The 72,089-nt window shown below is 33.1% G+C and overlaps 1 protein-coding gene and 1 long non-coding RNA gene across 2 annotated transcripts; both read left to right on the top strand.

Annotated features, from left to right (window-relative positions):
• The first annotated feature begins 32,802 nt into the window (after positions 1-32,802).
• LOC126888217 (uncharacterized) lies at positions 32,803-33,576 on the top strand. The gene has a single exon (XM_050656273.1). The coding sequence runs from the start codon at positions 32,950-32,952 to the stop codon at positions 33,556-33,558; it is 609 nt and encodes a 202-aa protein (XP_050512230.1). The 5' UTR covers positions 32,803-32,949; the 3' UTR covers positions 33,559-33,576.
• A 17,153-nt stretch (positions 33,577-50,729) lies between these two features.
• On the top strand, positions 50,730-52,481 carry LOC126888218 (uncharacterized). The gene is made up of 2 exons (XR_007699453.1): positions 50,730-51,299; positions 51,643-52,481. It is a non-coding gene; the product is annotated as an uncharacterized LOC126888218 (long non-coding RNA).
• The last annotated feature ends 19,608 nt before the right edge of the window (positions 52,482-72,089 follow it).

The following is a 72,089-nucleotide window of genomic DNA, read 5'->3' as shown; positions in this document are numbered from 1 at the left end:
CTTACTGTTAATTTTGTGATTCTTACCATGCTTTCTTACCGATATTTTTATGATTCTTTTGTATTTAATGACATATATAATGTTATATAATGACATATATTATAATGTTCTCCAAGGAAAGTAATGGGCAGATAGAGATCTGAAAGAAAAGAATGTAGCAGAAGGCAGTCAAACTAGGCGACTCATATTACTGAATATTTGTTGCACATTGTTAATGTAGCGACGAAGAAGTTTAAGGGTTGACGCTAACGTACTGGAAGTACACAGAGCTAGAATGACAAAAGGAAGTTTTGCTATTAGTAAATATTAGTAAATAACCAGTCATACAACGTTAGACATAAAATGTATTTTTTTAGGTTAAAATATAATTGTTATTGCAACCAAACTGTGTCTAATCGAATAAAACATAGTTAACTTAGGCATGCCACAAGATAACAATTTCAGAACCTTACTGAATATTATATTATTCAAATTAGACGGAAATTAAAGATATATCCAGATATTTATATGTTGTGCAGATTATATCTGTAGTACATATTATCATGAATTTCTAGTACTTGGCCATTTGGAAAACATTTTAGGATATAAATATTTTAAGAATATTAAAAGGAGAAGGAAATTACAGACTGTTGAAAACAGCTTGTTTGTGTTGCTTCTATAATATGTATTTATGTTAACTGAACATTTTAAAAATTAAAATTATATTTAGAATTTAACTTTATATCCGCATAATAATTGTCAAGTCGGTAAAAGTAAAGATTACAAAAAAATATTAACTTATTTATTTTGTTTATGGAAGTATTTAAAACAATCACGCCGAATTGTTTGGTTTTTTAATAAATTTTTGCCGAAAACTTCACACGACGAGGTAAAAAGTAGGTATCCTGGGCACCAGGTATTCCGTAGATCACTTCCGATGTCATATTCGTCGTTAGTGACCCTAAAAACCCCCCGAGTAATGGTTTTTGACAATTTTTTTAATGAATTTTAATGACCAGAAAAACAGTAGGTACTTTGGGCACCAGGTACTCCGGAGATCACTTACGACGACATATTCGTTTTCAGCGACCCCCAAAAACCATAATTGAACTCATTTCCGCCGATAATTGACAAGTTCTGAATTTTTTTTATTGTTTTTTTGAGATGCACTTTAAGAATGCATTTTTTGTATGCAGTTTTTCAATATTATACAGGGTGTCCAGAAACTCTACCGACCAAAGAAGACAGGAGATTCCTCAGATAATTTTAAGACAATTTAACCCAATTCACCTAGTCCGAAAATGCTTCCTAAGGGAGCTAGAGCTCTTTGAAGATGGCGCCATGTAATTAGTTTTCCTTAAATACCTCCAGAACCCTTCTATTTAGAAAAATAGTACATTGTTTACCGGGTAGGAAAAGCTTAACATTCCTGGACGACTGTGAAGTTTGCTAAGTCGAGGCGCAAGCCGAGACTTAGCAACACAGAGTCCAGGAATGTGGCTTTTCCTACGAGGTAAACATACTATTTTTCCGCAAATCGTTTAAAATTCGACAGATATTGATTGATTTCAAAAAACGCGATAATTTTATTCCCAAATAAATGGTGCTTTGAAATTCCTAATAAAATTACTTGGGTTACTATGGAAACGTATTGAGGTTGAATTGTCAAACTTGACGCTTATAAATTTAACACTAACAACTGTACGGAAATATCATTTCCTTACAGTAAGGAAATGACATTTCCTTACAGTAAGGAAGTCCTGACTTTTTCTTCAAGAAATTTTGACAGGAATGTCAAAATTTCCTGGCGATTTGCGGAAAATACAATTTTCCGCAAATCGCCAGGAAATTTTGACATTCCTGTCAAAATTTCTTGAAGAAAAAGTCAGGACTTCCTTACTGTAAGGAAATGTCATTTCCTTACTGTAAGGAAATGATATTTCCGTACAGTTGTTAGTGTTCTACATAAATGATAGAAAACACATTGCTTATAAGGAATTAATTTATATTTTGAAAACATCAAGTCATTGCTGAATACATTTTTAAGATCAATTTGTTATATTTACAATAATTTGACAGTTGGTACAATTATTGAACATTGGTGGAACACTCTTAGAACTATGAGAAACATTTTGGACAACATGCAGGGTGGAAGGGTCATTTTGTTGAATATTTTGTACTGTGAAAATTTTATTTGCCACCTCAACCTTATTGTTAAGCGATTCTTCGATATATCCTTCAGCAACGTTTGATGACTTCCATCCGCCATGCCTCTTTAAACTAGTTATGTCGGCACCAGAGTCAACCAATATTGTTGCAGAAGACCGACGAAAGCAGTGACCAGTATATTCTGTCGGATTTACCAAGTTCAAATAAGTAGCAACTATTTTGGGCATTTTTCTAAATTGATGAATTCCTACCACTTGTCTACAACCCTTTCCGCTTTGATATTTAAAGAAAAATCGGTCACTGTTCATATTTTCTGGTCTTAACGAAACATACTTTCGATAAACATTCAAGTAGATCTGATTAATTACAAATGATCTTGGTTTGTTGGTTTTCGAATCAGGTATTCTGATTAAAAGCTTAGATTCTAAGTCTTCTATATCGTGTACAGTCATTCGGACTAACTCATCCATTCTACAGGCCCCAGAAATACCAAATATTACAGCCACCTAAAAAATAAATAAAGCTATAATCTAAATAGAAATTAAAACCTTGTAAATTACCTTAATCATTAAATTTTCTTTATCTGGAGCTTCCTGGATAAATTTTTCAATTTCTTCCTTCGTTAAAATCTTAGATTTCTTTGCCCTATAACCTTGAGCTTGCCGTTTCAATAAAGAACGAAGTTTTGAGTATGTAGATATATCTACATTGTGTTTAAGTGCAAGGGTTGACTTCAGCATTGAATAATTGGCCCATAATGTTGAAGATTTCATCTTTAAACAAAGGTCTAGGAAGTATGCTATTACAACATTTTCTGAGAAAGAACTCGTATTTTTACTCATGCGATAATCCATAAAACGTCTGTATGCATTTTCGTACTTTTCTCTTGATTTCTTTGGCAATAATTCTAATGAAGCAGTATTCACTGCCTCAACCAGCTCTGGAGGAGTCCCAGGAATGGAAATTTCATCATCACTTATCATTTTACTTTCGAGAACACCAGCAATTAAATTTATAAGCGTCAATTTTGACAATTCAACCTCAATACGTTTCCATAGTAACCCAAGTTATTTTATTAGGAATTTCAAAGCACCATTTATTTGGGAATAAAATTATCGCGTTTTTTTTAAATCAATCAATATCTGTCGAATTTTAAACGATTTGCTAAAAAATAGTATGTTTACCTCGTAGGAAAAGCCACATTCCTGGACTCTGTGTTGCTAAGTCTCGGCTTGCGCCTCGACTTAGCAATCTTCACAGTCGTCCAGGAATGTTAAACTTTTCCTACCCGGTAAACAATGTACTATTGTATATATATTTACTTTCCAGAAATGAATCGCTTCCATCCATTGCGAATTTATAGTACCGGTCATAGGCGTCCGTTTTGGGTAGGGCAACGGTTATTTTATCGCATAATTTTTTGGCCCATAACTTTTAAGCATTTTGGATACTGGATTATTAAATTGTGAGATACTCTAGTACTAAAAGTTACTCTTACTTTATGTCGGTAGGACACACCGTTTTCTATAAAAATCGATTTAAAAGTTTTAGTTTTAGGAATTTGAAAAAAAAATGAAAAAAATTTAAGAAAAACGATGTATTTTACCAACTTAAAGCAAGAGTAACTTTTAGTACTCGAATATCTCATAATTGAATAATCTAATGTCAAAAATACTTAAAAATTAAAGACAATAAAGTTATGCTATAAAATAACTGTTGACCTACCCAAAACGGACGCCTATAACCGGTACTAGAAATTCGCCATTAATGAAATCGATTAATCCTGGAATATAAATAAATGTACCAGTTTTCATCTTTCTAAATAGTTTTTTTTTCGTTTTTTTGAAATTCAAAAAACGAAAAATTTTCAAATCGATTTTTCTAGAAAACGGTGTATCCTATCGACTTAAAGTAAGAGTACCTTTTAGTACTAGAATACCTCCTCATAATTTAATAATTCAGAGTCAAAATTACAAGTGGTATACGATAATTATAAGACTATAAAAACGAAACACATTCAGTAGTAAGAAGAATAAAAAATTATCACTGGGAACGTTTTTCGAAAGAAATGGAACATGATTTTTATGTTCTCCAAAAGGAAATATGGCGCTTTATAAGAGGTCAAAGAACGGAGGTAGAGGAACTAATAGAACTAAAACACATAGAAAAGGATACATGGATTGACTATGTAAAAAAGCTCTATGCAGAGGAAGAACAAATGATGCTAAAACCGGAAACACCAGAAATTACCACAAATGAAGGTGTTAATATAAGTGCACAGGAAGTACGAAAGACACTCCAAAAAACTGAAGAGCACAAAATCTGCAGGTAAGAATGGAATACCAAACGAATTACTGAAATATTGTGGACCAGCAATGACAGAACAATTCACAACATTAATTAAAAATCATAAAACACAATAAAATAACGGAAGAGTGGAGAACGAGCGAACTAATTCTAATATTCAAAAAAGAAGATAAAAAGCCGCCAGAAAACTACAGAGGTATCAACTTGTTAAATACTACCCTAAAACTTACAACTAAAATCTTACAAGACGTAATGAATCAGAGGATAAGTTTAGCAGATGAACAACAGGGTTTTCATACTGAAAGATCGTGTACAAATGCAATATTCGTCATAAAGCAAATTACTGAGAAATCACTAGAGTATAATAGACCAGCATTTATTTATATGTCTGATTGACTTAAAGAAAGCATTTGACAGAGTAAGACTCAAAGATGTAATCCATCTTCTGTATAATAGAGAAGTCCCTCTAGATATCATAAAAACTAATGAGAACATCTACAAAACCAACAAAATGGAAGTCAGAATAGATGGACAACTTACAGAACCTCTAGATATAGGCAGCGGAATAAGACAGGGAAACTGATTGAGTCCTATGCTTTTCAATTTAATCATGGATGAAATCATCAAAAACGTCAACAAAGGAAGAGGATATAGAATGGGAAACAAAGGAGTAAATATACTCTGCTAAGCAGACGACGCAATACTGATAGCCCAAGATGAAGATAGTCTGCAAAGATTAGCCCACAGATTTAACATAAAACCAAAGAATTCAATATGGCAATTTCATCTCAGAAAACCAAAACAATAGTAATCGGAAAAGGGGCGAGCAAAACCCTGAAAAATATAAGAATATTTTACGAATTAAAGCTCGATTACTTGGAAAAAGTGATGTTAGTCAAAAATTAATTACAAAACCTGATCGACAAACAGAACAGGACTGCAGGTGTGTACTTGTCTTGTACAAGGTTTACGACTTTGTACAGGGTGGCGTCTTTTCGATATCTAGATGAAGATTAGATTACCGAAGATAGTAATATACCGAAGAAGATAAATAATTTTTTGAGCAATCTAAGGACTGTCTGAGGACCAATGAAGAATATGATAATGTTAAGTTTCTTTAAATAATAAGTTTTATGATCCACGAGCAAAAAGTTTTCCTGTAGTTGGCTGTATACCATATAATACAAAAACGATAAAATCCTTTATAAAAGGTATATTTGTTAAAATCCCTAAAAAGGACTACATCACAGAACAGAACTAGTTTTCGATCGGATAACCGATCATCATCAGTGTTTACGTGAATCTAACATGCTCACCACCTAAATAAAAAATATGTGGGTAAAAACCCTTTAGAATTTATCCGTCATAAGAACATAGATAAAAGATGTGAAATTAACCCGGCACCTGCCACGTGGGGTGCTACTAGCACCCCATAACATATTTTTATCAAATATTTGGTATTTCAAGTTTGGTAACCGAGCTGTGCGTCATAGTAGCTTTCTATAATATTATATAGCATATATGTGTTAGTGTTTGAAGTGGTTATTTGGTGTCATTCTGGACTTATAGCTCTAAAGTCGAATTGGGGTGTCATCATCTGACACTTTAAGTTTTAAATTTTTTTTGTATTTTTGATAAACAGGTCAAATTTACATTTTTTATTGAAATAACTGATTTAAATTATTAATATAGACTCTATACTCACTAAATCTTAATTTTTTTCGATATTTTACTTGACTTCATTTATTATGGCTTGGTACTTGCTAATTTGCTTGTAACACCTTTTTCATTTTATTTTTTAACTTTTATAACATTATTAGTGGCTAATAAGTTAATAAAACATTTTTATTTATATTCTTGTGTTACTCAACACATTATTTTGTTTTTTTACACAAGTAGATCACAGAAAATTTTTAAGGGGTGCTGTGAGGACCCCACGTGGCAGTTGGCGCCTTGCAAAGCCACGTGGCAGGTGCCGAGTTAAACATGGATGTTTAAAATATCCAATGTTTTTTGCTCTAGGTACCTACCAATGAGCTTGAGTTTGGATTGTTCACATAATGACTATATGGAAGCAAGTATTTGCTTTCAGTCAGAAATTTTTTTAAATAAGCATTAATTTTTGGTGCTACCCGCAAGATAGCGGTGTTCGATTCACGCAAGTTGATTTCCACCAAAATTTCTTCCAATCTTTATCTAATATATATTATTTTCTTACTCTATATTTTGTTGTATGTTCATATTTTAATTCCACAACAATCAAACTAGTTTGACTATTGTTTGTGAAAAATGGTTTAAACAATTGCATTTATGTTTAAAAACAAAACACTTTTATTTTCTAAGTTAAAATATATGAACAAAGAAAATTTTTGCTAAAAAAATTGTTATTTCAAAGGACAGAGTATGTGTTTTTATTTTGCAATAAACAAATTTATTTATTTATTTCGAAATGTACTAAAAATTAAAATTTATCAATCATTATCAAAGGTCACTGGAATGCCCAATCAGAGCGAACGTATCCGCTATCCTGCGCGTAGCACCAAAAATTAATGTTTATTTAAAAAAAATCCTGACGCCGTGGTAGTCAACCGAATTTAATTTTGCAAATTGCAAATGAAAGGAACAGTATTTTTTATATGTAAAAAAATTCAACTTGCTGTCTGCTTTATTTTCAATGCTGCAACATTTTGAAAAAAATGAATTTATTTTGCGAAAGCTGGATTGCAAAATTTATTTTGCAAAATCTATTAAACCGATCTTAACGAAATTTACAGTATTTACTAATATTTTTACAGATGCGCCCTGGTCTAAAACTGCGTATATCCGGAACTTCATTTGCTCAAGTTGCAGCTGTGTTTTCTATATGTTCTGTTTTAGACATACCGTTTTTTTTTTAATTTGTACCCTAAATAACCTCTACTTATTCAATTTAAATGGGACACGGTGTAGATTTTTACAGATATAAAAAAATATTATTAATAATTCACACAGATCACGTTTGGTAGAAAAAGAAATTGTTAAACCATGAAATGAATTACTTTACAGTTAATTAATAAGTAAATTTATTTCTAAGACAAACTATGAATAATACTTTAACCGTAGAAGGACCAAGGAGGGCCAAAAAGTTACCACAATATTGCATTACATCTCATTTTCTAAATACCTTTGTTCCTAAAAATCTCAAATATTTAGTAGTTGTGGGCGTACCCTATTAGATGACATAATTAGCATTTCTATAGTTTAATTCATTTCCTCATACTTTTGTAAAAACTTGACAGTGAACTATAAATAATCCCCTTGAATACCTTCAACACCATCCCAAAATGGAAAGGGACGATATCATTCATGTGTCAAATTAGCAAAATCTAAAAGAAAAAGGGCCAATAAGTGGGCAAAGAACCATAGTTTGTTCAAAAAGCGCAAGTATGTATGCGGTGAGCACAGCAAGAAGTCAAAAATGTTTCTGTATCCTACGATGGTGGCAATTCCACTGAAGCCGAAGACTCCGGGTAAATTATGAATTCGTATCTTTTGAATGTTCCGTTAACATCTCGGAATAATATAATAGTGTTATAGTGTTATTTTTAAATTAGTTTAAATAAAGACGCACGTTTTTGATTAATTTATGTGTGGACATTTATTGACACTCATTGGTTCTCGCTGTTTCTACTAAAATGTTGGTCCTGCGAGGGTTAAAAAAATCTCTTTAAATATTAAAAATGTTCGCAAAATTTCACATGCTCACAATGTTAAAACCTATTAATTTATTTATTATTAATAGAGTCAAAAATTAAGTGATTACATAATTTCTTGTTTTAACATATTTTTTACCAAATTTAGTATATAGGAATCAGGAACAACGTGTTATTTTAAAATCCACAAAAATATACATACACAGTTTGCCATATACATGAACGTTTATGCCATTATAAATAAGTGGGATAAATGGAGAAAAATAGTAAGTCAATTTAGTAGGCAAGGTGCATGACTGGACAAGAAGATATCCCACTTAATACATGTTTTGTAATGTAAAGTATTTTTACTACAAAAGCGATATTACGTAGGTCAAAATTTTTTTGACGTAAGAGAACTGTCAAAACATTAGAATGTTACTTTTTATTATTGCCATGTTTATAATAAACATGGCAATAATGAAAAGTCTACTGTTACTACTGTTACTTTTTATTATTGCCATGTTTATAATAAACATGGCAATAATGAAAAGTCACATTCTAATGTTTTGACAGTTCTCTTACGTCAAAAATTTTGACCTACGTAATATCGCTTTTGTAGTAAAAATACTATATAGGGGTTTTATTATGGTATTATATTAATTTTCTTATTAGTCTTAGGCCTTCAACGCCTGTTGAGGCTTGTAAATAAATAACTAAATGTGTAGTTTTCAAATAAACATTTTTCCTTCTTTTTGGCATCAGTAAAAATATTTTGAATTAAATAAATTATACAGTGCTAGTCAAAACTCCGTCCCCCCTCGTATCGTTTGAACGGTTATACTTATAATAGTGAAATTTGAAGGGAGGAAATAAACGAACGTAGGCTTCTTAACCCATTTAGCGCCAAAGGTGCGAAAACGCACCATTTTTTTGTAGAATTTTTTTTTGGCAATTCGTTAATTTTTTTTAAATATTTGTATTTTTTAAGCAACCAGAAGATATAAGTGTAACTAAATTTAATTTTGTTTAATTTCCAAACTCATGCTTTCATCACAAAAATATTTTCTAAATGTCCGACATTTTCAATCCTTTGACGCAACTTTATTTTTACTGTAGTAATTTTATCGGCATAACACTTTTGTGGTCAAATAAATTAAAACATTATTTTTTTAACCTATTTGTACACCAATTGTTATAAAAATACAAAAAAAAATAATTTCTGAGTCATCAAATCTTGTGTTTGAAAATAATGGTTCGATAACGAACCATTGGCGGAAGTCGACATATAATCCTGTCTGATCAGGAATAAGTTCAAGGTGATGCACAGGCAGTAATTTGTTGGGATATTTCTTTATTATGTGTAAAAACACGTATCCACTATGCTTTCACTCCGAGCTCCTGCAACTGCTCCACATAGTGGACACGTTTGGCGCTCCCGGGCTGTGCAATTTTGCGCACTCTGCCTCGGCGCTCCAATCTGGGGCGGTTTATATGTAAGGGAGCGCATACCGTATCGATTGGAGCAGTTGCAGGGAGCGCGGAGCGCAAGAGGTTTGTAAACATAGTGAATGGTAGGCACTCCCGGACCGTGCAACAGTGCGCGCTCCGTCTCGGCGTTCCAATTGGTGTCGGTTTATATGTAGAGGAACGCATACCGTATCGATTGGAGCAGTTGCAGGGAGCGCGGAGTGCAAGAGGTTCGTGAACATAGTGGATGGTTGGCGCTCCCGGACCGTGCAACAGTGCGCCAAAGACCGTGCGGCAGTGCCTCGGTGGTCCAATATTACGAACATAGTGGATACGTACCTTTAGAAAGACGGGTATTCTGGTATTCAGTTTTGTTATAATCTAGGGTGGGGGAGGGGGGGCTCCATAAGGGTGGATGTGTAGTGTTGTAGACAGGAGACAATATGTCGATTCGTCGAATTTATGCAACTGGCACAGTGCAAGATACAGGATTGGAAAGTGTAAACTTCAAATATCTAAAATAATTTCTAAAAAGGATAGAGGGCCGTTCGACTTCATTTTTGACAAAGAAGCTGAAGAAGGTGTAGGCAATGTTCTAACCATATTATTTTTGTTTATGAAAACTTCCAGGTCCATTTACACTCTAAATGTTTTGAGACTTTTCACAACAAATAAAATTGTGTATTTCAATTTTTATATCTCATTTCCGCCAAAGGTTCGAAAACGAACCATTTTGTTGTTGTGACACCTGCCATTATCAAAGTGTAAAAAAATTTTTTTACAAATGTTTAAGTTTATTTTACTCTAGTTAATCAAATATATTACATATTATTGCAGTATTTCTTTGCTTGGCGGTTAATGGGTTAACTTGTCATGACAGGTGACGTAATAGTGACATATGACTTTACAGCGCCAGTGTGACAGACAATTTTAAATGGTACTTTATGACAAGTAATATCTCGTTTGAAAGGTATTCGAAATACATATTCAGTCATACTAATTTCTTTGGGTTTACGTTGATTTTGATTTTGGTGAATAAATTAAATAAATATAATACTGTAGTTTCGCATTTAATAAATAAAAATTCAAATGTCCGCCTATGTTTTTTTTGTCAAAAAATTTGACGTTTTTCAATTCTCTATCAGTTTTTACGCCAACGTCAACCTTTTTGACAAGTAACCATAGGCAGAATTTTGAATTTTTACTTAAATGCGAAACTGAAATTTTATATCTATTTCATTTATTTATCAAAATGAGCTTAAACTGAAACAAAATTAGTGTGATTGAATAGGTATTTTCAATGCCTTTCAAATTAGGTATCACTTGCCATAAGGTCTCATTTAAAATTATTTGTCACAGTCGCGCTGTAAAGTCATCTGCCACTATTACGTCACCTGTCACGACTATTTAAGAAGCCTACGTCCGTTTATTTTCTCCCTCCAAATTTCACTATTATAAGTATAACCATTCAAAAGATACTAGGGGGGTAGGGGGGACTTTTAACTAGCACTGTAGGCCTACATGCTTCTTGTTGTGTCAATTAATTGAAAAATTATTTTTCTACGAGCGTGCAAAAATGTCTACTTTCGCGCACGCATTTTAGTTTAGAAAGTTTCACTTTTCCGCACGCGTGTTATTTTTCCGCACACGTGTTACTTTTCCGCACGCGGTTTTTACTTTTCCGCACGCGTGTTAATTTAGATATGTTAATATGGCCTTAAAGTAATTATAATACATGCAATAAACTAATATTTAGATATTATTTACTAATTTATTTCAAATATATCTTATTGTGTTCCTGTTTTAAGAGGCTACAGTAGCGAGCAACAGGTAGCAGCAAACGCGTTCCAATATTGCGGCTCTAATTTTGAATATTTTGCCGAGATATTTCGCACACATATTCGTAATATAATAAAGAAAGGCGGTACAGAGCCCAATTTTAGAAATATGTTAGTACGTGGAAATTACTCTATAACTAAATAAAATATTGAAAAAAGGAGCCTGTACCGCCATTAAGAAGATAAAAATAATAAACTTTTTTATCGCATGCCTAGATATTGTGTAATCTTGGAACTACTAAAATTTTTTATTTCTAACAAGAAATCGAACATATTATAACTAAATAACTAATTAGGCAACATAGAGAAATTATCAGTGTCATTTTGACAAACCTGCGTCAGATTTTCTCTAATTTGTTCTGTCATCTTTATTGATATCAGTCCAGTGCAGTAGTGTGTTAATTTAAGAATTCGTTATAGTTGTTTCATAGGAAAATAGTGTTTATTGATAGTTATTTATTATATTTTTGTTGTTGTTGTATAAGTTGTTGGCCTGTTTGAAATAATAGATTGTTGTTAATTGTGTTTTAGTTCAGTTCTATGTAGGTAGGTAAGTATATTTTACGTAAAAACATTTCGAATTCTAATGCGAGTATAAAGATTTAGGAGGATATTTTATTTTTAACATATTATCAATAGTTTAACGAAATGAGAAAAGTTAATCAAACGACAAATTAAGCGAATAATTCCAAGAAAAAGTCCATTAAAAGCCGTGCCAAAATTATGAGAACATCGAAATTGGAGCCACCACAAATTTTAACAATGTAAGTACCTATGAGAAGTAATCTACTGTTGTCATACATAACAAAAGTGTGAAAAGTTGTTTCCCATGAAAATGAAATTCGTAATAAATCTATGTTTTGGTACAGAAATCCTGACTACAGTACAAATGCCAATTTTTTTTAGGTAGATATTCATAGTCCTGTCGCCAAGGGGGTACAACGGCCTCCTTTATTCAGATGGTCTTACCCAAGATTTTTTTATGTATCTTGACCCGTAGAACACGAATTTGTTGGGTAACAGTTGATCCGGATGTCGATAAGATTGTTATAAACAAAGAACTTGAGGAATTACATAACAGCGATTTCTCGCAAAACGAAACATTTTTTTTGTATTTTTTGGGTCATTCTAAGCAAAAACTGTTCTGACAAGTTTTTTCGTAGGATGCATAGTTTTCGAGATAAACGCGGTTGAACTTAAAATCGAAAAATTGCAATTTTTGAAACCGAAAAAATTTATTTGTGCTAAAGGTGATACAGTAGCGATCAACAGGTAGCAAAAACGCGTTCCAAGATTGCGGCTGTAATTTTGAATATTTTTTCGAGATATTTGGCACACGTATTCGTAATAAAATAAAGAATGGCGGTACAGGGCCCAATTTTAAAAATATATTAATATGTAGAAATTACTCTGTAATTAAATACAATATTAAAAAAACGAGCCTGTACCGCCATTAAGAAGAACAAAAAAATAAAATTTCTTCAAATAAACTTTTTTAATCCGATGCCTAGATTTTGTGTAATTTTGGAACTACTAAAATTTTTTATTTCATTAGTAGTTCCAAAATGACACAAAATCTAGGCATCGGATAAAAAAATTGAAGAAAGTGCATTTTTATAAAAAGTGCAGGAGCTAACAATGCCGAGGAAGATCTATCAGGCTGCATCTCACATCCCGCCTGTCCAGTACGGTAAAATTCCAACAAAGCTTACTTCCGAATACTCAGATTACGAGTAGAACTAATCAAAATAATAAATAATCATTCCATGAAGTACGACTTTACCTGGTAGATTTCCCTCGGCCTTCTTAGCTCCGGCAATTCGTTGGCTTGCAAATTTTAGAAGCCACAAGCCACGATTGTTTTAACCAGAAGACTAGTTCTAAGTTTTATTTTATTTTTGATATTGTTAATATCAGAAGTAAAACTTTCGTTCGTCTTTAGCAGATACCGCCACGGCATTCATGCCATCATTTCGTTGTGAACCGATAACGGTAGCCCGAATTTTAGTAGTTCAAAGAGAATGAAATATGCACCTCTGATGGGACCCTAAGAAGGGTTAAAGGGTGTTCTAGAGTGCCTTTGGCGCTCTATGAACTAAATAAAATAAGACTGCTCTCGTTTCGCTTCACAATGAAATTATTATTTATTATTATTTTTTCGTACAAATACCTATGTTAACATAAAATTTTCACCCATTTGGGTTTATTTTTATAAATATTTATTTACTAATAACAAAATTGTTTTCGGTTACTTCCATTTAGCGCGCCTATAAGTTAAATTGTCAATAATATTAATCTTACATAATGTCAAAGATTACCAATGTTGCCAAAGTTTATGATACTATCTCCCGAAGTTATATTTTATTGCTACCTGTTGATCGCTACTGTTTACTCTTAATGAAATTAACGCGACAATTCGATAAAATAAAATTATTTTGACATAAGATTCGAAAGTCAAATCGGTAGACAATAACAGTCGTTTTGAATCATCGTCATGGAAACCAAGATCGTCGGCATGCTAACTAATTATATTCAAAGTTTGGTTTTGACAACCTTGTCAAAGAATTAATTTGTGTATGTATTTTCATATTAATTAAATTAATTGATTAAGATTTGCTTGCCGAACTCTCGCTTCGCGTTGTTCGGCAAACTGCAGTCGCGTGCGGAAAAGAATGACTTTCTGCACTTGTTAGGAAAATAACTATTTTCTACGAGCGTGCAAAAATGTCTACTTTCGCGCACGCATTTTAGTTTAGAAAGTTTCACTTTTCCGCACGCGTGTTACTTTTCCGCACGCGGTTTTTACTTTTCCGCACGCGTGTTAATTTAGATATGTTAATATGGCCTTAAAGTAATTATAATACAGGCAATAAACTAATATTTAGGTATTATTTACTAATTTATTTCAAATATATCTTATTGTGTTCCTGTTTTAATGAAATTAACGCGACAATTCGATGAAATAAAATTATTTTGACATAATATTCGAAAGTCAAATCGGTAGACAATAACAGTCGTTTTGAATCATCGTAATGGAAACCAAGATCGTCGTCATGCTAACTAATTATATTGAAAGTTTGGTTTTGACAACCTTGTCAAAGAATTAATTTGTGTGTGTATTTTCATATTAATTAAATTAATTGATTACGATTTGATAATTTTTTAAGACTCTTAGAAAACATATTGTTCCTAACTCTTGCAGAAAGTCTCTTTTCCGCACTCGACTGCTTGCCGAACTCCCGCTTCGCGTCGTTCGGCAAACTGCAGTCGCGTGCGGAAAAAAATGACTTTCTGCACTTGTTAGGAAAATATCTATTTTTGTTCAGCCTATATAAACAAAACTATTGTGTATGTTTATATTACTTATAGAGAATTGAATAGCATTTCAAATGAGGTAACACACGAGCCCTATTCTTATTTAAAAAATGATAGATGACATCATCACGCCCAGATTAGGGACGTCACTAGTATGATAGATTTGGGATTTGACTCCAAAATCGCCAATTCTAGAAAAAATGAATTTATTTCACAATTTTGCCCCTCAGTATATAGTTAAGATTTGTGACATACACATTTATTGTGCGGAAATATGAAAACTTCCGTAACTTCGAATTTAAAAACTTATTAATAACCAAGTCATCTACGAGTTAACCACATTATTTTTTAAATGTCAATCACACCGAAAAATGTCGACATTCATTGATAACCTCATTAACGAGAGATGCTTTCCGTTGATTGATCGGTTGAATGTATTGAACGGTGCGTTGTTCACAGTTTACTCTCCCTTTTCATTAATTTCTTATAGTCAGAGCGACGACCCCAACGTCTTCCGTATTGTCCACATATGCAAACATTTCCAATATGCAAATATTTATAGTGATCAATCAATTTATAGATAAATATAAGTTTTATATAAGATGTCAGATAAAATAGATTCCTCACAGCCTGTCGTTTTATAGAAAAAATATCAATATTGAACATAATATCTGTATTCATTCATAATGTTTAAAACAAAAACAATGCTTTGAATATGCTTATGAATGGAATGCTTAAAATAAAAACAAAATATTTAAAGAACATAATATACATGTCGAAATAATAGTATCACAACATAACAATAGGACGCACATAAAGAGCGTCTTAACAAAGAGAGAGACTGTATTACTATAGGTGCTGGTTGTAGACAAAGTCCGAGGCTATTTACCTGTAATATAAGTGGGAGAGGGTTAAAACATTATGGTTCAAAGGAGCTTTTACAACGAGTAGTAACTATTTATTAACAGTAGATTTATATATATAGAGCACAAAAACAAACCTAAGAGAAATAGAACAAAACATATAAACAAAATGGGTGGATGCAACACTAGTGTTAATCGAGAGAAAACAAAATACCTAATACAACTACAAATCGTACTTACGAGCTACAATGAGTCTTTCAGTCTTAAGTCTGTGTACGCACTATATTTTCTGTCCAAATTCACTGGTAATAGAGAGTGCTTCGTAGCACTAATAGAGAGAAGATTTGTTCTGAAGAATGCTTTATTATTGTCAGATGTGTCGAGATGCAACAGAGTGTTGCGTTGACTTTTAAAGGAACTGAAGTTGAAGTTTACAGTTTGAATTTATCCTATGAACTACAGTAAACTACCATTGTTGCTTTTTATTATAATAAGTTATTACTGGAAAAATAACGACAGATTCGCTCATCTCTAGTATCACATATTCTCTCTTTTAGCCAGTCCTCGCAACAGCGACGAGAAATTTCTAGACATCAACGAATCAATTTGTCGAGGTGTGTCCATTATATGATGTCGGTCGAAATTAACCTTTTCCTTAGACTGCTCCCCTCTTAGATCTGAGCGCCCCTATCAGCAACTCTAGATTTTACAACGATACGATGGGGCAATCTACAGAACTTTTCATCTCAGCATACCTTCCTTAAGAAGAAATAAGAGGTACTATCTTTAAAGGGCACGATCTCTCTGGGTAACTTTTTGGAAGATCACTTCAAGCATGCTTCTCAAAATCTTCCAATCCAGATTTTCTAGTACATGGCCTATCTTTGATTAAAGCCAAATTTTGATGTCATAATTAGACACGGTTTTCCTCAAATTAGTTAGAGCATGCCATTTGTTCCGTAGCTTGGCTTGTATAAGACTTCCTGGTCACCATATACAGCAAGATCAAGGACCATCTCCTGATCGCAGTAGTCCTCCAACTTTAGGTTGCTGTTTTCTTAACTCGTCCAAGTGACCTAACTGCCTATTGAATACCGACGGGATTCTTTTAGTCATCTCGAGGTCTTTCGAAACACTAAAAAGATCCTGCAAAACTTCTGTGGTTACTCCGAATCTAGCTCTCGTTCTTTTTGAGTAATCTGATATAAATTCATTAAAATTTGGCTGCTGTCATCCTATACCTCATACTGGAGGACTCGTGTTTCTTCAGTTTCATTTGAGCCAGCATATGGTGCAAGATGATTTATATGAACAAATTTTGGTTTACCTTTTGGCAACTTCTTAATTCTGTATATTACGTCATTTGTTTTCTTTTTAACTTCATACGGCTTGACACAACACAAACATGAGTTGTATGCATTTATAGTTAATCACCAATTAGACATAATACTGATTTCAGAAACACACTTCACGAAAAAAAGTTTCATAAAATTTCACAACTATAAAATATATCACACAACACATCCAGATGGAACTGCACATGGTGGAACAGCAATCATTATAAGAAACAACATCAAACATTACCAGACAACTCACTATCAAAAAGCACATATTCAGGCCACAAATGTGGTTGTAGAAGACTGGACAGGACCTATAACTTTTTCAGCTATATATTGTCCACTAGGGTGGAGCGAAAAAATCAACTTTTAAAATTTAAAATGCCTGTATGCGGAAAAGTGGTCTGCATATTTGTTGTAATACCCTGCAAAATTTCAAATCGATCGGACTTCGTTTAGCGGTGCCCCCACTACTTCGAAATTTGAGGCTATTGGCCTCCCACTAAAGTAATGCGCCGATGCGCCCGCCTTCGTTAATACTTACTTGGTTAATTTTGGTAGTAGTTCGATTCGAGAGCAAACTGCGTTTCTTGTATTAGTATCAATTTAGATGCAATACAGTGAACCGTTGTTTTATTCTGTGTTGTTAAACTGTGTCCGTGAGATCCGTAAAAAAAGAAAACATGCCTAAAACACGAACAGACGTCGCTTGTTGTGTTTTTGGAGCACCAAGGAAGTTTAAAGACAATATGTTACCGACCTGTGCTGATGTTATCAGAAACTTTTTGTGTATTCGCCAGTTTATGAAAGAAGCTGCAGCAAATAATGCTGAACCAACTGTTAGTGACATTAATGAAATTCTTCTTGTTGAATTAAAATTGCTGTGGGTTAAAGCATCCATTCCGATAATATCCGATCAACAAATTAAATCTAAATTAAAGGAATTACATCAAAAATACAGAAATATTAAAAAACCTATGAAAAGTAGAAACTCAGCCAATATGCAAAGAAAGGTTAAAGATTTTAGAGATTTATTGGAAAAGAAATTGTTTGATATTGCATCATGCAAATGTTCTGACTATTTATTATGCAAATGCAAAAATAAAATACCGGCTCGAGAGCATGACTTCATTAAAGATCAGAGGCATGATAGAAAAATGGTAATTGGTTCGGTGGATAAAGTAATTACCAAAAAACTAGAACGCTCTATTTACCGGAAAATTGTGGAAACACAATCTCCAATAGCTACATCTTCTTCATCAAGATCCGAAACACATCTTCCAGTAGAACAAATTATAAGTGAGTCTTCAGATGAAAGTGCCACAAGTGTCTACGAGAAAAATACAAAAACCGGAACAAAAGACGATTTACCGAATACAAAAAAAACAAAACAAATGCGAATTAGTTTGCCAAACTTAGCTCAAGCATGCGATCGTACAGGAGTATCTGATAGAGTAGCATCCATAATAACAAACTCGGTGTTGCAAGATCTAAGTTTCATCTCGGTAGAAAGTCATGACAAAATCATAGATCGGAGTAAAATTAGGCGGGAGAGAAAAAAAAGGCGCAACCAGATTAAAATTGATGATACAAAAATTTTTAAATTTCTTCATGGAATCTATTTTGATGGTAGAAAAGATAGAACTCTACAAAATGAAATGAAGGATAATAAATACTACAAAACTACCATATCTGAAGAACATATTGTCTTAGTCTCTGAGCCCAAGTCAAAATATATAGGACATATTAGTGTATCGTCGGGTAGTGCAGAAGAAATCAGCAAGACAATGTTGGACTTTCTAAATAAAAATGTAGACCTTGATAATTTGGTAGCTGTTGGATGCGACGGAACTGCTGTCAATACAGGTATTCACAATGGTGTTATCCGTAAAGTAGAACTTGCAATTGGTCGATCAATGCAATGGTTTATTTGCATATTACATACCAATGAACTACCTCTGCGCCATCTAATAAAGCACTTGGATGGAGAAACTACCGGACCACGTGAGTTTTCAGGACAAATTGGAAAAGGACTACAAAACTGCGAGCATCTTCCTGTAGTTAAATTTGAGCAAATTCGATCAGTTTTACCCAAATATGATGCAAAGGAAATCGAGAAGCTTAGCACGGATCAGAAATATTTATTTGAAATTAGTAATTCAGTATCTAACGGTAAAATCTCGAGTGACTTAGCAAGAAGACAACCGGGAAAAATTTCACATGCTAGATGGCTAACAACTGCAAGCAGAATTCTTCGTCTTTACGTAGCAACAGATCCTCCTTCGGAAAACCTAAAATCTTTGGTATGCTATATACAAAACGTATATGCCCCACTGTGGTTCGAGATTAAAGCAAGACCATTTTGTTTTGATGGACCAGTACATTTATTTAATTTAGTAAAAAGGACGAGGTATTTGTCACCTGAACTGCAAAAAATAGTGGACAGGATAATACAAATTAATGGTTATTTTGCACATCCTGAAAATGTGTTGATAGCAATGCTTTGTGATGAACGGCAGCATATCAGAGAGTTAGGTTTGCGGCGAATCTTAAAATCCAGAAACTCCCATGAAATAAGAAAATTTAAAGTCCCAGAAATTAACTTTAACGCAAATGACTACATTGAAATGATTGACTGGCAACAATTAGTGATAAGCGAACCTCCAATGACAAAAAAAATTTCAACAGAAGATCTAAAACAGATGATTAAAGATGTTCCTGAAGAAATGGAGATACTACGTTTTCCCTGTCACTCCCAAGCTATAGAACGCTGCGTTAAGTTGGTAACAGAGGCATCCTTAAAAGTATGTGGGCCTGAAGCAAGAGATGGCTTCATAAGGTCCCAAATAGTTTCCCGACAAGCATTACCTAAATTTAACACAAAAGTTGAGTTTTTAGCTAATCTCAAGCATTAAATCATAAACGTTTTAAAGGTGGGTGGGTGGGTGGAACTCGAATTGCAGCCACCTCCTCGTGGTGAGTTCTGGGTTGTTTTCACGGAAAACAAGCGAAGAGCTGCAAAAAAAATCACTTTATTTTAATTTTTAGGTGGCTCGGGGCACCGGAAAAAATTATCGCATCAAATTCATTTTTTGCAAGCTACTTACACTACACGTGAGACCACTTTTCCACATACAGGCGAAAAAATTTGAGAAAAAAAAATTTTTGTTTTATTTTCACGTTATCTTAATTTTTAGGTGGCTTGGGGCACCGGAAAAAATTATCCCATCAAATTCATTTTTTGCAAGCTACTTACACTACACGTGAGACCACTTTTCCGCATACAGGCGAAAAAATTTGAGAAAAAAAAAAATTTTGTTTTATTTTCACTCCACCCTATTGTCCACCAAAACATTCAATTAAACAACCAGAATTTAAAACCTTTTTTGATACACTTGGACCTAGGTTTATTTGTGGCGGAAACTACAATTCAAAACATCTAATGTGGGGATCTAGACTTATTAATACCAAAGGCCGTGAACTACAAAAAGAAATACAAATAGATAATCTGAACATAGTAACCACAAGGGAGCCAACATACTGGCCTACAGACCCTGCGAAAATTCCAGATCTCCTCGATTTTGCTATAGTGAGAGGAATAAATGAAAAATACTTTAAACCAAAGTCTTGTTACGATTTATCCTCTGACCATTCACCTGTTATCATAACTGTAAGCAAAAACATAACAAAAATAGAAAGGAGCTGTATATTACACAACAACAAAACAAATTGGAGTTATTTTAGATATCAAGTAAATAATCAAATCAATTTAGACATCCCACTAAAGACCGATAAACAAATCGAACAAGCAGTAGAACATTTTAACACAGTTTTACAGGAATCAGCATGGAACTCAACACCATTACCTACAAATTGACATATGAACAAACACTGTTCCAATACAATACATGAAAAAATAATTGAGAAAAGAAGACTCAGAAAACAATGGCAATTATCAAGATCAGCTCAAAGTAAAACAAACCCCAATAAAGCACAAAAAGACCTAAAAAAATTGATAATAGCAGAAAAAAATGCAAGCTTTCAGGAATACCTACAAAAACTAGATGCAACTCAAGCCACTGACTACTCATTATGGAAGGCTACAAGGACTCTACGAAGGCAGAACTATACAGTCCCACCACTAAGAACACAAACAGGACAATGGGCGAGAAGTCCTCTAGAAAAGGCCGAAACATTTGCGACACACCTTAAGAAAGTCATTACACCAAATGAGGGAAATTACTCACTACAAACTGAAGAAGAAATTAATTCGATACTCACAAAACCTTATCAACTAGAACTTTCTGAAAAAAGATTCACAAAAAATGAGGTAAAAAATATTATACAACACAACATCGATCCAAAAAAGGCTCCAGGATACGACCTGATTACAGGAAAAACTCTTCAGCAACTCCCAGAGAAAGGCTTCCAATTTCTGACACAGTTATTTAACTCTATAATGAGACTAGGTCATTTCCCATCACAATGGAAACTAGCACAAATAACAATGATACTAAAACCAGGAAAAGAACCAGAAAGTGTACAGTCCTACCGTCCTATTAGTCTTCTTCCAGTGGTATCCAAAGTTTTTGAAAAGCTGACACTTACTAAGCTAATGCCTATACTAGAAAACAAAAAACTAATACCACCACACCAATTTGGGTTTGTAAAACAACATTCAACAATACAACAGGTACATAGAATTGTAGAGAGAATCAACGAGGACTTTGAAAATAATAGGTACTGCTCGGCGGTATTTCTGGACGTAAGTCAGGCATTTGATAAAGTCTGGCATAAAGGCATATTATGTACACTAAAACAGAATTTACCTACAAATTACTATATACTCTTAAAGTCATATATCACCAACAGAAACTTACAGGTAAAGTATGAGAATGAATACACAAACATACAACAAATTCTCGCTGGGGTGCCCCAAGGAAGTGTACTAGGACCTATATTATACCTTATATTCACTGCTGACTTACCGACAGATACACATATCACTACAGCCACATTTGCGGATGATACGGCAATACTATCATCGAACAAAAATCCCAAAATAGCCTCAGAAATCTTACAAAATAATCTAAATAAAATTCAACAATGGATGACAAAATGGAGAGTCAAAATTAATGAAAACAAATCGCTACACCTAACATTTACCACACGTAGGGAAACATGTCCGGCTGTATACTTAAACGGTAAAGGAATCCCACAAGGGGATGAAGTCAAATATCTAGGTATGTACTTGGACAGAAGATTAAACTGGAGGAAGCATATATTTACTAAGCGAAAACAACTGGGTCATAAGTTAAGAACCATATATTGGCTGTTGGGCAAAAAATCAAAACTATCAACTGAAAATAAAATATTAATCTACAAATCCATACTAAAACCAGTGTGGACTTATGGGATAGAATTATGGGGAACCGCTGCACATTCCAACATTGAAATCATACAAAGATTTCAGTCCAAAATATTGAGATCAATACTAGGAGTTCCATGGTTCATAACCAATGAAGCCATCCATCGGGACGCCGGACTACCATACGTCAAAGATGACATCAAAAAGTGCGCGAAAAAACATACAGAGAAACTTAAAGTGCATCCAAACGTGTTAGCAAAAAATTTAGTGAATAAACCGCATACTGTTCGTAGGTTAAAACGAAAAGTTCCGTTAGAGTTAAGTGAACAATAGGTACTAAATTAATGTGTTTAAGTTCGTGTCAGAAATAGTCAGTGTTGTAGGCTAAGTTTGAAAAAAGGGGTGCATCACTGGATGCCTCCCTACATGTCATTCCTAATTATTGTCAGTCCTATTACTTATTGTCTCTTATCTACCTAAACATTTAGGTTTAGATTGTATAGATAGATTGTAATAAACGTGGGGTTAATAAAAAAAAACTTCATATGGACCTTTCCATTGTCTTTTTAGCTCAGGAGACAAGCTTCGCGTCGACGACGCGACGTATAATGCTAGACAAGAGGTCACATACTTCAAAGCTTTAATTCTTACATCGAGAATGATATTGGTATTTTTTTTTCATTCTGTCACTGGCTATCTGAATGTGTTGTCCAGCAAGTATATGCATGTTTTTCATTTGTAACTTCAAGCAGCCGACATTTTCTTCTACAAAATCTTCCTCGGATGGTCTGCAGCCAAACTTTAGGTTACAGGACAGACGAACTACATGAACCAAGATTAGGCAGGTGGCAAGTTAAGGTCTGAGCTGTAGTTTCAATCACCGCCGAGCTGTAGGCCAATAGGAATAAATGAATATACTGGTACCAATTCTGATGTTCTAATACAACTTTTGACAGATGGTTTCTATCGTTTAGTTCTTCCTCTCGACCATTTCATCTGTTAAGGATGCAGGTGTGTAGTTTTGGCCTTATTGACACCAACCAATTTACAAACGTTTTGCCCTTGGTCCAAATGGATCTACAAAGGAACACCAATTCGGCCGAAGAATTCTTTAACAAGTACCTCTGCAAATGTATCAGATTCGTGATTCTGTAACGCCTAGATATGTAAGTATTTATAGAAGATGTCAGAATGAAATAGATTCCCTAGAGTCCTCTATTTGTATTCACTCATAATAATTAAGGGATGTTTAGAATAGAAACAAAATATGTATTGCACATTAAAAAGTAAAACGAGGTTAAATTTGAGTATGCTAAAAGGATTCGTGTCTTTATTTTTTAAGTTGGTTGTTCGTAATATATATATATATATATATATATATATATATATATATATATATATATATATATATATATATATATATATATATATATATATATATATAATGTTCTTGAACTCCTAAGTGGAGCATAGAGCTTCAGTTTTTATTTTTTTATTTAGCGTATGGCTTAAGTATATCACAGAACATATTTAGATTTATGCATTATACAATGCATCACAAACAGATGTCCAATTTTTTTATATATTCGATTGACTCTTCGGTTGCCATTACAAAGTCTATAGGGTCGCCTGTGTATGCTCTGCGTGGGCAGTCCTGAACAATGTGACTGATCGTCTGTCTTGCAGCGCCGCAGTCACAAGAAGGCGAGGGGAGTTTACCCCATCTGTGGAGGGAGTCGGCGCATCTTCCACAGCTTGTTCGAATTCGATTAAGGGCTGCCCAAATCTTACGGGGACGTTCAAATTCGCCAGGTTTCCCTATGATGTCCGGTAGACTATGGTAATGTGGATCTGTCCTACTTTCCCAATCTTCTCTCCATCGGGTATTTAAGTCAAAGTTGGATTGCTGCAGCGCTTGAGCAGATTGTAGAGGGGGTAACCTGGATCGGAGACGGTTTCCAAGAATATCGGGGATGTCGTTGTGGACTAGAAGCTGGCGACTGTCCATTATTTTGTTATATTCTTTAACCAATGCATGTTCGCGGCGTAGGTTGGGTGGTGCTATATTACTAAGGGTAGGTAGCCACATTGTAGGGGTGGGCTTAATTGTGCCTGTTATCATACGCATAGTACGGTTTAGTTGGGTGTCGACCAGGTGGGTATGCCTGCTATTTAGCCACACTGGAGCACAGTATTCTGCCACCGGATATATCAGGCCAAGAGCAGAGGATCTTAATGTTGATGCTGTGGACCCCCATGTAGTGCCGCAGAGTTTCTGTATTATATTGTTGCGTGTTTTCAATTTTGCTGCTGTTTTCGTCAGATGTTCTCTGAATGTGAGCGTTCTGTCTAGAGTAACCCCAAGGTATTTCGGGTATTTATTGTGTTTTAACAGCTTGTTATTAAAATACACTCGCAATTCTCTGTTTGCCAACTTGTTGTTTAGATGAAAAGCTGATACTTCAGTTTTTGTAGTACTTGGCTGTAGTCTCCATTTCTTAAGGTATTTGCTGAGGATGGATAAGTCATTCGTGAGAGTGATTTCTGTAGTTTCTAAAGATTGGTGGCTTGTTGCAAGGGTCCAGTCGTCAGCATATCCAAACTTCCGAGATTCGGTTTCAGGCATGTCAGCAATATAGAGGCTGAAAAGTAAAGGGGCAAGGACAGAACCCTGTGGAAGACCATTGTTAAGTTTCATCTGTCTACTCGTCTCCTTTCCCATTATAACCTGGAAGGCTCTGTTGGTCAGCATGTTGTCAATGAGGTTAATTATCTTTCTGCAGGGGATAATGCGGGCCAGTTTATATATTAATCCCTGTCTCCAAACAGTATCATATGCTGCTGTTAGATCTATAAATACTGTTGCTGTCTTTTGTTTCTTTTGAAAACTAGCTTCTATAAAAGTTGTTAATGACAGCACTTGGTCCGTACAGCTTCGATGAGAGCGGAAGCCAGCTTGTTCAATGGGGACTTTCTAGTATCCTGTGACTAATTCTGTTGAGGAGAAGCTTTTCTAATAGTTTATATACCATGCTGAGTAGAGCTATGGGGCGGTAGTTTTCTGGCTTATCGTTTGATTTGCCCGGTTTTTCGGAATGGCAATTATCTTTGTTCGCTTAAGTGAGAAAGGAATGTTACCTGACTGAAGTATATCATTAAAGAACATTGCAAGCCACTGTTTCGTGTATGCACCACTGTGTATCAAGAACTCTGGATGGATACCATCAAAGCCAGGTGCTTTACCTGATTTCATTTCTTTCAGCGCATGTGTGATTTCAGAAATAAGTATTCTTGCTGAATATTCGGAGTTTGTTCTGTTCATTTCAGAGCTTCAGTGAAAACGCGCCATCGGGTTCTATTTTGCGCTAGGGCCTTCACCTCATTCCAAGACTTTCCTTGACTTCTTATCTCGTCCATGATGGATCTTCTCTAAGTTTGTGCTGGGCGACCTCTTTTTCTCTTTCCTTGGGGATTCCACTCTAGGGCATTTTTTGCAATAATGGAACTATCTTTTCGGAGTGTGTGACCTATCCACCCCCACTTTCTGTATTTTCGTTTTAATAACAATGATAATATCAGACGGTTGACCAGATTAACAAAATTTATGAGAACATAGAAAGCTCAAAGAAATATCGCAAATCTAATAAACGGAACCAATATCCATATATTATGACAAAAATGCATATTTTGGAACAATGGTTAACTTGATATATGATTTCACTAATTTTGAGCATTCTTGACAAACTTCCGGTCATAACTTTTTAACCTGAAGTGACATCAAAACCGTAACTAAATATTCGAGCTCGACTTTTCAATACGCGTAGATTGACATATGTATTACATTTACTATTTCTGCGACTATAATGTGGCACTTCCGATTATACCTTTTTAACCTGAAATGATATAATAACCTGAAGTATATAATTATGTTTTCTGGTCTTGCTAAGGCGCGTCGAATAATATATCGCTTGTACTATGTCAGCGACCTGAAAGCAGTAATTTTGGTGTCAACTCTAAAACCGAAAATATCTTATGTCAAATTTCTCACCTTTGGTACTATCCTTGAATTATAAGCTTTCAATCGATACCTAATTTTTCATTCTACCTAGTATAATGAGGGAGAAGTTTTGTTTAAAAAGTCCCCTAGGCATTCATGGATGGACGGATAAGAAATAAAAGAAAATTCAAGGTTTTCACATTTTTCAAAATGGGTGAAAACAACTACATACTTAGAACTGCATATTATTATCTAATTATAACATATGCAGGCATAAATTATTTTCCCGATGTTCATTAAACATGTATGTGCATATATATTTTTAAAAGTAAATAAGGGTAGAGTTGCCCCTTCGACTATTATGAAAAATCAATTAGAGGGTAACTTGCTTAGCTGCCGATGCGATGTCGAACTTTATTGTGATTTATGGTTGTTGCTCTGACAGTCTACATTCAATGAATTGATACGCTATCGATTTTACTTTTTTATTCAATAGACGTTTGTAATATTAATAGACTATTAAAAGAGAAAAATAAGTGGAAGTTTATTATTGCCACATAATTTATTTTGTGAAATAACCTTTTGTTATGCTAATAAAATTTCTCAGATTACTAAGGATATAATATTTTATAATAATTATGCATAATAATATGTTGTTTTACAGATATTTTTTTTATTTACATAAGTGTTCGCTGCAACCATAGGGGTCATCAGTGACGAAGTATAACACAATGTTACAATAACTTGTATAAACCAGTGCCTTCTAAAAATAAATAACGTGTTGTATTTTTAACATTCATGTTTTCTCTGAGGCTTGACTTTTTTTCATTGGTATGTTATGCTTTTTTCTTGCAGCTTCATGTCGCAATCGTGTTATTATCACTAGGTGTAGTCTGTTCGATGTTGGTTGAGCGTGTCAGTTGATAGGCTTCTTTGTTTCTTTTTATACCGTAATGAGATGGGACAAAATTTCTAAATTGAGGCGCTCAGAGCAACAGTGGCCTGTTGCTTGAGCCCTTCTGCATCTCAAAATACTTAAATAAGTGATAACTTTAATGTAATACAAGCATTTTGATAAAATTGTGGATCGTGGGTTAGGCCACTGTCGCTATGAGCACCTCAATTGATTTATAATAAGGCAACTTGATTATTGGCATATCAATGTTTCATAGTGTGAAGAGGGCTTAGTGTATCGTTAGTTATGAGTAAAGCTCGGATTAGAGGCAAAATGCCTTTTTTGCCTATTTTGCCTATTATAATTGTTTTTTGCACTTTTTGCCTTTTTTCGTAAATTCCGCCTATTTGTGCCATTTTTAAAATTTCATGGTACTACCCATGATATTATTCTATTACTAAACCATTCTATAATAAAATTTTGGGTCAATAATAAAATATCAATGGTTTGTTTATATAACAGATTTCTAGGAAAATGTACCTGATCGAGACTTGAGGGTTAACTATTTGGAAATCCCTAAGCTTTATTAGTTTATTATCAGTTGTACAGTCGGTTACTGTATCAGAGTTTAGTCACCAATTGCTATATCCTAGTTTAGTTTTGTTGCGTATACCGAAAAGCAAAGAACACGTTTTAAAACGTTTTACACATTTGTGTGAAAAGATGACATCTAAATTAAGGCTATGGATCGCACCTTATTCGGAACTTTCTCTAGAAGGAGATGGAGCATTTTGTAAACCATGCGGCAAATCGGTAAGTTTTATTTTTTTTTCTTTTTTTCCCGTCCCACAACATAACTAAATTCTAAAGCGGTTTTAGAATTCTAATTTTTTTTTTAAATTCTCAGATTTCAAGTAGAAAAATGTACTTTATTGACCAGCATTGTGGAAACCCACTTCATAAACGTAATTTGGAAAAATTAAATTCCTCTAAGTTAGCCCAAATATCTCTGCGGGATAGTTTAAGCAGTTCAAAAAAAAAGGAGGAAGACGCATTTAAATTTGATTTATGCCAGATGATGATTGCATCCAACATTCCTCTATATAAAGTTAATAACCCTAGTTTCAAATGCTTTTTCGAAAAATATCTTAATAAATCCCTACCGGACGAGAGTACATTGAGAAAACATACTGTGGAAAAATGTTATGTGGAATTTATTTCAAAAATTAAGCGGGAGTTAGAGGGCAATTTTTTGTATATTATCGTGGATGAAACTACAGATGTATGCGGCAGGTATATAGCTAATTTAATGATTGGAATTTTGAACGAAAACTTTGCGACAAAACCTTATTTAGTTGCCGTTAAAGAATTGGAAAAAACAAACAATTTAACAATAAGTCCATTTATACAAGATAGTTTAACAAACCTCTTTTTACCCAACCCTATACCAGTGAATAAAATAGTTTTAATGCTTTCAGATGCTGCGGCATATATGTTAAAAGCTGCTGTTAATTTAAAGATTTTTAACCTAACTGTCGAAACCCAAAAGACTGCATCTTTAAACAAATAAATGTTTAAAAATAATAAAATCTTTGGATTTCTTGGTTCGGAAGCAGATTCTCTCTTATACCTATTCCCTATCCTTCTAAAAATTGCAAGGAAAAGGGTGATGAATGTAGAGACATGGGGAGTTTACATAGTTGCACTCCACAACATATCAATTCACCGAGGTAAAGATCAACATATCAATTCACCGTGGTAAAGATCAAGAAATCTGCTTCCTAGTACTCGATACGTGAGTAAAACCGTGGGTAGATACAAGGCATTATATTTAATTTCGATTCAGAGATCATTACCATCTTTCTATGGACCATTTCGAACTCTTTTGTTCTCGTCAGGAAAGCATATGCAATGATGCTCTAAGCATCATTGCATATGCTTTCCTGACGGAAACAAAACAAAAGAGTTCGAGATGGTCCATAGAAAGATGGTAATGATCTCTGAATCGAAATTAAATATAATGATTTTTAACCTAATTTAATTCATTGCACTTGTGTAGCCCACGGGGTAAATAGAATTGCTGAAGAAATAAGAAATCTGTTTCCGTTGGTAAATAATTTTATAAATTTTTTGAAAAAAGTTTTTGTAAAGGCTCCGTTGAGGGTGCAAATATACAAAGAAAGACTTCCCGGTGTCCCTTTGCCACCTAAACCAGTAATTACAAGGTGGGGAACCTGGCTCGAAGCAGTTTTTTTTACTTTGAACACTGCAATGAAATAGAATTAGTTATGTCAGAATTTGATGATGATATTTCCGAAGCCATTCGAGAAGCAAAAAAAATATTAAAAAATCCCAAATTGAAACAGGAACTCGCTTATATCAATGACAATTATTATAAATTAATAGTTACCACAACTACCTTATTAGAAAAACAAGAGATACATTTATGTGAGTCAGTAAAATTGATAGATAATTTAAAGACGAAAATTAAATCGGCACCTGGAAGTAACGGTCAATTAATTTAAAAAAAAATGAAATATATTTTCGACAAGAATGAAGGTTTTTCGTTTTTATCTAATGTTACTAAAGTTTTGAATGGGACATTTTCCGAGGAATTTTGTATAAATTATGCCAGATTTATTATCCTCTCTGAAATATGCTCCAATTACATCTGTCGATGTCGAACGTTCGTTTTCAATGTATACAAATTAATTTTAAGTGATCGAAGACATAGTTTCAAGACCGAAAATATTGAAAAACATTTAGTTGTTTCTATTAATTATAAAATTTTAAGTGGTTACAATGTTTAATTATTAATTAACAGATATTTAGTTACTAGTTTATTTATACTAATGTGTAAATATACCTGCCTTAACCCGGCACCTGCCACGTGGTTTGCAAGGCGCCAACTGCCACGTGGGGTGCTGACAGCACCCCTTAAAAATTTTATGTGATCTACTTGTTTAAAAAATAAAATAATGTGTCGAGTAACACAAGAATATAAAAAAAGGTGTTTTATTAACTTATTAGCCACTAATATGTTATAAAAGTTAAAAAATAAAATGAAAAAGGTGTTATAAACAAATTAGCAAGTACCAAGTCGTAATAAATGAATGAAGTACCCCGAATGAAGTATCCCGAATGAAGTACGTGCCTCCTAGTGGCGGGATACGGGCAACAATACATTGGCTTATAGGGCAGTCCTTACAGTAGGGATCCTGGCCTATACAGAAAAATGCAGGCGGGTGTGGGGTAATACTGCACTTTGGTTGCATTGGTGGTGTATTGGCTAAACGTGCAGGACAGGGCAGGGTATGGTGCTGATAGAAAAGGCATTCAGGCATCAAATATCCAAAAATCTTTTCAGGCCATAATAATGAAAAGACCTTCTCCAAACGAAATAAAAACTTATACTGAAATGATGGCATCTCCTGAGGTAAAATGTTCCGGAAGTAAAATGAGCCTCCATTCGGATCTCCGGGTGAGGACTATCTCAGGGGGAACACCATTACAGGTTAGAAAAATCAGGATAGGGTCTTGGAATCTTGGTAGTCTTACAGGTAAGAGTCTGGAGTTAGTGGATGCGCTCAAACGAAGAAGAGTTCAAATTGCTTGTATTCAAGAAACTAGGTGGAAAGGACAAAGGGCGAAAGAACTAGGTGATGGATATAAATTGTGGTATGTAGGGAGTAGTAACACTAGAAATGGAGTTGGTATAATTGCTGATAGTGAAATGAAAGATAACGTAGTAGAAGTTGTAAGAACGAGTGATAGAGTGATGTCAGTGAAATTTGTAATTGATAAAGAGGTATTGAATGTTGTGTGTGTGTATGCTCCTCAAACAGGTCTGGGTGAGAATGAAAGAAGAGCTTTCTATGATCAATTGGGAGACATACTGAGTGATATTCCAGCGGAGGAGAAAGTTATAATAGGAGGTGATTTCAATGCACATGTGGGCCAAGCCAAGACAGGATATGAAACAATACATGGGGGATTAGGCTTTGGAACTAGAAATGAAGCTGGAGATGACATGCTAGAATTAGCAACAGCATTGGATATGGCGATTGTTAACACATTCTTTAAAAAGAGAGAAACTCAACTTATTACCTACAAAAGTGGACAACATCAATCCCAAATAGACTACTTCATGATAAGGAAAGAAGACATACGTGAATGCAAGGACTGCAAGGTAATAGTTAGTGAGACAGTAAGCCAACAACATAAGCTGCTTGTTCTGGACATCGAAGTAAAAAGCGAAACTAAACAAAAATATCGGAGAGGACCACAAAAAATCAAGTGGTGGATGCTAAAAGATGAGAAGGAAGGTCTATTCAGGGAAAGAATAGTAGAAAAAATATGTTGGAACATAAAAGGAAGCCCTAACACAATTTGGAGAAAAATGGCCAATATTATTAGAGAGACGGCTATTGAAATACTTGGGAAAACGTCAGGAAAGAAGTTTGAAGATAAAGAGACTTGGTGGTGGTCAAATGAAGTACAAGGAAAAATAAAAGAGAAGAGAAAATTATATAAAAAGTGGCAAGAAACCAGATCGGACATAGATCTTCAAAACTATATGGTCGCCAAAAAGGAAGCGAAAGTAGCAGTAGCAAAAGCTAAAGCAGAAGCGTATTCAAACCTATACGATCAACTTGATACCAGGGAAGGCGAAACGAAGATATATAAAATAGCCAAACAGAGAGCAAAGAAAGCAAAAGATTTTAATCAGATTAGATGTATCCGAGATGAAAATAATAAAATACTAGTTCACGAAAGGGATGTCAAAAAGAGATGGAGAAAGTACTTTGACAGCTTATTAAATGAAGAATTTGACAGACAGCCTGTAGAGTCAACGGAGACAGTAGCAGCAATGGTCACCAAAATAACCAATGAGGAAGTGGCTCAAGCGCTTCAAAAAATAAAGAAAGGAAAAGCGGTAGGACCAGATGATATTCCTGGGGAAGTATGGAGAGCATTGGGAGAGACAGGAACAAGGTGGCTAGCAGGTCTATTTAATAGAATTATGGAAGTTGGACAAATGCCAGACGAATGGAGAAGCAGTATACTGGTACCTGTTTACAAAAACAAGGGAGATATACAACAATGTACAAACTACAGGGCTATAAAACTGCTTAGCCACACCATGAAAATATGGGAAAGAGTAATTGATAGACGGATACGTGAAGAGACCGAAATATCCGAGAATCAATTTGGCTTTATGCAGGGTAGATCAACAACAGATGCAATTTTCACTATAAGGCAGTTGATGGAAAAATACAGGAGTAAAGAAACAAACGCTCATATGGTATTCATTGATCTTGAGAAAGCATATGATAGAGTTCCTCGAGAGATTCTGTGGTGGGCACTCAATAAGAAAGGAGTCCCTGGTGAATATGTAAAGATTGTGAGGGATATGTATGAGGGAGTAACGACTAGTGTTAGGACAGGTGTGGGAGAGACTGATAAATTTCATGTGAAAGTAGGATTGCATCAAGGTTCTGTGCTTAGTCCGTATTTATTCTCATTAGTTTTGGACCAGATAACAGCGAAAATACAGGGTAACATTCCATGGTGCTTAATGTATGCTGATGATGTCGTGTTAGTAGGAAATAGTGAAAGAGACTTAGAACAAAAACTGGAACAGTGGAGACAAGCTCTGGAGGAAAAAGGTTTAAAACTTAGTAGGACAAAAACAGAGTATTTGGAATGTTCATTTAAAGATGGAGCTACTACAAATAAAATGGTATCTTTGGATGGTGAAATGATTGTAAAAAGCAATAGTTTTAAGTACCTAGGATCGGTATTACAGAGTAATGGAGAAATAGATGGAGATGCATGCAGTAGAATTAGGGCTGGATGGATGAAGTGGAAAGAAGCGAGTGGTGTGTTGTGTGACAGAAAAATTCCAATGAAGCTGAAGGGAAAATTCTATAAAACAGCCATAAGACCAGCTATGATGTACGGAACTGAATGTTGGGCAGTGAAAAAGAAAGAGGAACAGCGAATGCATGTGGCGGAAATGAGAATGCTTAGATGGATGAGTGGAGTGACAAAGAAGGATAAAATTAGAAATGAGTATATTAGGGGAAGTCTAGGTGTGGCACCAATTGATGCCAAAATGAGAGAGCATAGGTTAAGATGGTTTGGTCATGTTCAACGTCGAGACGTTAACCACCCAATACGAAGAATAGCTGAAGTGCAGATTTCTGGAAGGAGTAGGAGAGGAAGACCAAAGAAGACCTGGGGGGAGACGATAAGGCAGGACATGTTGGTAAAGGGGATTAACATTGATATGGCCCAAGATAGAATTGTGTGGAGAAATGCAATTAGGGAAGCCGACCCCGCATAGGGATAAGGCAAAGAGAATGATGAAGTCGTAATAAATGAAGTCAAGTAAAATATCTAAAAAAATTAAGATTTAGTGAGTGTAGAGTCTATATCAATAATTTAAATCAGTTATTTCAATAAAAAATGTAAATTTGACCTGTTTATCAAAGATACAAAAAAAAATTTAAAACTTAAAGTGCCAGATGATGACACCCCAATTCGACTTTATAGCTATAAGTTCAGAATGACACTAAATAACCACTTCAAACACTAACACATCTATGCTATATAATATTATAGAAAGCTACTATGACGCACAGCTCGGTTACCAAACTTGAAATACCAAATATTTGATAAAAATATGTTATGGGGTGCTGGTAGCACCACGGGTTAAGTTAATATTACGTTAATTCACTTTGTACAATAAATAATAAGTTATATTCATTTATTGCCTATATTTTGCCTAAATGTTAATATTCCTGCCTTTTTTAATAAAAATCTTTGCCTATATAGGCGCCTTTTTCTTCAATTTTTGTTGCCTATAAATCCGAGCTTTAGTTATGAGAGAGAAGGACTGTTTCGCCTCTTTTATATGGATAAGTACTTATATTATTTTACACAATTCTACAATGTATGACGAAGAAATGGGTTCAAAATTACATCAATTTTAAGCATGTGTTTGGCAAGAGAACGACTGCACCAACACCTTGTGATGATTTGGATGCGTCAGTATATATAAGTTTTGATATATTTAAGGTTTATACATATCGCTACTTCAATACAAAAGAGCCACAAATCAAAATCACATTTTTTACAGAGGAGCTAGGTACTCAAAGTTTTGATATTTATTTTTGGTTCATTTTTCTTTTATTTTTTATCATCGAACTAGCGATATTATCATGCACTCATCGTTTCCAGCACGTAGCGTTTAGTTTCCGAAAAATATTGATTTTAATGGTTTTAAATAGGAACAATTCTTACTGTCCGGAACGTATCGTATCAGACACCTCTTTGTAAAATCAGGTTTTTCGGAGACTACGCTACGTGCCGGAAACAATGAGTGCATGATAATTACGTAGAAACCTTAACCCCTTCGTGCCGGATCGTCATTCGGCAAGTCGGCTCCTATATACGGATTCGAGCGCTTACCGGGCGGCTTCGCGCGGTCGGTTAAAATACAGTATCACACTAAAACTAATTAAAGTTAATGGAATAATAAAACTAATTTTAGAAATAAAACTATTTTTATTAAATTTATTATTCTACATAGTATGTAAGTTAAATTAAATTTTATCCATAAAATGCTATTTTAAACAAAAATTATTAAAAAAGACAAATAAGATAATTCGGATGGAATTCCCCAGATTATTTTGTGCTTGATATCGCCCCAGTTTCCTAATCTGGAAAATTCCATCCGAATTATCTTGCAAGGGATAGTAAGGTAAGTTGTAAACAGCAGCACAGTAACTTCACCTCTCACAAAATCCCATCAGTCAAACATCCAAACAACCTTACTTTATCACCAATCAAATTAACTAAATCTAATCACCTTCTGAATATCACCAAGTTTTGGGCGTGGTTTCCCCACTTTTAGAATTGAATAAGGTAATTCGGACGGAACAAAAATACCTGAAATATGATTCAGATGGTGGCCCGCCGTATATGGCGAACGAAAACTCATGATACACCCATGTGCATCACCGTACTGAGCGGACAGTCAAGCATGATGCACACGGGTGCATCACCGTACCGAAGGCATCTAAACATTCCGTATATGTATTTGGAACATAGGAGTTTTCTATTGGTTCGTTGCAGCACGTGGTAATATTTTAACCAATAGGCGGCGAGGTTCCAGATGCATATACGGAATGTTGGTCGGTCCCAAATTCATATACGGATTGTTACAATATCGTACACCGAAAAAGATAAGTTTTTTTAGAGTCTTTTAAAAGGAGATTGATTTTAAAATACTTGTTACTGTCTTATTAAATAAAAATAAAACAATTATAGTATTCCGAATGTTATTTGGTGCGAAATTCATATGCGGAATGTTAATTATTCGTAGACCAAAAATGGGACTTTTTATTAATCAGTTAAAGGAGACTGATTTTAGAATACCTATCTTATTGATGTATTATTAAAGCAAAATATAACAATGATTAGGTACCTATTTGGTGCAAAATTCATAAATGGGATGGTATAGATTTGAGATACTTACATATTTCTTTATTTGACTATTTCTCAGAATTTTTAATGACTTGCACGTGTTTAGATCGTATGTTTAGATCTGTTTCAGCTATTCAATTCAATTCTGTTGAAGTTTAGGGCTGTGTGCTATCAGACGAAAATAAATGTTAACTTGGTTATAACGTTTGCGGTTGTGTTTTAAATATTATATTCTGGTTTATATACAGAGAGAGTCTGTAATTTGGAATAATTTCAATATCTCAAATACTAATTGTTTTTTTGAAAATTGCTCAGACCAGTCGATTAGTATTTTAAATTGTCCTTTTTGACATACAATAATAATGTATACAGGGTGTTCCAATTTAGAGATATGACGTCATCGTTGATTTTCTTAAATGGCAACACTGTCATTTTGATAGCCATTTTGATTGGGTGTATAAAGTTATACATAAATGCAAAATTTCAAATTGTTATTCCCTACCATATAAAAGATAATAAAAAATAACAAAGTTATGTCTGTAATTTGGAATAAATTCAATAATTATTCAAATACTATTTGTTTTTTTGAAAAATGCTTAGACCCGTCGATTTGTATTTCAAATTGTCATTTTTGACATAAAATAATAATGTATAAAGGGTGTCCCAATTTAGAGATTTGACGTCATCGTTGATTTTCTTAAATGGCAACACTATTATTTTGATAGCTATTTTGATAGAGTGTGTAAAGTTATAGATAACTGCAAAATTTCAAATTTTTATTCCCTACCATATACAAGATAATAAAAAATAACAAAGTAATAAAAAATAAGTAATCAAATAATAATTGAATTTAATTATTTCAATTAAGCAAATGCTCATAATGTTGCCCTCAATTATTGTCAAATGGTCAGTGGGCAATATTATGAGCATTTGCTTAATTGAAATAATTAAATTTCATTATTATTTGATTACTTGTTTTTCATAACTGTTATTTTTTATTATCTTATAAATGGTAGGGAATAAAAATTTTGAAATTTTGAAGTTATGTATAACTTTACACACCCTGTCAAAATAGCTATCAAAATGCTAGTGTTGCCATTTTAAAAAAATCAACGATGCCGTCTATCTCTAAATTGGGACACCCTGTATACATTATTATTGTATGTCAAAAATGATAATTTGAAATACTAATCGACGGGTCTGAGCATTTTTCAAAAAAACAATTATTATTTGAATTATTGAATTTATTCCAAATTACAGACATAACTTTGTTATTTTTTATTATCTTGTAAATGGCAGAGAATAAAAATTTGATATTTTGTAGTGATGTATAACTTTACACACCCTATCAAAATGACAGTGTTGCCATTTAAGAAAATCAACGATGACGTCATATCTCTAAATTGGGACACCCTATATACATTATTATTGTATGTAAAAAAGGAAAATTTGAAATACTAATCCACGGGTCTGAGCAATTTTCAAAAAAACAATTAGTATTTGAGATATTGAATTTATTTCAAATTACAGACTCTCTCTGTATTTATTTTGGTCTACAAATAATTAACATCCCGCATATGAATTTCGCACCAAATAACATTCGAAATACTATAATTGTCCTTCACATAACATTTCGAACATTGGTACTTATGGTAGTGGTAGTGGTCTTTTCGGGCCGCTGATCACAGTTTAAAGAAGCAGAAGAAGAAAAAGAAGATTATTAAGCTTCTTGACAAGTGACGTCCGCGCAACACTGTTTTTTTTTCTGTGCGTGTACTGATCACAAGTGCTTTCCAAATAGTTTTATAAAAATTATTAGACAGTGTTTAAAATACCACAAAAGTCATCAGAGAATAATTGTGTATCCCGAAAGAAGCGGAAATATGAAAATTTGCAACAGAAACTGGTAGAGTTAAGGTATTTATATGATATTTTTGGGTTTTATCCCAAAAGACCAAGTTATTTATAAGATATTTTTGAATCATTTTATGTTAGATAAATTAAATTATGTGTGAATAGATCGAACTATAAATATTTAATATTTACGAAATGACAATTTTAACCAAATTCAAACTTGGGGTCCTTTTTTGTTGTTATCAATATATTTTCTCTGTTGTCATAGTTACTATATCTCGCCTTCTTCCCTAGTCGAAATACTCAAAACGTCAATAGTATTTGTCAAAACACACAGAGATGTAACAGGCGCTATGTTGCCACACTGCACTGTTTTTCCTATTAATGTTTATTTTGTAGCAAAATGTCCGACAGACATGATATTATGCAAAAATTTATATTGTTTGTGTCAATAAGGATACCTTAAGGTAGCCCAAAGTAATACAGACTACATTATTAGGGGTTTAAAAATAAAATTATAGCCCAAAGGTTTAAAATAGAACAAAATAAAGGGTTTACCAATAAAATTAGAGCAGGGGTGCTTTTAAGCAGCCTAAAATATCTTTATGATTATTTGACCTGCCTCTATTTTTCAGAGGTACTCTACAGCAGTCCAGAAGTTTAGAATAGAACAAAATATATTAGTTTAACTGCTTTTCTAAATTTTACTTCGATTTCACGTTACAAGCAAGTTTACTTGCACTAAATTATTTGTTTGGTTTTGTGTTCAAACAATAAAACTAGAGCAGAGGTATTTTTTAGTAGCCTAGACAATCTTTATGATCATTTTATCTGCTTCTATTTCTCAGAGGTATTTTTACAGTAGCCCAGCAGTTTGGAATACAATAGAATTATATTTATTTCACTACTTTTGTAAATTCTACTTCGATTTAAGATTACAAGCAAGTTTAATTACACCAAGCTTTTTGTTTGGTTTGTCTTCAAACAATAAAATTACAGCAGAGGGTACTTTTTAGCAGCCCAGACAATCTTTATGATTATTTTATCTGCTTCTATTTCTCCGAGGTACTTTAATGTAGCCCAGAAGTTTAGAATACAATAAAATGTATTTATTCAACTACTTTGTGCACATTTTGCCTAGATTTCATATTACGAGGGTAGTAAGTTTACTGCTTACATTAAATGTTTGTTTGGTTTGTCCTCAAACAATAAAACTAGAAGAGGGTACTTTTTTTAGTAGCCCAGAAAATCTTTATTATGAGCTACTCCTATTTCGCAGAGTTACTTATAGTAGCCCAGAAGTTTAGAAGAGAATAAAATATATTTAACTACTTTTTGCACATTCTGCATTGATTTTTATCGTCTACCTTAATATTACAAAGTTAGTAAGTGTACTTATAATAATTTTTTGTTTGGTTTTGTCAAAAATATTAAACAAAGATACAAAATCAGCTTTATTAAGTCATCTCGAAGTCATTACGAAGCCACAAAAGACCACTGTTTATCCAAAGACTATACCACAAAGCCAAGCTGCTGTTTCCACTCAGCATCCATCAAGAGTTCTTTCAGAATCTAGCAACTTTAATCAGCAGCGTTTAAACTTCAATCCAACCTTGAGCAGACCAAGAATTGGACAAAGTCAGTACTCAAATCACCCTCTACTAGCATCGAGATGCAAACAATCGAACAGACAGCAGTACCACAAGCAAATGAGAACAACCAGGATGTCATACTAAATGTCAATAAAAATTAATAGGGTAATATGGCTAACTGTATTAAAATATGGAAAGGGATTACTTCAGATAAGAAATTTTTAAGTTTGGTCTAAGGTTTTAATATTTTATTTAAAACAACGCCCTCTGAAGAGAGAGCACCAAAAGTTCTCATAGACCCAAACTGGTCGTATGACAAAAAAAAAATTACTTGAAAAGTAATTAAAAATTACTATTTCTCCTTCTTCACACACAAAAGGACAATTTATTTTTCGTAGTTTTTTGTGCCTGAGAAGACGGAAATCAGAGATTTTGTTTTGAATTTAAAACAATTGAATTGCTTTATAGAAGCCACATATTTTAAGCTGGAAAACTATAATAGGTCAGTCCTCAAGCTCATTTTCAAGGGTTATGGCAAAAATAGATTTAAAAGTTGTCTATTTTGCTATTCCTGTTCATTAAAATTCTAAAAAATATTTAAAATTTAAGTACAGAACTTTTTTATATTAATTAAACTGTTTACCGTTTGGTTTGAATAATATCTCGGCTTTTATATTTACAAAAACTTTAAAACCAGCCCTAAATAATCTAATAACAGGAGGCTTTACTTTTGTCAATTTTTTAGAGGAACATTTACCAATTTCAAAATCATATTTAAAATGTAAAGAAAATATTGTTTAAACATTTTCTGTTTTTTCTGCTTGGGATTTACTATAAATAAAAAAAAAAAAAAAGAAAAGTATACTTTCACCCCCACAAAATATAACTTTTCTTGGTTTTACGTTTGATTCGAACCTGATATATTTTGCACCTGCTGACAAAAAAAAAATCTAATAGTATTCAGAACATCAAAAATAAAAGTACATGTAAAATAAGATCATTTGCAGCCTTAATCGGTCAGTTTGTAACAGTTCGTCCATTTATGGAAGTTAAATATGGAAAATTATACTAAAAAAAACAATATATAAATAAATACAAAAGAAAAGTAGCCTCTTTCTTAAACTAATAGTTATAACACTAAAATGACCATACCTAAATACTTAAAAATGATTACAATTGGTGGTTAAATAACATACCAATTAGTGAGCAAAATATAAAATAATCCAATTATGTACTTGAAATATTTTGCGATGCATATATCTTTTAGCATGGCGGGTATGCTGCATTGATAACAAAACTCATGGTTTTTGGAGTCATGAACAACAACTACATATAAATGTACTTCAGTTACTAGCAGCATATAGTGGCTTGAAATCCTTTTTCAACGAATATAGGAATTGTAACATTTTGCTAGGAATAAATAACGCAACAGCTGTGTCTTGCATTAACAAGATGGGTAGTGTACAGTACTCAACATTTGCAGATAAGTTTAATAATTCTGTGAAAATAGGAATTTAAAAATTATTTTTGTATCTGTAACAGTAAAAAAAAATGCTTTTGCCTGACTCGGAATCAAGATCTTTAAAAATAGAAACAGAGTAGGTATTCTTTAAGTGATAATTGTGTTACTATAATTTTTGAGCAGCTTCTTATTCCAGAAATCGATATGTTTGCCACATATCCTAAAAAAAAAAAAACAAAATGTGCAAGGTATGTAATTTTGAACCCTGACCCCGGATCAGAGAAAGCTAATGCCTTAACTCTAGATTGGCATGGATTTATATTTTATGTTTTTCAGCCTTGGTACACAACCTTTGACCACCATACCTTACACAACCAAAAAGATAATTATGGACCTGATAAAAATTTAATCTAGAATTTTTTTTGGGGTTTTATATCCAGGACATCCTTTGGGTTTCCATATTCTTGTCAGGCAAGCTTTTTAAGAAAAGGCATTCCTGAGGATTCCATCCCATCTATTACAACAAATCACTAAATCTGTATGATACAGTTTTCAAGAGATGGTGACGGTTTAGTATAAAATAATAACCATTTTGCTTATGAATTATCAAATTTTAATTTTATTAAATCTATCGTAGAACCGGATTATAATTATAGCTCATATTAATATTCACAATGCTGCATTGGCGTTGATAGAAGATATCCTAGAATATTATAAAAACATTTTTAAATTTTTTTACAAATGTATATATAACCTCAAACCCTAATTGCCCAAATATTAATTAACTTGGGACCCTCTACCAGTATTACTTTATTTAGAAACATTATTTCGTCTCACAAGCCTTTCCCTGAAAAATCTTACTTACAAACTTGTAATGTTGATTGCACTCACTTCAGTTCAGAGGTTGCAAACCCTGTACCTAATAAAAATTCAGAATATTTTCATGGATCAAGATAAAATTGACATTTTGATATAACATAGGATAAAGACTTCCCCAAAAAATAATAATAATAATAATAAATAAACAAATATCAACCTATTTAAAACAAAAAACACAGTTGAGAGTGTTTAGAGATTTCTAAAACATTCGTCCTAAATCGGAAGACAATTTGTTTATAACTAAAAACAAAAAAAAAAGAGACGTATAAAGCAACATCTACCCAGGCGTTGAGTAGATAGATATAACATTTTTTTTTAATTAAAAATATAGACACTAATATTTTTAAAGTGTATAGTGTCAGACATGCATCTACCTCAGCGAGAGTTAGAACTGGATTATAGAAGATATTAGAGAGACGGCGAGATGGACAGAAAATTCTCAAGTATTCAATATTTTTTATAATAAACCTCTAGCAAAAGATTACGGACTCTTTGCAAAACCGTATTGTCTGGTGAGTCCATGTAATTGTATGTAATTGTAATTATATTACATGTGTAGGTTACTAATATTAATAAGAACATTAATTTTCTTATTATGTTTATTTGTACCTGGTTGAAAATACACATCTCATATAATTAAAATATAAACATGAATCTTAATTAATAATTGCTCTAATATATTAGTTAGGTATACATATGTATATATTTTGTGTAAAGTTTCTAAAAAAAAAAAAAAAAGAAAAAATTGCTAAGTACTATTCATTTTTGGATTGCAATGTACTTTTGTTTATTTATCGCACAATATTGTTTAATCTTTCAACAGCCTACCATAAGTACCAATGTTCGAAATGTTATGTGAAGGACAATTAATTGATTGGTTGACTTACCTGTTAAGGAGGGACAATCATAATTGTCCTATCTTACATTTCGAACATTTGTACGCTCCCCCCCATTGATTCTTTTGAACCCACCCATGTCTTGTGCGATAAAAATAAAATAAAATAAAAAAAAAAAAAAACAGTGATGCGCGGACGTCACTTGTCAAGAAGCTTAATAATCTTCTTTTTCTTCTTCTGCTTCTTTAAACTGTGATCAGCGGCCCGAAAAGACCACTACCACTACCATAAGTACCAATGTTCGAAATGTAAGATAGGACAATTATGATTGTCCCTCCTTAACAGGTAAGTCAACCAATCAATTAATTGTTTTATTTTTATTTAATAATACAGTAACAAGTATTTTAAAATCAATCTCCTTTTAAAAGACTCTAAAAAAACTTATCTTTTTCGGTGTACGATATTGTAACAATCCGTATATGAATTTGGGACCGACTAACATTCCGTATATGCATCTGGAACCTCGCCGCCTATTGGTTAAAATATTACCGCGTGCTGCAACGAACCAATAGAAAACTCCTATGGTCCAAATACATATACGGAATGTTTAGATGCGTACCGAAGGGGTTAAGACTGATTGTTTGACAGATCTGTTTGGTTCTCACATTTTTTGTATATACTGAGGCTGAAGTATTGATTTTAGGAGTTGCTATTAACCAAGGTGAAAAAGTAACTACGAGTATACAACATTTCCACAAGGAAAAAGGTTTTCGTGTAGCTGGCGGTATACCATATATTATCACAAAAAATTTAAGTAAAATCCTTTATAAAAGGTACATGTAATAATAATTTATTAAAATTCCCTAAAAAGGGCTACCTACAACATAATATGAACTAGTTTTATATCTGTTTACAGTGCTGAACCTAAAATAAGTGTAACCCAATGAACTGTCAATACTGATGGAATGGGTATGAAGCGAATTTAATGCGACCAACATACAAGAGAGAAGTCCTAGAGAGAGACAGAAAAGAGCAAGGGAAAAGTTGGGCCATGTAATTTGATTTGCCTATATAAACTTAAATCGGGGAAATGGACCTCATATTTTTAATTTAGTATCAGAGCTGATGGGCAGTGTTTCCAAAGAACATCGCACACATCTTATGGAAAATATAATGTCACTCAAATTCAATAAAATTTACACGAATATATTCGTTTTAAATTAACGGTTAAATCTTATCATTGCGCCAACTCTTAATTATGATTAATTACGGCGCAAATTGCAATTAAAGTTTATCGAAATCACATTTTTGAAGTCAGTAAAACTGTCAGTTACAATCACTATTGCTCTGGGTGCTATTCAAAAGAGCTTAAACCCCGCTGGGCCTAAGCAGATTAGTAAAACTAATCCGTTGATTTATGGAGTACCGACAATTTGGGTATTATAAAATATTTTTTCTCCTCTCTAACTTATGTACGTATCCATTTGATTTCAGATTTATTTATATCAATTTCTGCTCTTATTATTGAAGATATGGAGTTGGCGCAATGATAAGATTTGACCGTTAATTTAAAACGAATCTATTCGTATAAATTTTATTGAATTTAAGTGACATTATATTTTCCATAAGATGTGTGCGATGTCCTTTAAATAGTTTTTGTATTTAAATACGTCAGAACTCTCATCTTCATTAAAAGAAATACTGGTTTTAGTCTTTCTTTTTGTCATTGTCATTAAATGATACACAATAAAATTAGTTATATTTATTAAATATCCCTTTCAGTCATGACTTTTTGTTTTTATAGATAAAAAATTTTTAATGTGCACCATGAAATAATTAATTTTTTTAAAGATTTATTGTAGCAAAAAAAAATAAAATATCTTAGTTGACCTCTGACATATCACATGTGCTACCCATAGTACACTGTGAGCCAAAGGTAAAAAAAAATTTGAGCATGTTTTATTTGAATGTATTAAAATAATTTCTTTTACATTACTTTGAGTGGTAAAATAAAAAAAAAATTTTGTTTTTTTTGGATACATAGATGTACTTTACATTTAATGCAAAAAATGTGTGTTTTTCCAGAACATTTTGGCAATTGACACCTGGTTTGGGAATGTGTAGGTTTATCGTCAAAGTCAGGAAAGTGTCCTATACCATCTAATCGAACTTCTCTGATAGGTCCATATCCTTGACACCATTTTTTGCTAGGTGGAGATGAACTGGGTGAATTATCAGTTGAAGATGGTTTTCCAAGCTTCTTACCCATTTGTCCACAATATATGAGCGCTTCTGCAATATACAAACGAAAATGAAATAGGCCAAAAGTATCTTTTTGGGCTATATTGAGGAACTTTGCTTCTTCTCTATATTCCAGCCATGCGTTACAGCATGCCAAATCAAGAGCATGTGTAAACATTCTTAGGGTCCACTTGACCTTATGAAAGTTCTATATATAGAAATCAAAAAATCTAATTTGTCAACGCCTCTCATACTGGCATTGTAATGTTTTATAACTTCTGGTCGAGGCACCATAAGATACTTTTTTCTCTTTTGCTCCATCTCTTGCAAGTATCTTCTTCTCCTTTTGACTGAAGATTTGAGGCCATGGTTACACATTTGTTATCTAAACATCTAGTCATTATGACTTGTCCATCATTACTAATGATTTCTTGTGAAAATCCTCGTTCTTTTTTAGCTATTAGATTATCTGGTAAAAGTGGAGGTTTTGCAAAACGTTCTGCTCTGGCAGTACAGGAGGCATAAATATGCCTGTTTTGAAGCCCTGCAATAGTTGGTAATTAGAAAAATAATTATCGAAATAAAGTTGATGGTTTGGATTGGTTATTCTTTCAGTAAGTTTTATTACGACAGCTGCACTTTGACCAAAAACTTGTTGATGAAGGGAATTTAGTTCTGTAGTAGGATCTTGGTATAAAACGAAGTCGTAAAGTAAACCGGAACTTCCACACAAGGCATACAGTTTTATACCCCATGGACACGGCTTGCCTTTTATATATTGCTTAAGGCTTAACTGTCCCTTGAACGGAATAATTTGTTCGTCAATATATAATTTTGTTTCAAGTGATAATTGCATACACCTTTGTCGTATTTTGTCATAAAGAATTCTAACTTTCCAAAATTTATCAGTGTCATTTGGTTCATTGGCATCAGTAAAATGTAGATGGGTTCGTAATTTTGAAAATCTGTTGTACGCCATATTATCTTTAACAACATTTACAGAAAGTTTGCTGTCCCAATAAAGTCTTATACGAGGATAACTTAGGTTTCCCATAATAATATGAATGCCCACAAATCTTTTTATTTCGTTGATATTTGTATTCTCAAAGCGTGTATTATTTTGCTGGTGATAAAGATTTATGTATATAACCATAGTATCAAACAAGGTGTCATCAAAATATATATAAAAATAATCTATTGGTGATTTTAGCTGTGTAAGATTTGTGTCTTCAAAAACTCCTCCATTAACTGTTTACGCCCTAGTTTGCTTTTTAGTAGATCTTGAGAAGTAGTATCATCGTTGTTGACAACATGGGATGCTGAGCTTTGCGAAGTGACACTTTCAGAAAATTCTGCCTCCAAATCATTTACTTGACTGTTAGTATCATTATCATTACCTAAAATTAAGTTATCAGATAAGCAAAAATAACTAGTTGATGATCTTACCGATAACACCGTCGTCTCTCTGGAGATCTTCGAACGCCAATATCTCATCAGTCTCTTCATCACAAAACTCTTCCACATCAGAAAGTCCAGCCTCTATCAACTCATACAGTTCTTTTTCACTCAATGGCTTATTTTTCTTATATTTACTCATTTTTAAAAGTATATATCTGCAAAAAAATTAAAAAAAGTAAGTAGCTGAGGTTTTTCTTTGAATCACATTGTACTAGTAGTAGTACAACTTAACCCTTAACTACAGAGATCCGGTATTTTTTACCGGCGGGCATTCCGAAAATGTGGATATCGTGGTAACCTCACCACTTACAAGTTCATGTGTCTCTGTACCTCTCGGGCAGTTTGTATAACAATGCTAGTCAAAGCGTGTATTGTGTATTGTCAATATTTTCTTTTCTGGCACAAATCAAAAATTTTAACCGGTAAAAATTACCGGATGTCTGTGTTAAGTAAGTATTTTTATATGAGTACTATATTTGTAAATCTGAAAAGTTTATATTATTTTTTTGTGTTTTTGGGGAAAAAGTAAAAATGGACTGTGGAAGACATCCTGGACCTTCAATGAAGATTAAATTTGAAGATAAAAATTTTGAGGCCACTTTGCAAAAATGGAATTGCTATTTAATTCTGTGATAATTTTACCCCTTGCAGATTTTTTTTCATGAATGTGAAAATTTTCGTGGATGCTATTTTATATTTCCTTTGTGATTCTATGTTACGTTTATTTGTTAAAAAAAAGTCTAAATTTTTGTCCATAGCATTTATGGCCGTTTGTTTCAATAGACCAAAAATGTTACCAAAATTCTGGTTTAATAGATTATTCTTCAAAAATCTTGTATTATAATATTAAAATCACTCATTTTACCATTTTTCCCATATCTAGAGACTCCATAAAAACACATAATGCAAAATGTTTTTGTTTTTTATTATTAACTTTATATTTTGATTCTATTTTATAATGACCGGTAAAAAATACCGGGGATCTGTAGTTACTTGATAATATTGGGATGTCTGTAGTTAAGGGTTAAATATCCCTTATGTCACCATGTACTATCCGTAGTACATTGAAAAATACGTTGTGTTTACCATAAAAAAATATGTATTGGTTAAGAATTAATATTTAATTCAATAAAACAAAGTATAAACTTGTAACAAAAACTTTAAACTTACCTTTCAATCGTTTTTTACTGCAAAAAATGTCATCCGAAAATTAGGAAATAAAGAAAGCAACCGTTTCTCAGGACACGAGTTTGTCAACTGGTACTAAAACTTTTAGAACTACAGACATCGTTATTGGCTACCATTTTACTAAATAGGTAAATATGCTATTAAGCTATAGACGGCACCACGCAGCATAAATCGTTCATTTAGCATTACAAAAGTGCACTTCAAGTCGGCGTACTATACAGTGAGCACGTAAAGGTTGGAATAAATTCATTTTCTCGAGAATAGACTATTTTGGAAAAAAATCCCGAAATAGGTAAATTTTTATTTTTAAATTACGACTTTTTGGTATATATATCATACTAGTGACATCACCCATCTGTTCGTGATGACGTCATCGATGATTTTTTTAAATGAGAATAGGGGTTGTGTGATAGCTCATTTGAAATTTAATTCTATTATCTATTCAGTAATATAAACATTAACATAATTATTTATACAGAGTGTCCAAAAAAATTTTTTTTGCATTAAATTTATTGACATAAAAAGAAGAATGTATGTAATTTATTTAATTCAAAATACATTTTACTGCTCTCAGAAAACAGAAAAAAATATTTATTTGAAAAGTAATCATTGCTTGTCGCTTAAATTAAATGTTCAAATTGTCACGAGGCTGGTGGGTCGCTGCTTTAATATTGAATTTAAGCAAAAAACAATACTTATTTTCCAAATAAACATTTTTTACCTGTTTTAGGATAGCAATAAAATGTATTTTGAATTCAATAAATTACACACATTCTTCTTTTTATGTCGATAAATTTAATTCAAAAAAATATTTTTGGGGTACCCTGTATAAATAATTATGTTAATGTTTATATTACTGAATAAAGAATTGAATTGCCTTTCAAATGAGCTATCACACAACCCCTATTCTCATTAAAAAAAATCATCGATGACGTCATCACGAACAGATGGGTGATGTCACTAGTATGATATATATGCCAAAAAGTCGTAATTTAAAAATAAAAATTAACCTCTTTCGGGATTTTTTTCCATAATCGTCCGTTCTTGAGAAAATGAATTTATTCCAACCTTTACGTAATCACTGTATGTAGTACGCCGTGAGCGAAAGGGATATATCATGGCGCAGCTCTTAAACCTACAAAATAGAATATGCCAAAAAGAAAGACTAAAACCAGTACTTCTTTTAATGAAGAATACAAATTTTAAATGCAAAAAAGTATTTAAATTTTGCCCATCAGCCATGATACCAAATTAAAAATATGAGGTCCATTTTCCCGGTTTAAGTTTATATAGGCAACTCAAACTACCCGGCCCAAATTTTCCATGGCTCTTTTTTGTCTCTCTCTAGGACCTGTCTCTTGTATGTTGGCCGCAATCTCGATTCACTGTTTGAATGGGACGGGGCCATTCCATCAGTATTGACAGTTTATTGGTATATATATAACCTAATAAGTTAAAGAAAAATTTAAAATATTGACTAAGGTTTAAAAATGGTTTAGATTATACTGACACGATGCCACCAAAATAGAAAATATTTGGGTAAATACCCCTTAAACTTATATACAGTCAAGGAAACATTGACTAGAATTGTTATAAATAACATGGATGTTTTAAATATCACATGATTAGGTCCCGCCCAAGTAGCAATTTTTCGACGCATTGGTTGTCAGTACAAACAAATGCACTGTATATAACGTTGCCACAGTGGACTTTCAGTTGTTTCGGCCAACGACCCCTAAACCGACTGACATTACGATGTTACAACGTTAAGTAATATCTTTAGTTATATGGGCAACTAAGTTATTACTATTGTGACAACTACATATCACAGTTAAGTTTTTTCAACAATCGCAACTACTTAAACACGTTATAATGCTAAACTAATAATTTACGCCCATGGGTTTTCTGGCCGACTAGGTAGTTGTCTCTCACGACCCCAGGGCATTTACGTATAGTTCTATAGATGTGTGACACGTTTACGGCAACTTCAGGAGCAAAAAAAGAATTTACTTTATAACCTTACTTTTTTCTTATTATTTTATATTTTATTTTGCTGGAAATTTTCGATTTATTTAACAACCTGTTTATTTGTTTTTTATTAGCTCGTTTCTCCATTGTCCATTGTTTTATCAGTAGATTTGATAAGCTTAAATCTTTGTATCAGCTTTGCTAGACAGGGTTGCCAGGCCAGTTCTTACTCTTTCAGTACTATATCCGTTGCAAGATAATTTGGCTGAAACTCCGACAAAATATGTACTTTTTGTACATATTTTGTCTGAATTCCATCCGAGTTATCTTGCAGCGGATAGTAGTTTTGCTTTCAAAAAATCAATAGAAATCAGTATATTCTTTTTAGGCCCTGTAAATACAGTAAAATCTGTGTTTACGGTTACCTGTCAAAATCGCCCGGTTTCATAATCAACTTAAAGTAAACATTAAGTAAAGTTCACTTTAAAGTTGACATTTACCCATATATGAATTGTGATAAAGGTAGGTACCAACTTACTTAAAATTTAAAATCCACTTTAACTGATTATGAAACCGAGCGTTACAATCATTTTGAAAATTCTCCAAACCAATTATATGAAGATTTCCTTATTTAGATCTGGTATTTACCAGTTTCATTTCTCTGTCCATCTATTATCATCATCTACGTCCTGAATCTTATTTTCGGTAATGACATTGGTAAATTGTAACAAAATGTCTGAAAATTAGTTTAGAAATGGAGTGAATACTATTAAAAAGCAAATTTTATTTTAGTGATAACAAAATATTGAAATATACCAAACATCTAATAAAAAACATTGCCTACTAGAATTTTTTAAATAATATCAAAAATATACCAAAACAGTAGATATCTAGTAAATGTGGCAACGCTGTTAAGGAGAATGATGCACTTCATTGCACTGGTCACATGACCTCTGTCACCCAATAAGAGGGTGCGTTCTAAAGTGGTTGGGATAGTCGGTCCAGGCCGTGTTTGGTCGGCGATTGGACTTCTCGGTTGTCTCATCCGTCTATAGTTGGTAATAAGGTATATTTTAAGTAATATTGGTAATGTTGTTTAACCCGGCACCTGCCACGTGGGGATCTACCAGCACCCCATAACATATTTTTATCAAATATTTGGTATTTCAAGTTTGGTAAGCGAGCTGTGCGTCATAGTAGCGTTCTATAATATTATATAGTATATATGTGTTAGTGTTTAAAGTGGTTATTTAGTGTCATTCTGAACTTATAGCTCTAAAGTCGAATTGGGGTGTCATCATCTGGCACTTTATGTTTTATTTTTTTTTGTATTTTTGATATAAACAGGTCAAATTTACATTTTGTATTGAAATAACTGATTTCAATTATTAATATAGACTCTATACTCACTATATCTTAATTTTTTTAGATATTTTACTTGACTTCATTTATTATGGTTTGGTACTTGCTAGTTTGCTTATAACACCTTTTTCATTTTATTTTTCAACTTTTATAACATACTACATCACATTTTTGCCTGGTTGTTCGTCCTTGGATATGCCATCATAAATCTGATGTCCATGGATAGTTCAATTTTGGATCTTGTCCATACTTTTTTTCTTGATCTATAAATTTTTTATCATGCGAATCAACGTGTAAAAAAAATAGACTACTATGGTTAGTAATATTTTAAGTTTAGAAAAAAAAAGTTTGTACCTAAATTTTTTTTCATCAAGTATGAGGGGAATGTAACGGAACGTTACTTAATGGAAATATTTTTATTAAAATCATTAATAATTTAATCGTTATAAAATGCTACTTTTCTATCTGGCAACATCGCCAACGCCGCATATTAGTTCCACGAGTAGCCACTGCCGCAAGTACCAAGTACTGTCAAAATTTTTAAAAGTTTACTGTTAGCTAAATCGTCAAAGAAGAAAGACTTAATTTCCAAGTGGTCGACAGCTGTTTGAAAACAAAAAAAAAGAAATCTGATTTTAGTTATTATTTTAATGGAAAATATGTGAAATTAGTTGAAGGAGGAAAAAGTGTTGTTTTAGTTATTTGTTTCAAGAAGAAAAGTATATTAATTTGGTAGAATTTGGACTATCGCTGTCGGGTGAGTCTATTTGAGTTCATTCATGTATGAAGCCATATTGATGACCGGAAAATTTATAATTTCTATAAATCCTTGTCATTTATTCTTGTCATTATTATATATTCCGACTAACTATTTATAGATACAACTTTTAGTATCATTCCTAGCTTTAAATCCACATGTTTCTATATAAAAATTCCATAAAGTTATTCAAGGTCAAGTTGAACCTATGTTTTTGTAGAGAAAAAAACAACACTTCTTTTAATCGATCCTGACCAGTTTTTATTGGAGGTTTAACTTCCAACTTATTTCCTATTTCCATAAGATTTATTACCCAAATTAACAATGGGTTTGTATATTTTAGCCACTTGGAATCACTTACATATTTTCACCCCAAGAACATCAGGGGATGAAGGATAAATCAGGGGATCTAGCAGCAGTCACTGGGTATTACAGGATGGAATCATCTTTTTGAGTTTGGTTTTCAATCATTAGTTATCATTTTTTTGGACATTGGGAAAGGACATTACGTTAATTGGTGTTGGATAGTGGACAGTTGTTTAAGTATTTTTTTTATTATTATTATCAAGAACATTAATTTTTCTCCTAATTGGGACATTAAATATTTATTAAAAATAGCATATTAAATAAGTTTACATTATACTCCACTTGTTATATTTACATATTTTTTTTCATACCAAAAACAAAAGAAACAATTTAAATATTTTCAATTTTTTAATAATAAATAATACTTCCTCTTCAAGGCTTAAAATTTGCATATTTTCTTTAATCAATTTATTTCTTTTGTTTATCTTCTCAACTGTAAGGTAATTGAGCTCAACTATCCGGAGAAAATTTGGTAATTTTTTTATATTATAATTAATGAACCTTGGCTTTCGTCCCCCTCAGGGTAATTGACCATTTAACTTGTTTTTATTATTGTAACCGCACATGAAGTTAGAGTTTTACCTCGAGTAGTGTGTCGGTTCATTTTTGTACCATAAATTGGATTTGAGATTTCAAACCAATTTTTAGGGGGGACTTTGTTCCTATTTTGTTTAAACTACTCTGTAGACTGTAAATTGTACATACTTTATTAGTAAAATATTTTTTATTAATTTTAGGGTATACCTTGTTGGTACATATACGAATTTTTTGTACATATAAGTAAAAGCTAAATACACTATTGATTGGGTTGTATAATATTTTTTTTATTACCTAGTTGTTGTCATATGTTTCTAGGTTTACTAATTTTATTGTCATAGCAACTAACTAGTACGAGTGCAGCAGTATAGGATACCTGGTAGAGCCATAGTCTACGCTCTACTGGCGCCCACGATTTATTGTTATTTTTCTATATTTTCTAGTCTTTGTTCATCTTGATATTCCCTTTATATCCATCATCTATATTCTGTAGATTTACTGTCTTTGACGGCGCGAAAAATTGGCCGAACTATCCTTGAGTATCAAGGGCTCATTCTCTTCTGTACCCTGCTAGCTTAACTACATTCAGTTCATCCATCTACTTCTGTTTCTGTCAATAGTTTACCATCTGACTCTTTCATTTCACATTCCCATACAAGTACTACTTGTACGCTAAGGTAGTATTTGTTACATTTGCTTCCCAACGTAGAAGCCCCTTCATTCCAATACATTTGCTTCCCCTTCTTTGCCTACTTCGGTTGGAGTTTAGATATTTCTCCCAACGGTTACTCAAACAGAAGTACCCCACATTTTTGTTACAGTGGCTAATAAGTTAATAAAACATGTTTATTTATATTCTTGTGTTACTCAACACATTATTTTGTTTTTTAAACAAGTGGATCACAGAAAATTGTTAAGGGGTGCTGTGAGATCCCCACGTGGCAGTTGGCGCCTTGCAAAGCCACGTGGCAGGTGCCGGGTTAATGCACCATTTTGGTTTTTTTGGGATGTAAAGAAAATAAAAACAGAAAATATAAAAAATGCAGGCATTTTCTAATACCTTTAAAAGCACCATCAATACATTAAATTTATACAAAACATCTTTAACATAAATTCTGGCTTTTATATTAAAATTAGATTTTTTAAATTTGCATATTTTTTGTTAAAAAGGTGATAAAAAATGAGCGCGTGTGTTTTTTAAAGGTGGAATATCCATATTTGACGGTAATCTGAGATGCGTTTATAAATTTCACATCAGGTAATTTTGTTTAAGTCCTTATTTATGTATTTATATAAATTTAAATACCTGATATGATGTCAAAATAGTTTACTTTTTATATAGGTAAAAAAACATAACCAGTCCGACTCTTTGAGCAACCATTGCACGCAGGCACTTTTTATAGTCGCTTCAGTTGTCTTATGCAACGCTTAAGGTTGCCTAGGCAACGTCAAGACAACTCAAAAATTGTCCACCAAATTAGTGCAGAATTGGGTCGTCTTCTAGGCAATAACAACGTTGTAACAAAACGTTGCCACGCGGTAGACAACGTTGTCGCGTCGACAAATTGCTACTTGGGCGGGCATTATTATCCTCACTTGAGTTGAATTCGTTTAAAGGTTCTGCTACCTCACATTTTGAGCGGTCGATGGCAACTAATTATAGTAACGGAAATACTTGAAAGATGTCAAGACTAAACTGTCACCGCAACTGAAAGTAACAATGTGTCTTCTTCTTCACGTGCCATATCAGAATTATCCGACGTTGGCGATCACCATTGCGAAGGCTTCTCGATCTTCTGCAATATGGAATTGTCCTGCATTTGATATCTGAGTCCATTCACGAATTCTACGGCCCTCTTACGGCCCGAAACTTGTTTTCTTCCTACACCTCTACGGCCCTCTATTTTGCCTTTAAGGATCAGTTGTAATATTTTATATCGACTTCCCCTCACTATATGTCCCAGATAAGACATTTTTCTATGTTTAACAGTCTTTAGCAGTTCTCTATCTTTGTTGACCTTCCTTAGTAGTTCTTCATTAGTTTTTCTTGTTGTCCAGGGTATCTTCTACATCCGTCTATGAATTCACATTTCCAATGCTTCAACTCTGTTCATGATCGATACTTTTAGCGTCCACATTTCTGCACTATACAAAAGTACGGACCAAACATAGCACTTGACCATTCTTTGTCTTAGTACAATGTGTACTTATTGGTTATATAGCCAACAATATAAGACTTGTTAAACTTGCTAAGACTGTTGAAGTTAAAACAACAATAACGAACACCACTCTGCTTGAATAATAAATTAATTAAAGTAAAAATAACTCTGAATTAAAGGTGAGAACTTAAAGAAGGTAGTAAAAATTAAGTTGAACAAAGGTAATGCTTACTTACGATGAGGGTAAGCAAACAACAATACTCGTGAAGGGATTATGATGAATTATTAAATCAATCAACTAAGAAAGTTAATAATAAATCCTTTCGTGTCTGGCGCACCTAGGATTGGGAAAGTATTTTTTGTTGATATAAATTTATTAGCTATTGAAATTGTTTGAATAGTTGGATGATGTTAAAATTTATCTAAAATACCAGTAAAACACAACCTGGGTGATGGACGTATAAAGCTTTCTCAGTTAATCCGAAGAAGAGATACTATTAATATTCAGGGTGTTTCATTAATAATTGTCCATATAGTAACTGGAGAAACCTTAGCACAAAATACGAAGATTTAACCTAAAACACTTAAATAAAATGTGGTTCCTTACTGAGTTACAGGGTGTTTTATCTAAAAATTTAAAAACTATTTTTGCTCAGCATTTTAAAACTATTCGACTTATCCTTTTCAAACTTGGCAGAAAGTGCGACTACTAGACACCGTACTAAATTATGATAAACGAAGGTTTCTAGCTACTACCAGAGGCGTACGACAGGGGATAGTGAATGGTTGACCCTTCTCAAATTTTACACCACTGGAGAAATTACTATTTTACTGCCATTTTTAGATTCTCCAATACTTTCTACGTAAATAATATACTCTTCATTGGTAACGATAAAGTCATTAGTTTTCGATATATTTGAAGTTAAATATGAAACGGCACAGTTACTGTGATTAATTTATGATAATATGATTCATACGATTAAAATTTAAAAATTATTTGTACCCAGTACTTTAAAACTATTTGGCGTATCCTTATCATACTTGGCAAAATGTGTAGGTACTGTACACTCTACTAAATGAAGATAAATAAACGTTTCTACGTACTACCAGAGGCGTACGACAGGGGTTAGTGGCTGGTTGACCCTTCCCAAATTTTACGCCACTGACGAAATTGCTATTTTAGTGTAATTTTTTGATTTTGCAATACTTTTTATGTAAATAATATACTGTTCATTCGTAACGATAAAATGATATGTTTTCGAGATATTTAAAATTAAAAATGAAGCGACACAATACACTAATCAAAATAACCGTGCCGTTTCATTTTTAACTTCAAAGATCTTGAAATTTAATGACTTTATCGTTACGAATGAAGAGTATATTATTTTCATAGAAAGTATTGAAAAATCCAAAAATTGAACTAAAATAGCAATTTCGCCAGTGGCGTAGAATTTGGAAATGGTCAACCATTCACTTTCCCCCGTCGTACTCCTCTGGTAATAGCCAGAAACGTTTGTTTAACATAATTTAGTAGTTTTTATAGTACCTATACTTCCTGCCAAGTATGAAAAGGATACCTTGAATAGTTTTAAAATGCTAAGCAAAAATATTTTTTAAATTTTTAGATAAAACACCCTGTAACTCAGTAAGGAACCATATTTTATTTAAGTGTTTTAGGTCAAATCTTCGTATTTTGTACCAACGTTTCTTCAGTTACTCTATGGACAATTATTAATGAAACACCCTGTATAAACCATACTCAGATTTGGGTGACTAACTCCTAAGCACCCAGACGGCTGAGAACCCTAAGGGTTTAACACCAAACTTACAGAAGATGTGGCTGAGGGTGGGGGAGGAGGGAGTGGAATAGAAAATGTATATGAAATAATTAATAATAATGGAGCATGTACGGACCTTTGAAAGAAACAGAAGACGTACTGTTGTCAGTGAACCAGTGAAAAATACCAGTGAACTATTTATAAGCCAGTAAAATAATCTTTATACTGACGAATCAGCAATATATTATATTTCCGAGATTTATTTGTGACTATTGCTCATAATAAACCTTACTCAACAATAATAATAACCCATTGAAAGATGAAAAATTACGGAATGAAACTTCTAATATTAAAATAATATTGTAAATCTGGACAAGGTCAACAAATTTGTCGTATGTTTATAATTTTGTTAATGAATAGGTTTCGGTAATATAATAAAATTAAACTTATAATTCAGTTTACTACAGCCTAAAATATACAGGGTAATTTTTTTCTTTAAATTTAAACAAATTTAAGGCTTAAAAAAATACAAAAAAATGGTGCCCTATAAACAGGACGCTGGCTAATAAGGGGCTAAACCCATACGTCACATATACAAAATTTGTATTCATTCATTTATCTCGTATATAATACAGGTTGTAGTTAAATAAACCTAATGCAATCAAAGTTAAAATTAATTTGGAAAGGGTCTCCTTCAGCTTATTAATTTGTTGCGATACAAATTACTTCCTGGTCAACATAATCTTCCCTGGTCTATATTAATTATAATTAGGCAGCGGATTTATATGCGAGTAATTTTGATGAAATATGTGCATACATATACAGTAAAAAATTACGAAATATGCGCAAGATATGCACAATCATTTCAAAAAATGCCTATTTTAAAAAACCACATATTTATGTATAAAAAAATAAATGTATCGATTTTCCATTATATTCTTGATTGTTTTAAGGTATCGCTGTAACTTTGAGGTACGTAATTTTTTGTCAATGTAGTTTCATCCGAAACGCTATTTTTTGTATATGTTATAGTCAAAGCCCGAATTTCAGGCACTCCTAGGTTTGACTAGGCAATCCTCAGGTCTGACTGGCGATCTTAGTCAAAGCCCGAAATAAAGTTACAGTTTCGGCCTTTGACTAGTCAAACCTAGGAGAGACTAAGTTGGTCAGGCAAAGGTCGAAATTTAATTTTATAAAATCGGGGTTTGACTAGTCAAACCCCGATCAGCTATTAAAATGTCGTAATTTGTTAGATTAGGTTTAATAAAACGTCATTTTTTAATTTTAATATTTATAATTTTTATATTATCGTCATTAAAATAAAAAAAATAGTGTTTATCTACTCTGTTATATTATGTATAAGTTTTTACTTTGTGAAAACTGTTATTATAGATAGCAGTGCGTGAAGGGTTTAAAGTGTGCGTGAAGTAACAATGTATTTTAAATGGGATTTACTTTTTCGCACTGTTTTTGACACACTTTCGTATAATCAAATATCCTTAACTTTCGCGTTGTCATGGTGATGACATAATGAGCAATAAATTACAACAAAAATTTTGACAGTTTTGTGGTTTGAAAGAAATTAGAATTTTTAAATGTCAAACTTCTAAAAATTGTAGAATAGAAATGAATTCCAGTGACGAAGAGTTACAGTTTTTTTATATTTATCGTAGATAAAATATTGTACAAAACTGTGCGTGAAGTACTTTTTGCGAACTTACGCGATGCACAGCACTCGCTCCGTTGTCGCTCGTGCTCTAAACATCGCGTGCGTTCGCAAAAAGCATACTTCACGAACTGTTTCATAAATAACTGTTATTCTCACATGTTGTGTTTACACTTTTGAAGAGCATTTCTTATTGCAGTAGCATTTTATAAAGCCTTGTCCTCCAAATTTAGAATCTTTTGTACTTATTTCTCTTAGAGACAGCTTAATGTCTGGAAGAAAATTGTCTTTGCATTCTCTTATTTGATTTCTTGAAACAAGATTGTTTATTGTTTCGTATCTCGTACCAACTCTATATAAACCGTCAATTGTTTTATCTTGTGTGATACTCAAAATATTTCGAGCATCTCTTTTGGCTATATCAAAGCTGGCGATAGGTATTGTTCCAGTTTTTCCGATCGAAATTGGAGGAATTTTTTTTTCACTTAATTGTTTCATAGCTATAACCTGGCCACGAAGACCTTCAATCGCCTTTCCTATATTTATTGTAATCTTTTCAGTCTGTGTAACAATACCTATCCTGAGCTTTGATATTGCCAAAGGAGATGCTCTAAATATTTTGGGTATCATAACAGCTAAAACAATTGGCGGTATATATAGAGGTGGTACGAAATACGGAACAATAAACATTCTTTATTCAATGAATCAAATAAGAGAATGCAAAGAGAACTTTCTTAATTTCGAAGATGTTTAAGACGCTAAGATGTCTCTAAGAAAAATAAGTACAAAATATTCTAAATTTGGAGGACAAGGATTTATAAAATGCTACTGCAATAAGAAATGCTCTTCAAAATTATGTAAGTGTAAAAAGGGTCTAACGTATTGGGCAACTCTAAATGCCATAATGCCTCAACATGTGAGAATAAACTATTTATTTTAGTTTAATTACGAAAATATAAAAATAATAAACATTAAAATTAAAAAAATGACGTTTTATTAAACATAATCTAACAAATTACGACATTTTAATAGCTGATCGGGGTTTGACTAGTCAAACCCCGATTTCATAAAACTAAATTTCGACCTTTGCCTGACCAACTTAGTCTCTCCTAGGTTTGACTAGTCAAAGGCCGAAACTTTAGTTTATTTCGGGCTTTGACTAAGACCGTTAGTCAGACCTGAGGATTGCCTAGTCAAACCTAGGAGTGCCTGAAATTCGGGCTTTGACTATAACATATATATTTCCAAAAAACTTTTAAACATAGATTTGCATAAATCCGAATTAAATTTATATTAGAAAAAAAAAAAAAAAAAAAAAAAAAAAAAAAAAAAAAAAAGACTAAGTTTTTCAACCTAATAAAAATATTTGTAAATTAAATATTTTTAAAAGATTTTTAATTGAAAAACTTTATTGGCCCATTTCCTGGTGACAACCTCCAAGGCTTCTACAATATGCAAGCCAAATGGATGCTGCAGTGAAGACTAAAGGGAAGGAATTCTACACTATGCAATTCACAACCCCCTCTGCAGCGTGGTAAAGTTCCAACGGAAAATGGACCTAGTTACTCTATAGGAGTAATACTAATATAAAAATAAAAATGTATACCATTTTTATTCATTCAGTTGCGGTGCGAAACCAAAACTGTCTTAATTTTTACTCAGATCAGAGAGTGCAGCCAGCACTCTTATCGACGATTTCACCTCTTGTTAGAGGTTCATCAGAGACTGCATAGGCTGCTTTTCTCTGGCCCAGGTAAAAATTTTCGACATATCCATCTCCCACCGCAACTGACGAGATGGTAGTAGGTGCCTAGCGGCATCTGCTAAATAAAAGACTAAGTTTTTCAACCTAATAAAAATATTTGTAAATTAAATATTTTTAAAAGATTTTTAATTGAAAAACTTTATTGGCCCATTTCCTGGTGACAACCTCCAAGGCTTCTACAATATGCAAGCCAAATGGATGCTGCAGTGAAGACTAAAGGGAAGGAATTCTACACTATGCAATTCACAACCCCCCGTCTACAGCGTGATAAAGTTCCATCGGAAAATGGACCTAGTTTACTAGTACTACTGACCTAGGTCCTAGTATTACTCCTTTACTAAAAATGGACCTAGTATTACTCCTATAGAGTAACTAGGTCCATTTTCCTTTGGAACTTTACCACGCTGCAGACGGGGGTTGTGAATTGCATAGTGTAGAATTCCTTCCCTTTATTCCTCACTGCAGCATCCATTTGGCTTGCATATTGTAGAAGCCTTGGAGGTTGTCACCAGGAAATGGGCCAATAAAGTTTTTCAATTAAAAATCTTTTAAAAATATTTAATTTACAAATATTTTTATTAGGTTGAAAAACTTAGTCTTTTATTTAGCAGATGCCGCTAGGCACCTACTACCATCTCGTCAGTTGCGGTGGGAGATGGATACGTCGAAAATTTTTACCTGGGCCAGAGAAAAGCAGCCTATGCAGTCTCTGATGAACCTCTAACAAGAGGTAAAATCGTCGATAAGAGTGCTGGCTGCACTCTCTGATCTGAGTAAAAATTAAGACAGTTTTGGTTTCGCACCGCAACTGAATGAATAAAAATGGTATACATTTTTATTTTTATATTAGTATTACTCCTATAGAGTAACTAGGTCCATTTTCCGTTGGAACTTTACCACGCTGCAGACGGGGGTTGTGAATTGCATAGTGTAGAATTCCTTCCCTTTAGTCTTCACTGCAGCATCCATTTGGCTTGCATATTGTAGAAGCCTTGGAGGTTGTCACCAGGAAATGGGCCAATAAAGTTTTTCAATTAAAAATCTTTTAAAAATATTTAATTTACAAATATTTTTATTAGGTTGAAAAACTTAGTCTTTTATTTAGTAGATGCCGCTAGGCACCTACTACCATCTCGTCAGTTGCGGTGGGAGATGGATATATCGAAAATTTTTACCTGGGCCAGAGAAAAGCAGCCTATGCAGTCTCTGATGAACCTCTAACAAGAGGTGAAATCGTCGATAAGAGTGCTGGCTGCACTCTCTGATCTGAGTAAAAATTAAGACAGTTTTGGTTTCGCACCGCAACTGAATGAATAAAAATGGTATACATTTTTATTTTTATATTAGTATTACTCCTATAGAGTAACTAGGTCCATTTTCCGTTGGAACTTTACCACGCTGCAGACGGGGGTTGTGAATTGCATAGTGTAGAATTCCTTCTCTTTAGTCTTCACTGCAGCATCCATTTGGCTTGCATATTGTAGAAGCCTTGGAGGTTGTCACCAGGAAATGGGCCAATAAAGTTTTTCAATTAAAAATCTTTTAAAAATATTTAATTTACAAATATTTTTATTAGGTTGAAAAACTTAGTCTTTTATTTAGCAGATGCCGCTAGGCACCTACTACCATCTCGTCAGTTGCGGTGGGAGATGGATATGTCGAAAATTTTTACCTGGGCCAGAGAAAAGCAGCCTATGCAGTCTCTGATGAACCTCTAACAAGAGGTGAAATCGTCGATAAGAGTGCAACTGAATGAATAAAAATGGTATACATTTTTATTTTTAAATTTATATTGTTCATTGGATGAAGTCATCAACGATTGTCTACTGTCAATGGGTAACTGACTAACCACTTTCGATTCATTTATCTTCTTGCAATTTGACATATCGATGGCTTAGTGTGATAACCTCGTATCTCATTTTTTTTCGAAAATGACATTTTGGTGGTTTTAGTTTGAAAACCTTGTATCTCACGATTTACCACTGTTAGAAAAATTCCAAATACACTAGACTATTTTCTACAGCCGAAAAAAGAAACCAAGTATATCAATTGCTCTCTTGATTTAGTGTGAATACCACGTATATTTATAACCAAGAATTTGGTACTTAATTTACAGTGTTTGTTTGAGAGATTCGACTTGCAGAAATGTTTTTTGTGAACAACAAAAAGTAGTCCGGCATATAGGAACATTTTATGAACCTTAAATCAAAAGGTTTGTATTGTATCGACCTAGTATTTGGAGGTGTGCAATAAGCTATGAAAAATGGAAACCTCGTAAATAATAATAAACACAACCTCATTTGAGATGAAAAACACGTATATCAAGGTATACGAGGTTATCATAGTTACTTGGGCAAAGGCTCTATATACTGCAAGGATATTTACGTGTTTTTCATAGTTAATATTATTTGTATTTCCAATTTAATAGCAACATTTCACACTTTTAGCTCTGTGCCAATATCAGATATTTGTCTCAATGTGCTCGAATTGAAAATACGTAACGTAATTTTTGTTTTTAGGTTAAATTATGCGGAAAATCAGTTTTTTGCCTCTCCTGTAAAATTGTAATTTAATGAGATACAAGGTTTTCACACTAAGCCATCGATATGTAGTTCTTTCCCAACGTATTTTGTAACCGAAAATTTTTGGTAAGATGGTATCTACCAAAATAACATATAGATCTTCAAACTGTTTAAACTTAAAATGTTGAGGAAGCAGCAAAATATTATTTACTAAAGAAAAAAAGGAACAAACCAATCTTAAACTCACCATTTTACTACATTATTTGCAGAATAATTTTTCATTGGTGTACAGAAGCTGGAGATAGGTTCTCATACGGGAATAAACCAGGCTAGAATATTTCGACATATTGCACTATTCACAAAAAAGCACTTTTACTCAAAAACTAAAGATTCGTATTGATGGACTAAAGGTGACAAATTTTACTGATTTACGGAATCTGATTAAAATCATATTTAAATTTCCTTTAGAGAATCAGAAAACGATGTTTAGAGGTGTAAATATTTTCTTAACAATTGGGTATTTAACATCGCACAAAGACGCACTTTGTGGGTAAAGATCGGGTGTTTTCTAAGAAAAACAGAAAAGTTAGTGAATGAGCCGACAGGTAGTTCTCGAATAGATATATGACAGCATGTACGGGGGAATATTTTGTGTAAAATTAAAAATTTTGGAATTTTTTCGTTTGAACAAATGTTTTCAAATAGACACATATTACGCACGTTTCTTTAAAAATATGCAAAATTTGGAAAAGTTCTCAAATATGCGAAATATGCAAGCAATATGCATTTAGCATAAAATCCGTTCCCTAATTATAATACTATAATCTAAGCGATATATAAGCCCCAAGCTCCTTGCCAATAAAGCGCTGCCTCCTCGCCAAAGCCGAGATTTCAGTTAAAAATTGGTTAGTAAACAGTCATTTTGCACCTCTCAATATCCTCTCAAGCCTCCCCGTTTGTCCGTTTGTATCGGTTCTATTTTTAACTTTTCATGAGTATTTTTTCTGTAGTACCTAACCTTTTCCATGCCTTCCTTTCTTTTGAGCTTCCCATTAAGCAACCTATATCTTCACATTTTTTTGCCAAAGTTTGATCTTTCGGTTCTTCATTTCTTTTTTGTCTTATAAGTATGCCTTCTGTATTCTCTTCTGTCTTCTGGATCTCCTGTAGTCAACCACTTTTGGTAAGCTTTCTTCTTTCCTTTTATTGGTTTATCTTTGTTGTTCACTAATATGCTTGTTTGTTTTCGAAATTTATCTAGTCATTTCGTGTGTTCATATGGTACTATATTTGTTAATATTCTTCTTGTAGTGCCTATCTAATTAGGATGTTGGCGTACTTTGCATACTACTGCTCTGAAAATATTTGTGATTGTTGTGTTAAACCACTTACGTCGATTTTTCAGACAGGAGATCCATTGCCTTTCTAGTCCTTATTTGCCTTTTCTTTTCCCTGCAAAATTAGTTGCAGCAGTCCGTATTAGGGATGGGAAAAACCTACCGAGTATAACCTAAAACTGGTCTTTTTACTTCGCAATAACCGGTTTTGCCGGTTGTTTTTTGTCACCGTTATAGCCGGTTTTTTCTTTTTAAAGTAATAACCGGTGAAAAAACCGGATAAGTTACCTTAAATAATAATAGTTACCGGATAATAAATAAAAATATTGAATTCCAAGAAAAAATATTGTTTGTTTAAATTCATCAATAATTCTTGATTTGTTTAATGTTTAATATTCTTTAATGACTCTCACGCTCATTGAAATATGTATGTTTAAGAAATGTGATAAGCTGAACTAGCTATTTTGATGAATTTAAGAGTAAGCATGTTTGCTGAATTGGGGGTCCTATTAGAAACAGATAATAAAATATATCAATATCAATATCAATCTGCTGTGTGCTGTGCAGAATGTGAAATCATAGTTGTATTATTTATAATAAATGCTATACCTACACAAACAACCCTGTGGAATCACTTAAAAAAATGAAAAAATTAAATAGTTTTGCGTATCTTGCATAAAATGTGATTTTTTCGGAAATATAACAAATTTGCAAAAAAATTTAAGACAATAATTCATCCAGTTCAGAATTTTAACAATGATTCTTTATTTGTTTTTACTATTTGTATTATTTTTGATGTTACATTTTTGTTTTTATAATTCATATACACGTACTAGTACTAGTGCTAGTATTCACGTTATAGTCTTATTTACTTCATATTTATTACGTTTATAGTCTTATAAATAAGTACCTAATTTAACTACTTTTGTATTTTTCAATTATGTGGTATTATGTGGACCCGAAACTTTCATTGGGTTAGTTTATTATTATAAAGGGTGTAACAAAAAGGTAGGTCATAAATTACATCACATATTCTGGGACCAAAAATAGATCGATTTAACCTAATTTACCTTAGTACAAATGTGCACTTAACAAAGTTACAGCTCTTTGAAGTTACCAAATTAAAATTGATTTTTTCCAATATATCGAAAACTGTGAGATTTTATATTGAAATATACATATGGAGTATCACAAACTAAGGTGCAATGTAAATGTGACGTTGTAACTTATTGGGTATTGAATATTGATTCAAAAAAGCTAAAACCGGTTTTTGGAATAACCGGTTTTCTTACCGGTTATAACCGCCAGGTTAAACCGCAAGTTAAAAAACCGGTTTAACCGAAATGCTGGTTTTTGAGGTATTTGATTTTGGCTCTTGTTATTGTAGGTAAAGCCACATTTCGAAATACTCAATTTTCCTGAAAGTAGAGTCTGTGAGAGTCCTCGACTCATCTCCACATAATAGTATGGGAAACATGTAGCATTATACTAACCTGATTTTTATGGGTATTGATAAATCATGACATTTCTATAACTTGGCCATTTTTCAAATGCATATCTTGCTTTCTCTGTGCTATATTTGATTTCTAGGGCATGGTCCAAATTTTCATTGAGGTTCGTACCAACGTAGATGTATGTTTTTGCTTTTTCTGTTTGTTGACTATTTATATTGATTCGTCTAAATTACTGTTCCTTCTTAGAGATCATCACATATTTTGTTTTTTAATGTTTAATGAAAGTACCGGGTGTCACAATAAGAATGGCTCTCGGCCATATCTCAGGAACCGTTTAGAATACAGCTTTGAGAAAAAAATATGTCTAACAAAAGTTGCCTCGGGAAGAGCCTGGAAATTATTTTCATAATTGTAGGTTCACCGCTAGAGGGCGTAATTGAATATCAAAAATTAAAAAATCTAAATTTTACAAAATTTGCCTAATGAAAGGGCACTGGAAATCCGATCATCGTAGTCTTCATAAAATTCTGCGCATATTTGGTTTCACAAGTTTAAGTCTACCTTTGCAAATAAGAGGTGGGGGTGAGTGGGAACCTTGTTATGAAAAAATGGCTGTAAGTCCTGTTATGCTAAATCGAATTTGGCAAACATGGTCTTGTTGAAAACAGCTCTTTTTCGTCAACGTAAGAGTTATAATTTCGAAACAGTCTATTAAGTAATATGCCAGCTAGGAGGCGTTATTTAATTATTTTCAGAAATCTAGTTTTCTTTAGAAAATATTAAATACAAGTATGCATTTTTAATACTTTTTTTAAGAATTAGATTTTTAAGAATTTTTAAGAATTAGATCAAATTATCAACAGAATAGCGAAAATCGCATGTCGATACCTTTTTTCCGTCTCGAGATATCTTAAGAAACGTGTAAACTTTAAACATAACCTCTCACCGGTAAACGAAGTCAAGGAAAGGTAGTGTGCTGTGGAAAAAACACAGGATCATTTTCCAGATCTCAACGTATACAACTATTTAAGACAACAATAAGACAAACAACAGTATAAAATATAACAAAGAAGTAAAAAAAAACTTATTAGGGATGACTTAAATGCTCAAATTATTGCCCATCATTTTTGATTCAAGTATTTACTCTTTCAAGAGTAGATTGAACAGCCGTCTTAATTTCTGCTCTCGAAATGCTTTGAATGGGGTTTCGTATTCTCTGGATCATTTTTTCTCGAGTAGGCCTAGCAAAAACAAGGTCTTTCTTCCGTCCCCATACCTAAATAAAAGTGAAATACCAAACCGTCCCCACACCAAAAAGTTAAATCTGCTGATGATCAGATAATTGGACCCTTTCTTTTCAATAATGCTATTATTGGTGAACGCTATCTATTTTTTAAGTAATGACTTGTCTCTTCTTCTGGAAGATGTACCACTAGCAGTTCGTAGTTCCATGTTGTTTCAGCACGATGGTTGTCCCGCGCATTTTTTAAAAAGTAGTAAGAGATTTTTTAGATAATTCATTCGCTGATAGATGGATAGGACGTGGAAGTCTATTTTTTGGCTAACCAGATCACCAGATTTAACCGTTTTAGGCTTTTATTTATGGGGGCGGATTAAAGACCTTGTTTTTGTCGCTAGGCCCACTACTCGAGAAAACATGATCCAGAGAGTAGGAAACCCCCATGAGACTGCTATTCAATATAATCTTAAAGAGTAAATACTTGCACCGAAAATTATGGGCCATAATTTGAACAAAATTAAGGCGTCACTAAGTAGTTGTTTTTATTTCTTTGTCATATTTTATAAGGTTGTTTGTCCTATTGTTGTTTTGATTAATATACATTGACATCTAAAAAATGTTTTTTTTTTGTTTTCTGCACAGCATATAACCTTTCCTTAACTTCGTTTACCGATGACAGTAACAGTTCTGTTTAAAATTTACACGTTTGTTAATATAAGATATCTCGAGATAGAAAAAAGGTATCGACCTGCGGTTTTCGCTATTCTGTTTCTAATTTAATATAATTTTGTAATACAGGATTAAAAATGCATACTTGTATTTAATATTTTCCAAAGAAAACTAGATTTCTGAAAATAATTAAATAACGTCTCCTAGCTGGCATATTACTTAATAATAGGCTGTTTCGAAATTATAACTCTTACATTGACGAAAAAGAGCTGTTTTTAACAAGACCACGTTTGCAAAATTCGATTTAGCAGAACCGGACTTACATTAATTTTTCATCACAAGGTTCATACTCACCCCCACCTCTTATTTGCAAAGGTAGACTTAAACTTGTGAAATCAAATATGCGCAGAATTTTATGAAGAATGCGATGATAGGATTTCCAGTGCCCTTTCGTTAGGCGAATTTTATAAAATTTGATTTTTTAATTTTTGATATTTAATTACGCCCTCTAGCGGTAAACCTACAATTATGAATATAATTTCCAGGCTTTTGCCGATTGTTATAATATTTTTTTTCTGAAAGTTGTACTATAAACGGTTCCTGAGATATGGCCGAGAGACATTCTTATTCTGACACCCGGTACATACATTATTATCTCTGATGTACTTACTTCTATTATTATTTGTTAGTCCTTGTTTAAGTATACTTCTTTTTTGATGGTAGTATCAAGTTATTAAGAAAAGAGATCGACTCGTTGCGCGTGGTTTAGTTTATCTGTAGGATATATTTTTGATTTTACCGTTTAAATGTACACCGCCCATTAAACACGTAGATCACATATCATAAAAATATTCTTTGAGCTGATAAATCAGTTGTGTATTTACGTGCTCTGTATTCTTCATTTATCTCGTATATACAGGTTTTAGTTAAATAAACCTTACGCAATCAAAGTTAAAATTAATTTGGAAAGGGTCTCTTTTAGCTCATTGATTTGTTGCGATACAAATTACTTCCCTGGTCAACATAATCTACCCTGGTCTACATTAATTAGAGACGATATCTAAGCCCGAAGCTCCTTGCCAATAAAGGGCCGCCTCCTCGCCAAAGCCGAGTTTTCAGTTAAAAATTGGTTAGTAAACAGTCATTTTGCACCTCTCAATATCGAAAGCCTTCCCGTTCGTCCCCTTCGACTCCCCGTTATTATCTAGTGTTGACCGGAAGGCCGCGTATATAGAAACGGCCTCCACGGGCGGTAATTTACCGCCCTCAGGGGACTATCCTTTGACTGTGATACGACCCAAATTCTGAGCCTATGCCGCCCTAAACACTCGCTTAGTAAATATGAGCTATGCTGGAAATGTATTCAGAGGTGGACTTGGAGATCGTTAGAGAATATACTAATTATATTACTGTATGCATTATATTAACATGTGATATAATTACAAACCATGTTCGGAGGATATACACAGAAGCACATGTTTACTCGGCCTTGGAATAATCTTGAAACAGTATATCTGGACTCTATTTATTCTAATTTCTAGCTTACTTATCCCAAGAGAACGGCAGTTCTCGCCAGTGGCGCACAACCCCCCTACACGCGACACTATATATACACGAAATTTTCGATTTTCTAAATCTGACTGAATTGAAAATTGGGAGAAATCCCACCTTAAAATTCAGGAAAAGAGTCACCCACCCATATGTCGAACATCCATTTTGGTTCAACGGTGTGGATTTTACGGCCCTTCGTATTTAGGGTCTGCTCTTCGTTCTCGTCCCCAAAACTGCCAAAAATTTCGAAAAAATTTTTACGACCTTTGCGGCTTGTGACAGTATTGATTACCTTTCCAACAAATGTCTAATTTTGAAAATCGGTTATACCATTAAAAAGTTACCGAGCTCAGAATTAAATATGATTCAATTTCTCTTCAAAAAAGGAAAATGTTTGTGGATGTATGTATGTATGTACATATGTATGTATGTTATGTATGTATGTATGTATGTATGTATGTATGTATGTATGTATGTATGTATGTATGTATGTATGTATGTATATGTATGTATGTGGAAAAGTTAAATCGATCTGAAGTTTTTTTCTCTGTATTTGAAGAGGGGGTCAGGGCCGATTCAGAACCGGTGTAGTTTGTGACTTTTGACCACCCATAAGCCAGCTATAGGACTTATGAGGTACAAAACGGCATATTTTTTGGGAGTATATATATTCGGTTCAAGAAGAGACAGGAGAACTATTGCAAATACACCAAATCAATATTGTTGAGTTAAGCTTTCAAACGGTGTCTAAGCTGTCAGGATCAGACATACACACCGTTAAGTATAGACAAAAAACTGAAAAACTAAATTTTGAAAATTTTGGTTTTTCGACAATTACTCAAAATTTCAATCTACGAATTGCACCAATAACTGAGAGTTTGTAGAAGGGTTCTAAGCTCTAACGGTGTATACCTCATATCCGGGAAAATTCGAATTTTTAAGTCATAGGCTTCATAAATATGATCAAATCTATTTCCTATGGGAAAAACAGTTTTTCAAGCTCAATAATTCCTGTAATACCTTCAGTTATCATACTTGACCTTAGATGCAGAGGATACTACTTGTCAATAGGTTTTAAACTCATGTTTAGTGATCAAAATCGGTTAAGCCGTTTAGAAGTTATTAAGCAACAAAAGTATAATCCGATTAACCATTATCCCCAAAATGGTTTATGTAGTGGTAGTGGCTACCACGCTAAATTTGATTGGGCAACGGGCAATCCGAGTTCATTTACTGGCCATCTCAATATTTTTTTTCAATCTATTTCGAATAGAAAAAAATCTAGTGTACATTCGATGTACACTAGATCATTTTTGGGAGATAATTCGACAAAGGCTACCATTTATAAAGCTTAACGTGTAACCGAGAAACATTACATTCAATTTCATACATTTAATTTATAAATAACTTTGAAAAACTCGTGATACCACTCCTAATACCTTTGAAAAACTCCAAAATATAATTCTAGTTTCATTTTAAAAGATTGTTTCATAATATTTGCTAAATTTGAAATAAACGCGCCACAAAAGAGCTTCAAAATTCAAACTGTATCAAAGTTACTCTTTTGTGGCGCGTTTTACTTCAAATTTAGCAAATAATATGAAAATATCTTTTAAAATAAACCTAGAATTTTATCTTGCATCAAAATGAAAATACATTTTTGCGCCACGTAATATTCATATCAGATCTTTTGTAGCTGGAATATTGTATGCGCCACTCATTTTTACGGCGTTTGCCTTTTTTTATTCTTTTTATATCTATACTCCCTATTTTAATGTGTACCGAGTTATACTAGCATTGCTTTGCAACTTTCTATACTTACTTACTTACTTAGTCCTTAGTCGTTTCTACTTTTAGGTGTAAGGCTGGTGGAGTTAAATTTTTCATTGTTGTCTCCATGCTGTCCTATCTTATGTTAGGCTTCTTGCACTTTTCAATGTCAATCCTTTCTTCTCAACTTCTTTTCGGATTTCATCTACCCATATAACTCTTGGCATTTCTCTTTTGTTTTCCCTTGCGCTTTCGTTTCGAACACTCGTTTCGTTGGTTCCTCGTTCGACATTCTACACACGTATCCGAACCATCTAAGTTGTCCCTCTACTATTTTTTCATTGATTGGTTCCAGTTTTAGGTTTTGCCTTATTGTTTAGTTTCGTATTTTGTTTGTCGTCTTTCTGTTTGCTATTTTCCTCAGGAACCTCATTTCCATAGCGTTGACTCTGGATTTTTGTCTCCCCGTCAATGTCCATGTCTGGCTGCTACACATTATTGTTGGTCTAACTACTGATTTAACGGTTGCCGTTGTTACCTTCTCCGGTATATCTTTTTTTCCCAAAAATGTTGTTTTCATAGTGTTAAGTGAAAGTAAGCTTCCTGTTCGTCCCATTCCCTCGTTTATTTCCATGTCTTGTTTACGATTGGATTAAATTATTATTTCTAGGTATTTAAAATAATCAACTTGCTCTAGTTGTTTCCCGTCTAATTCTATTGCGTGTGTCTTCCTTGCCTCCTTTCTTCTAATTTGAAATTATCATTGTTTTTATTTTTTCTTTATTAATTTTCATAATTATGTTTGATAGTTTTTTTCTAGGATTTCAAGTTTGTTCTGTAAGTCTTCTCTGTTTGCTGCTATCAATACCATGTCGTCGGCATATAGTAGCTCCGATAGTTGAGTCTGTTTCATTTGCCAGTATCCCAATGTTAGTTTTCTCATTTTTCTCTTGGCTTTTTTTATTGCTTCATCCAGTAAAACTAAAAACACCAGTTGACTCACCACGCATCCCTGTTTGGCGCCTTGACTTTTAGTAAATTCTTTGGATTCCTCGGTATTGGTTCTTACTGTTTTTGCATTATTTTTGTACAAGTCTTTTATTACTTCTATTATGTGTCTGTCGACTCCCATTTCTTTTAGTGTCTTCCATACGTCCTTTTTTCGAATTCTGTCAAACGCTTTTTCCAGGTCGATGAAGTATATCGCACCTCAATGCAAGACTATCACAACTCAAAAATTGCCATTTTTTGTTTTTTATGAATCTGTAATGGTAATGGGTGGTCTAACATAATGAAAGAGAATTATAACTCAAAATTTAATATAAGACATTATTAAAAAATATTAATGTTAAGTTATAATACTCTTGCATTATGTTAGACTACCCATTACCATTACAGATTCATAAAAAACAAAAAACGGCAATTTTTGGGTTGTGATAGTCTTGCATTGATGGTACGATATATGTATTTCTCTGTTCTTATTAATTACCTTCTCACTTACTTTTCTTATTGTGAATATCAGGCCTTGCGTACTTCTGTCCTTCCTGAATTCCTACTGTTTTTTTCCATAGTTGTTTCTATTTGGTTTTTTATTCTTGTCTCCATTATTCTTGCAAATACATTCCCAGGGATACTTGATACGGTACCTCGATAATTATTAGTTTCTCATGTCTCCCTTTTTTTGTATTGGTAATATAATGTCTTTCTTCCAGTCCTTTGTTATTTCTGCTCTGTATAAGATATCATTCCTTAGTTCTTTCATGCTGTTTATTCCCTCTATTCCCATGAATTTTATCATATCCGGGGTGATATGATCCTTGCCTGGTGTTTTGCCTAATTTACTTGCCTGCCTTGCTCTTTCTATTGATTTCTCTAATTCCTCTCTTGTCATGGATTTCACCTGATGTTCTTCATTCCTTTCTTGTATCTCCCTTATGTTGTCCATGTCTACATGTGTTAGCTCTTTGAAATATTTT

The sequence above is a fragment of the Diabrotica virgifera genome, chromosome 7 (assembly GCF_917563875.1).
Source record: "Diabrotica virgifera virgifera chromosome 7, PGI_DIABVI_V3a".
Classification (NCBI taxonomy): Eukaryota; Metazoa; Arthropoda; class Insecta; order Coleoptera; family Chrysomelidae; genus Diabrotica; species Diabrotica virgifera.
This window is presented reverse-complemented; position numbering and strand designations above follow the sequence as displayed.

What these genes read in the sequence shown, in the direction of transcription:
- LOC126888217 (XM_050656273.1), top strand. Translation starts at nt 32,950, where the DNA reads ATGGTATCTTTGGATGGTGAAATGATTGTAAAAAGCAATAGTTTTAAG.